At 37.4% G+C, this 72,089-nt stretch overlaps 1 protein-coding gene across 1 annotated transcript; it reads right to left on the minus strand.

Annotated features, from left to right (window-relative positions):
- Positions 1-48,431: 48,431 nt before the first annotated feature.
- On the minus strand, positions 48,432-50,567 carry LOC107799094 (F-box protein SKIP27). The gene is made up of 4 exons (XM_016622165.2): positions 50,428-50,567; positions 49,113-49,342; positions 48,900-48,974; positions 48,432-48,795 (listed from the first exon to the last, which is right to left on the minus strand). Exons 2-4 carry the CDS (start codon positions 49,308-49,310, stop codon positions 48,574-48,576), a joined length of 495 nt encoding a protein of 164 aa, XP_016477651.1. The 5' UTR covers positions 49,311-49,342; positions 50,428-50,567; the 3' UTR covers positions 48,432-48,573.
- Between the last annotated feature and the right edge of the window lie 21,522 nt (positions 50,568-72,089).

Raw genomic sequence — 72,089 nt, forward strand, 5'->3', positions numbered from 1 at the left:
TATAACTTGTGTGAATCGTCGGTTTTGGTTTTCAGGTGATTCGAAAGTTATTTGAAAGAATGAATTTCATGATTGAAGCTTTAAGTTGGGAGAGTTGACCAAGTTTGATTTTTTTAGTATTTGACCTCGATTCAGAGTGTTGATGGTTCCGTTAGGTCCGGATGCTGATTTTGGACTCAGGTGTGATATTTCTAGAAGGTTTCGATGTTAATTTGCGCAAGTTGGAAATTTAAAGGTTTGGAAAGTTTATAAGTTTGACCGAGAGTTTAATTTGATGATATCGGGCTCGGATTGTAGTTTCCGAAATTGAAATAGCTTTGTTATGTCATTTGGGAATTGTGTAAAAAATTTGAGTTCATTCCGAGTTGATTTGATAAGGTTCGGTACGAGTTTTGGAAGTTGAAAACTTAAAAGTTCATTATTTTTTATTTGAGGTGTGATTTGTCGTTTCGATGTTGTTATGTGTGATTTGAGGCCTCAAGTAGGTCCGTGTTATGGTAAGGGACTTGTTGGAATATTTTGACGAAGTCCCGAGGGGCTCTGGTGAGTTTCAGACGAGCTTCATATCATTTTTGTCTCATGTTGCATTACTGAAGAGGAGCTGGTTTTGGTGTTGCGCACTTGCGATTGGTTTTGAGTAAGTGCGGTCGTCGCAGAAGTGAGGAAATTGGTGCACCTGCGAAGAAGGCTAGGCTGGAGAACCACAGATGCGGAGTAGCAAAAGCACCTGCATACGCGCATAAGCGAGATCATTGGCTCATGAGCGAAGTCTTGTTCTAGGAGCAGAGTCTGCAGGTGCGGAAAATGGGGGCGCTGAAGCGGGTCCACAGATGCGGACATTTTGATCGCATGAGCGGATATGGACTGTGGGCAAGAGGGTCGCAGATGCAGTGAATTTAGCGTAGAAGTGCGACCGTAGAAATGGAGAAATGACCGTAGAAGTGGTTACTATGAGCTCTGGGAGAGCTTGTTACTGTTATTAGATCGGGTTGCGCGTCACAATGGACTGATATTTAGTTATTGCATTTCATTTTTACTTGCAATATCCTTGTTTGTTTACCTGATTTACTTGCATATCTTCCCTATATGCTGGATTGTTGACTGAGGAGAACACTTTAAAACCAAGAATTGTGAGCATCAAAAATGGTTTTACCTGAGATTCTCCTGGTTGATTATATACTTGTTCCATACTTGTTGAAATTTTGAATAGCACATGTGTTAGTGAGTGTCATTTATAGTTCTTGCTTTTTTTATCTCGTTGAAGTAATTTAGGATACTTATTGAATATATGGGGTCGGTTGTACTCAAACTATACTTCTACACCTTGCGTGCAGATCCTTATGTTGATGCTGTTGTGTTCAGCGAGGGCTGACATTGAAGATGTACCTGGGATCTAGTTATGGCTATCACTTGTCCTTGGTAGCATTATATTCATATTTTGTTCATTTGTATTTCAAACATATGCTATAATCGTTTTTATTCAGTTTTGTAAAAATCTAAGTCTTAGTGGCTCATGACTTGTACTACTAGCCCTTGAAAAATTTCTTGTATAAAAATTCAGTTATTTCTTCATTTATTTTTCTGAGTAAACCTCATTGAATTGGATTGTTGTTAATTGGCTTACCTAGTGATTTGGGTTAGGTTCCATCATGATTGGTTGAATTTTGGGTCGTGACAGTAAATCACGGCCTTCACTCCCAAAAACTTCTCAAAAGGATCTCCAAAATTCACTCAAACATCGATCAATTTCTCTATAGAAGCAACAATTTCCTTTCGCGATTTCTCTGTAGATACAACTTTGATGAAGGAACTACGAACTACAATAAAAATTAATTAAGGAATTAGTGAGTTTTGACCTAATTTTAGCTACTTCAATGGCAAATTTAGCAATTTGTATTCAATATGGTGGCCGATGGAATGTTGATAACAGTTTTGTGGATTACAATGCCGATGTTGTAATAGTTACTCCAAATAAAATTTTTGAAGATGTTGTAGACGTGATTTCGAAACAACTTATGATAGATACTTCATTTAATGTTTTTGAAATCAAATACCATGTCCAAAACGGTTCTCCACCAATAGAGATGCACAATAATATGGGTGTATGTGTAAATCTTGAGCTGGAAAAAAGCTCGGAATTTACAATGTATCCCCTTTGTATAACATCGAGTGAAAAGAATATGGACATGATCTACTACAATTCAAATTCTGTTGTGATTTCCTCAGAATGTGCACAAAGCTCAGTTATGCAGGAGAGAGACAATGGTGATACAATTAATATAATTGAGTTCGGGGATGGAGAAGACTGGCAGGATACAGAATCTGATGAAAATACAATAACAACCGACCCTCAACACATAGATGTAGAAGAAGGTCAAATTTATAAAGATAAGGCTACGATAGTCAAAGTCATAAAGCACTTGGTAGTAAAGGAAAAATTTCAGTTTAAGGTGCATAGATCAAGTGAAAGCAGGTATCAAAATATTTACTGTGTAATTATGTATCTCAATGTATATCGTAGTTGATGTTAGAAGCATAATTATGCAGAAAATAAGTTGTTCCACTTTTAAGTTTTGGTTGTCGTCGTGTAGTACTATATAATCGTTGTATGTTTTCATCTAGTATTGTTGATGGCAGTGCGTATCACTATATATCATTGTATTTCATATCGCTCTGTTTATTGATGGAAAATTTTATATCCTTACCGTAGGTACTGCCTAGTATGCATCAACAACAACTGTGATTGGTGTTTTAAGTCTTCGAGCCTAAAAGAAGCAAAACTTTTCAAGGTTAGAAATTTCAGCAAACTGCACTCATGCTCGCTAAAAGATAGATTTTATGCACAACGTCAAGCTACTGCAAAACCCATCGACAACCTTCTGATATACAAGTATAAAGACCCAAAAGAAATATACAATCCTGACATAATTGGAGACATGAACAAGCAGTATGGTCTTCAAATAACATATATGCATGGAGATCGAAGGAATATGCAGCTCAACTAGTGAGAGGGACCCGAGCGAATCATATAAAAAGCTGCCAAGCTATTTTTATATGTTGATTCTTACAAATCCTATGTCAGTGGTAAGTTTGAAAAAAACAGAGGAAGACTTGTTCATGTATGCTTTCGTTGCACTATATTCGTCTATAAAAGGATAGCAGTATTGCAAACCGGTTGTTGTTGTAGATGGAAGCTTTATTGAGAGCATACACACAAGATCCAGCAGGTAAAAATAAGAATAATAATGTAAATATAAATATATATATATATATATATATATATATATATATATATATATATATATATATATATATATTATTCATGTATATACTCACGAGTATCCTACCACTCGCATATGCCATAGTAGATTCAGAGAAAAATACTTCATGGGAGTGGTTTTTTGCGAGGTTCAAGGATGCATTTGGGGAAATTGAGGGAATGTGCATAGTCTCGGACAGGCACGAAGGCATTGAAAATGCATCGGCAATATTGTATCCACAAGTACCTCACTGTGTCTTCATATGGAATCTATGGAATAATGTAAAAACCAATTACAAGAAGAACCATTTGCAGCTCAAAGACATATTCTTTGCTATGGACAAAGCATACACAGTTGAGAAGTTTGATTACCACATGGAATAAGTAGAGAGAATTGATAAAAGGGTCAAAGATTACTTAATCAACATTGGGTATGAAAGATGGTCCAGAGCATATTTCACTTTCAACAGAACATTGACAATGACTTAAAACATTGCGGAGTCGATCAATGCAACGCTCCCAGTACTACCTTTGTTGGAGTACATAAGGTAATTGATCGGACGATGGAACATTACAAACCAAAATAATCCAATAAATTCATTTATTGATCTTGGGAAAAATTATGATACAATGTTGATGTACGATCTCGAATTGTCACATCGGATGAAGGTATGACTAGAATCTGTAGATACTTATGCATATAATATGTAATCATGCCGAACTCACGGATCTGTTATAACTTGAACCCTTTATGTGATTTTGTTAAAACAGTGTCCACTTGCACGACATAGGGAGACCAAATTGATTAAAGCTAACATTTTCTAATATTCATTGTTTGCACAAAAGTAATATTATAATGTTCAAGTAATGGAGGGTCTTATCTCTGTTACCCGAGGCTTCAGGTTTTCTATTTTTTTTTCAAAGCTGGTTGGTCAACCTTTATTCTCTGTTTCTTCTAGGCATGTGAGAAATTAGTCATTATGTAAGCAAATTGTTCAATATTTAGGCGTCTACCAGCATGTATATAAGGCTTTCAATTTAATGTAGCATAAATGCCTGCCCACTGCTAAAATATTGGTTGGTTTGATATGATATTAAGCTCTTTTGAATCTTATAGGCTCTACAGTATATGTATTTTGAGGGAATCTGCTTTGTCACCACTAACGATAGTTGATAAATTTTGTAGGTGAACCCTTCGATGAGTTACTTATATTCAGTACTTGACAAGGGTAAGCAGAGAATGGTGTTCCAAAAAGATAGAACTTGCAGCTGCAGAAGGTTTCAATTGGATGAGCTGCCATGTGCACATGCTAGGGCAATATTAAAATACAAATACCTTGATCACATTAGGTATTGCTCGGTGTACTACACCGGGAAGTACTTATTGAAGACATGAAATTCCAATTTATCCGGTTCATGATGAAAGCACATGAAAAATTCCTGCAGAAGTTCTAGATGAAAAAGTCTTGCCACCAGACGTGACTAAATCAATATGAAGGCCAAGGAAGGGGAGGTGCAAGCCAGTGTCTGAAAGGGAACGAAAAATGTCGATTTCATATAGACAGTGTGGAGAAGAAGGTCACAACAAGAAAACTTATAGAAATAATCCAAAGAGAGGATGAAAATTGTCAAACTTAGAATGACTTGTTATTTACTTTATTGAATATCATAGAGATTTAGAAGAATCCAATATTTCAAGAACTGTATCAATACAGAATGTCATTTGAATTTTAGATATAAATAAATTTTTGATCTATCATTTAAAATCGTGTTGCAAGTGTATTTTTTAAATTATATATCTGTTTGCTTAAAAAAGAAGTTGTATCAGCTATGTATCATAATTGTATCTCTTGTGTATCACCTATGTTTCTCTGTGAATCGGTATGTGTATCACCTGTGTATCAGTTGTGTATCATATTTATATCCTCTATGTATCTCTTGTGTATCACCTATGTATCTTTGTGTATCGGCTCTTACTCATGTATGTATTTGTGTAATAACAAAGCTAACTAATGAAAAACAGTTATAGCAACTAGCAAACCGTGCAAATAGTTTTAGAAATTTACAAAGAAGAGTGTGGCTTAATCAATACATATTTGGAAACCAAACAAACTGCATAACTCATTGTGAAGAAACTAACTGTGCAGCAACCTAAAACGATTGTATCATCTATGTATCATGTGAGTATCATATATGTATCATATGTGTATCATGTGTGTATCATATGTGTATTATATGTGTATCTGGAAGAAATAGTGTATCATAAACTACTGTATATTTGTCATATCTTAAATTCACAACACAAAATCAAGGGAGAAAATACCAAAAAAAACTAAACTGCAATACTCCAATATTGCACTAAAACTCATCAAACCTTTATAACATAGTAGACATCTCATTTGCCGTACAAATCTTAAAAGTATTCATAAAATTCAAACACAAACAAATCTGATTCGTCTTACAACAATGACAACATAACAGATATAATACAAAATGAAATTATTGAGTTCATCCTACGACAATGACAAAGGTAACTACTTCTTCCGCTTCCGCGACTTATTCTGTCGGCCAATAATCTCATTATCACTTTGCGCGTTTAGTTCCATGTTCTTTCTCGCATAATACCACAAGAGAGCATCAAATCTCTGCTGGTGTGCATAGGCATTGAACTTTTTAGGAGGTGTCTTGCCCTCAATGAAATACTTGGCAAATGATGCCGCAAATACACCGCAATCACTACAAAAATAAAAATAACAACAATTATCAAACTGCAAAATCTAAAAAACAGATTGTGTTGAAAGAAATTCATACGCTTCGACTTGTTGAGGTAGTCCTTCAATCAGTTTTACATCAAATGGGGTAATCAAGTCCTTTGATTTGTAGATACCAGTATGCCAATTGGTATCTTTTTTGTTTAAATAGATATGCATGTGCACGAAAAAATGAGGCAGCAACATAAAATACTTGCGCATTATTTTATGAACTTTGGCTTGATGAGCAGCTCCACTACACATAGAGTCATACACATAAATGCACCTATCCTTGAAGGAAATCACAGTTATTATCCAATGCTATTGTTCCGCAACATTAATTGGCATTAAGACATACTCCACGGTGTGCCATGGAACATTGGCATCCAAGATATACCCTTGAATATATTCTGCAATGACATGTTTCGTATTGCACACATCACTATATCCACATGTATCAATAAACGCCTGCCACAACTCATTAATTTTCTCGTGAAAGTACCAATCTGTGGTGGTGAATGTTACATGTCTGTCTTTGTCATACTTCCCCTCCTTCCTCAAATAATAGAACAAAATATCAATGTGCTGAAACAAAACATAATAAATAATTAACCACTGTAATAGTATAAAATATGTAACCAAATGATGAAAAATTTACGTCAATCAATTCTGTGGTCTCTCTTTTCATAAGTATTATCATAGGCAAACCCAAAAAAATTAAAATTCATTTATCTCCTTTGGAGATGCATTTCAGTAATTAGAATAAGTATTACACTAATAGAGATGTATTTCGTCAAGCTTAGGCCTTAGAGGTCAAAAGAAAGTTCCATTTGTAGTCACTATTCTAGATGTGACAATAGAAATCATCACAACTTGAAGGCTCATAAGCTTTAAGCAGCTATGCTTTTTCAAACCAAATTCACAGGAAACAAAGGAAAATGAATGTTGGCTACTTCTCTTCTCTTGTGCCAGGCAAGATAGAAATTAATAATCTGTTCTAAATTAAGAGGTATGATCATGTGTACACTGGAAAAAATTTAAAAACATTGTAAAAGTAACTTCTCACATACCGAGTCATCCAAAGGCTGACAATTATATGCCAAAGTGCGAAACCATTTTTTGTCTTCAACATAATATACACCAAGATCACAAGCAGAATTCAGTTCACTAACATGGTTCGGATAAATTTCATTCCTGGCAACAGATATACACAAAAGAGATAAAGTGATTTGATATAAAATAATGCAACAAATGACAATATGTTAAAATATAAAACTGAACAAAAATCAGAAGTTGAAAACATACTTCTTTCTGGACTTCCCTTCTTTGACCCATGCAGCAAATACATTCAACAAAGAGTTGTTAACGCTAGTTCTGATTTTGCTTTGACAAGGATGCTTAACAGCATAAATTTGCTTTTTCTTTCGCTGCAACAATACCAGTACTGGATCTTAAATCAAATACAATAGTGAACGGAGACTGCAGGACGTCTCTTTCTTTTTTTCATTTGTGGCAAAACTTCAGGAAGTAATTCAGGCTAGCATAGAACAATCTGAGACTCAGGATCCTCTTTCTCAGATTGTTCCTTCATCTCCCCTGCCGCCTCATCAACACTTGCAGTCATACCAACAATGCCAGACTGAGATTCGGGAACCTTTTCTTTCTCAGATTCTGCCTCCATCTCCCCTGCTGCCTCATCTGCAGTCTCACCAATAGCGCCAGTATGCACTACATCTGGTGTGAAATTTACTTTAGAACCGAACATGTTAACTTTCACACCAGAAGGTTCTTCCATGATATTGATACCTAACTGATCTGCTGCATCGAGCACAATGTTGTTACGATGATGTGCACTGGTATCTCTTTGAGAATGTGGAGCATTTTTGCCTTCACTTCCACCGACCTATTTTTTTAAAAAAATTGAATTATCAAAAACAACAAAGAAAAGTAAAAGGAAAAGGTCAGAATGCACAACTAAACACACCTTACAACCATCCATGTCAACATCTTCATTGCCACCAAACTCCATATTGCTCAGAAAATCATTATTATCTTGACGACCATTGGTGTCTTCCTCTGGATGTGCATCATATTTGTCTTCGCTTGCAGCAAGATATTTTAAAAAAAAGATATAGTAAGTTAACTTAAAAATAAAAGGAAATGCACAATAGAAAAGAATCACATACCTTGGAATATATCAACTCAAAGACTTCCTTAAATTTATCAAAAACATATTTCATGAAGGACTTTAACTGCTTATGGATCTACAAAAGGAAATAAATAAGAAAAATAATAGACTTTGGATATACACTTTTTAACAAAACTTTCAATATATATATAAAACAAATATAAAAGACCAATACAAACTTGTTTAACATCAGCTTTCAACTTCTGCAACTCACGATCATAATCAACAGGTTGGACAACCGACGCCTTTTTTGGTGAGACATGCTCCTTAATCTGTTTCAGAGGTAGCGTGACAAAATCATCGCTATCATCAATAGGAAGTTTTCCCCTATTATGTGATGTTAATATTTCTGATACTCATCGTTAACTTCAACAGGTGGTTGAGTCCTAGATGTATCAAAGATGTATAAAAATTATATATTTGATGTATCACAATGAATTATAGTGTATCATATATGTATAACACATTAATACATAAAAGTTGGTACCTTATTCCTTGTGCTATTGAAGAAACCAGTAGAGAAGTCCTCACGCGTTGGCATGTCTGTCATTTTTCAATTCAATATACGTGGTGTATGATCTCCAACGTGAACAACAAACTTTTATTAACTATAGTGCAACATTCATAGAACCACACCTATAATGCAAGAGGAAATCTACCAATCCTATAAAACTCAGACTTTCCCATCAATATGTCCCTCACCGACTTCATTAAAGCTTGGAACACAATCTTACCCTAGGGAAAGGACACATACTCATCACTCTCGACAAGATAAAAATCACATTTACTTATAAATATCTTATGAACTTGAGTGGACATTAGAAATATATTTATGAAATAAATGATTGCAATCTTAAGTGCGTCTTTTTGAGACTGCCATTTTTTCTTCTCAAAATAATCAATAAGCAACTTCTTTGACACCACTTCAAAACCAGAAAAATAAATATCCACCAACCTATTAGGTCCACTGAAGTTACCCTCAACATGTTCATTGCCACAATAGTTTAAACCACTTACAACACTAAATTCCCGAAGACCAAAACTTAAAACACATTCATCATTCAATTTCACATAAAATTGATCACACTTATCTTAAACAAAATTCCTAAACATTAAAGAACGAATCAGTTGGGCCTGGATAGCAACTCGAGGTAAATCAAAGAAATAGACGAATCGTCTTTCCCTAAACATCCGAAGTTGGACATTAGTCAACTTTGACTGTAAAACTTATATGATGTCCATATTAGTGTATGATATCCAATGAGTAACAGGAAAAGGCTCGCCAACTAGAATATAAAGCTTCCAAGACTACAAATAAATGACACAAATTAACAACAAATAAATACAAACTAAATCCAAATTTAGAAGAAGATTCAACAATAGAAAAAATATATATAACTAAAATTGTATGTACCTTACAAACTTTGTCAGGAATTTTAACTTTTTCTGCCTTCTGAACCTTACTTTTTTTGGGTTTGAAACCCGAATTCACTTCGTCCTCCACGACACGTTTTCTCTTACCTTCAACATCATCCACTCTAACTCTTTTGTTATTCTTTTTCTCAGATTATCCAACAACATCTTTTCGAGATTCTAACACTTTAACATTGTCGGAACGATTTTGTCTTCCCATATTTCGTTCATCAATCGATTTCTCAACTAAAACCGGGGTTGAATGAGGAGATAAACTCATCGACCTAGTTTCTCTTCTCATGTTGCTCGATTTCTCAATTGAAACCGGCTTTGAATAAGGAGATGAACTCATCGAACGAGTTTGTCTTGTCATATTGCTCTTTTTCACAACTGAATCTAGGTTGAATGAGAAAATTAAAAAAAAATTGTACGAACAAACGGTTACAGAATTTTGTGAAAAAATTGATACAAAACTCAACCAAAACTAACAAAAGCATCTATAACAGATACCTATAATGAACTTTAACTAAACAATTCAGTTACAAAAGCCTAAAGTAAAGCAACATCGCTTCTCCAAAAATACATGCAATTCGAAAAAATATACAAAACAAGAGATTCTCTACTCCAAATTACCTGGAATCAAATGAAAATAACTGCAAATGTATCTTGTTTGGTCGTCAATTTCAGCAATTTTTGTTCAGTTTAGCAAAAACTACATAGATAGATAGATAGATAGATAGATAGATAGATAGATAGATAGATAGATAGAGAGAGAGAGAGAGAGAGAGAGAGAGAGAGAGAGAGAGAGAGAGAGAGAGAGAGAGAGAGAGAGAGAGAGAGAGAGAGAGAGAGAGAAAACTTAGAGAAGAGAGAGAACAGTGTCTGTAAATAAAAAATATTGTATACAAAAAAACTGACATTACTTGAAATTATTTGAACTTAAAATGACATTTGTGCCTTTTTTAGTAGATATTTTATTTTGGACTATTTTTGGTTGGGAAAATCTACAGAGTGATAATTTGGGTAATTTTCCCAAAATGATTAAATTGAATAGATATCGTAAGGAAATCACTGAAATCGGAATTCGTCACACTATAGTTCAAATTATAATGAGGAATTTTTAAAAGCCACTATTATTTAGTGGCTATTAACTTTCTATAGCTACCATATACATAATTACTCCCTATAGCTACTATTCAATTGTAACGGTAGTGTATTCACTATATTCGGGCTGTTGTATTCATGAATACAACAACAAAAGGCGCCTAGAATCAGGGTAGTCCAGTTATACGCGCATGTATTCACATGTATTCGCACTGCTGTATTCATGAATACAACAGCAAAAAGCGCCTAAAATCAGGGCAGTCCAGCTGTACTACCGGCATGTATTCACATGTATTCGCGCCATGTATTCATGAATACAGTAACGACTATCACCTTAAAAATAGGTATGTCCAGATGTCTAATGACGGAAATAATATCAATTAGCGTGATGCACTCCTGCTATAACTCAACAAAATCAATTCTAACATGCCTTATTATCAATCCAATTAATTAGAATGATTTTTCTGTTGTATATAACTTTTGTATTTAGTTTATTTAAATTATTTTTTATTGTTGCATTCATTAGATTCAGTGTTTGAATCTATTGTATTCACTATTTTATATTTAGTATATTCAAATGTATTTGTATTAACAATATTTTAGTTATTCATAATACATGTTATTATTGTTGTATTCAGTACATTTCATTGGTTGTATTCATTGTATTTCTATTTGTATTCAGTGTATTTTACTATATTTTATTGTATTTTAAAATTAAATGTATTCGCTGTTTATATTCCGTTTTATTTTAATATTTCTATTCAGTGTATTTCAATATTTATACATACAGTATGCATGAATACATGTGCATTCAGTTGTATTAATAAAATATATATCTTCGAAATACATAAATACAGGCAAAAAATATATCTTTATAAAAATACAATATGTTTGAGTGAATTTGTACAAAATGCAATGTATTCGTATCATTGTATGTGACTAAATAGCAAAGAGGAGAAGAAAGTTCGTCGGAGATGGCGTTTTCCGGCCAAGAAGAGAAGAAAGTTTGTCGGATCCGTACAACAAATTTATGATAAGAGTTCATCACATTGCTCATTTCCGTTCGAAAAATTCACTCTTTTATGTTTCCTGGCTGCCTTCAACTCTATTCTAATGTCTCGTCGACCATAATACTAGGGCATGTATCTTGAGTTGCTCGGAGAGAGAGAGATTCTTCTTTCTCGTCGGCCATCAATACTAGGGCTTGAGTTGCCCGAAGAGAGAGAGAAAGAAGAAAACATCTGAGAGAGGGACTCTTCTTTCTCGTCGGCCATCAATACTAGGGCTTGAGTTGCTCGAAGAGAGAGAGAAGGAAGAGTGAGAGGAAAGAAGAAAAAACTTGAGAGAGAATCTTGTGTTAATTGAAAGAAAGAGAGAGGAAAAACATAAATAGCGTATTTCATGCCTCAATGTTAGTATATACCATAAATACTTATTTTGCTATAAAATATAAAAGGTAGCTATAGAAAATAATATTTTAAAATATTTTTGATTTATATAATAAATAGGCTATATACCTTTGTTATACGAGGTAAAATTTCCAATTATAATCCGTAGAATGCTTAACGAGGATACGGGCTTTCATAACTAGGATCTCGATCACAGTCCCATTACCAATGATAAAGGCCCAATAAATACTTGAGGAATGTACGCACAATACAACTTATTTAAAATTTATTTAAATAAGTTGTAACTACTATAAATGCAATTTATTTTGAAATGTAAATTTTTTCATATCTCTAATATATCTCTGGAGATTTTAATTTTTTCCAATTTCATTAAAAAGGATTCAAGTATATACCAATGTCACGAGCAAAACAAAATTCTCATACCCTTCTCCATTCTCATTTATTGTGTATTTCTTATCATCCTATTTGACTTCTCCCGTAATTACTATATATTATGCAGTAACAATATATAATATTAATTATATATTACTGTATATACTTATATATATTTACAATACAGAATATTGTTCAAGATAGACAGTAACAAAATCAATGCAACTTTACATTCTTATGAAGCAATTGAAAGCATCCGCAGCTCTGATCATAAGCCAGTGAAAGCTCATCTATGCTTAAAATTGACAGATATGTATTACACATTGTGTATTATGTATTTATATAAAGTATAATTGTTAAAGCTGATGACTCCTCATGTTTCTTGAAGATGATTTTCTCTAACTAAAACGATGTTGTGGTGATGAATTGATTGTAGGAAAATATTCCTATCGTATGAAATGTTCCTACGATAAGTATATCAAATTGTGGGGAATAAAATTGAAAGAACAAAAGAATCCTAAAATGTAGAACCTAGTTTAATGGAGGATGCAATATATTTTTATGGAGGATGCCTCCTGGTGATGAGATAATATTATCATGGTAACCTAAAGCATTTTTTTTAATAATCTAATTCTTAATGGCTCAACTGTATAAAAGCCAACAACAATGTGAAAATTGATAGTAGCAAACATGTTGTATGTGAAAGAAAGAAAAGTAGACAAAATAAAAGAAAGAAAAATAAAAAAGAGATGAACTTATAATGTAAGCGCTTACGTCGATATTCTTATGATGTATGCGCTTACATCGGCATTCGTATGATGTAAGCGCTTACATCGACATTCCTATGATGTAAGCGCTTACCTCGGTAGGGCATTCAAATACCTATAAAAGGGGTATACATTTTCATTTGCAAATCATCCCTCAACTTCTTCTTTCTCTCTTCAATTAATAAAGATTTATTCTTTGTGTGGCCGTGGAGTAGGCAAAAATTGTTGACCCACGTAAATCTTGTCTTGTCTTGTCTTGTGCAATTTATTGCTTTTCTCTTTCAAATATTTTTCCCTTCTATTAGCCTGACACATTTTTAAACAACTTGTATCAGAGCACAGACAGTGTAATTCTGATAGAAAAGTACGGTATCGGTGTAAGTACTATTCATAAGAATAGTGCGACATTATTGATCACAGTTACTATTCACAGTCACTATTCACATAAATTATTTTTTGTGAAAAATGGCCTCGGAAGTAAGGAAGGTTAAGATTGACAAGTTCAATGGTAAAGATTTTGGATTCTGAAAAATGCAAATAGAGGATTATTTGTATCAGAAAAAATTACACTTACCTCTGACCAAGGTAAAACCAGAGAATATGGCCAAAGCGAATTGGGATTATTAGATCGCCAAGCTCTTGGTATGATTCGTTTGACGCTAACACAAAATGTGGCGTTTAACATCATTTAACGAGAAGACCACTGCAGGCCTGATGAAGGCGTTATCAAATATGTACGAGAAGCCATCTGCTTCAAATAAAGTCTATTTGATGCGTCGATTGTTCAACGTAAAGATGACAGAAGGTGGATCTATTGCGGAACATATCAATGAGTTTAATATAATATTAACTCAGTTGAGTTCTGCTAATATAGCATTCGATGACGAAGTCAGGGCATTTATTCTACTATCATCTCTACCGGAGAGTTAGTCTGCAACAGTAACTGCAGTTAGCAGTTCATCGGGAAGTACCAAACTCAAATTGGATGATATTAGAGACTTGGTTCTAAGCAAAGATATTCGCCGGAGAGAATCAAGTGATTCCCCAGTATCTTCTTTGAATACCGAAAGCAGGGGGAGAGGCAGCCAAAGAGGACAAAGTCATGGTCGTGGCAGATCAAAGTCAAGGAGAATAAGGCTATACAAAAATCTTCCCGGCCTCAAGAAAAATCTGATATCTATGAGTCAGATTGACAGTAAAGGATATACAATAACATTTGGTAATAGATCGTGGAAGATAACCAAAGAAAATTTGGTTGTGGCACGAGGCTTCAAGAAGGGAATACTGTATGCAACTACAATACAACGAGATACTATAACAATAATTGATCATGGTCGTGATACAACATTGTGGCACCGGAGGCTCGGGCATATGAGTGAGAAGGAAATGAAGTTGTTGGTATCCAAAGAAAAGTTGCCAAACCTAAAGCATATTGAATTAGGTTTATGCGAAGATTGCATTTACGGGAAACAAAAGAGAGTTAGTTTCTCAAAGGGAGGAAGGACACCAACGAAAGAGAAGCTGGAACTAGCGCATATAGATGTGTGGGGACCAGCACCTGTAACTTCTCTGGGAGGCTCACGCTATTATGTCACCTTCATTGATGATTCCACAAGAAAGGTATGGGTTTATTTTCTGAAAAATAAATCTGATGTGTTTGTTACCTTTAAAAGATGGAAAGATGAAGTTGAAAATCAGATAAGTCTAAAGTTAAAATATTTGAAGCCTGACAATGGAGGAGCGTATGATAGTCAAGAGTTTAAAGCATTCTGCTCTAAGAATGGTATCATAATGATCAAGGCAGTTCCTGGAACACCGGAACAAACTGGCATTATTGAGAAGATGAACAGAACCCTGAATGAACGAGCCAGAAGTATGAGAATACATTCTGGATTGCCGAAATATTTTTGGGCTGAGGCTGTTAACATGGCAGCTTACCTCATAAATAGGGGACCCTCTGTACCACTGAATTTTAAAATTCCTGAGGAGGGATGGACAGGAAAGGAGGTATCTCTCTCACATCTGAAATTTTTTGGTTGTGTTGTTTATGTGCATGTAAACTCTAATGATAGAGATAAGCTTGATCCTAAGGCCAAGAAATATTTCTTTATTCGCTATGGTGATGATAATTTTGGTTATCGATTTTGGGATGATCAGAATAGAAAGATCCTAAGACACAGGAATGTCACATTTAATAAAAATGTGATGTACAAAGACAAGCTTGAAGTAGAACCAACCAGCACCAGTAGACAACCATCTAAAACAGTTGACTTAGAAGAAATCTCAGAAAATGAAGTGGCTAGAGAGACTACAACTGGATCTGAAATTGAAGATGTTAAACCAGAAGACGAATCTAGATCAGAATCATAACCAAAACCAGAGATAGAAACAGATGGAGAACCAGATTTGGAGTAAGGACTTAAATTAAATTCGGGATCAGTTAATCATAAACCTACATTAAGGAGATCTAAAAGAGTCACGAATACTCCAGATAGGTTAACTCTCTCTCTCCACTATTTACTTCTGACTGATGTTGGAGAACCATAATATTTTGTTGAAGAAATACAGGTGATAAACTCTGATAAGTGGAAGCTAGCCATGAAAGAAGAGATGAATTCTCTTCAAAAGAATAAAATATGGATACTTACAGAGTTACCAAAAAAAAAAAGTATTGCAAAACAAGTAGGTGTACAGGGTCAAGGAAGAGCATGATGGTAAGAAGAGATACAAAGCATGACTAGTAGTAAAAGGCTTTCAGCAAAAGGAAGGGATTGACTACACCGAGATCTTCTCTCTTGTAGTCAAATTAACTACTATCAGGTTGGTTCTAAGTATCGTAGCTGCAGAAAATTTGCATTTGGAGCAGCTAGTTATTAAAAGTGCTTTCTTGTATGGTGACCTTGAAGAAGACATCTACATGAAGAAACCTGAAGGTTTTCAAGTTTCTGGTAAAGAAAACCTTGTGTATAAGTTGCAAAAGAGTTTGCATGTTTTGAAACAAGCCCCCCGACAATAGTACAAGAAATTTAATGGATTCATGCATAATAATGGTTTCACACGATGTGAGATGGACAATTGCTGTTATATCAAAAATCTTGATAAATCCTATATCATTTTACTGTTGTACATTGATGATATGCTAATTGCATGATCTAGTATAAATGAGATCAACATGGTTAAGCAACAACTGGCGGAGGAGTTTGAAATGAAAGACTTAGGACCAGCTAAGCAAATGCTTGGGATGAGGATTAGCAAAAACATGTCTCAGGGAACCTTAAAATTGTCTAAAGAAAAGTACATACAGAAGGTACTAAGCAGGTTCAGTCTTCATGATGCAAAGACCAAAAGCACTCCACTCGGAAGCCATCTTAATCTGTCAAATGACCAATCACCTAAGACAGATGAAGAAAGGAAGTACATATCCAAAGTTCCATATGCTTCAGCAGAAGGAAGTTTGATGTATGCTATGGTTTGCACTAGACCTGACATAGTATATGCAATTGGAGTTGTCAGTAGATACATGTCAAATTCAGGAAAGGGGCATTGTGAAGGTGTAAAATGGATATTGCGATATCTCAAAGGCACCTCAAGTATGACACTTTATTTTAAAATGAGTAATATTATCTTACAAGATTTTATTGATGCAAATTTAGACGTCGATCTAGATAGTCGAAAAAGTACCATAGGCTACGTGTTCACCTTGGGTGGTACTGTTGTTAGCTGGATGTCTAGACTTCAGAAAAGTGTTGCTCTATCTACCACTGAAGAAGAGTACATGGCAATCTCAAAAGCTGGAAAAGAGATTATTTAGCTCAAGAATTTTCTTAAAGAGCTAGGTAAAAAGCAGGACAATTGTGAGCTTTTCAGCGATAGCCAGAGTGTAATTCATCTTGCCAAGAATCCAGTATTTCATGTAAGATTGATGCATATCCAGTTGAGGTATCATCATATCCGAGAGTTGATAAGTGAAAAAACTCTTTCCCTGCAGAAGATACCAGAATCAAAGAACCCATCAGACATGTTGACCAAAGTTGTCGGTATTGACAAACTGAGGTTGTGCACTGCCTCAGTTAGCCTTCAAGACTGATATCATGAAGGCGCCACCAGAGAATAGCAAATCTTTTTTTAAAAACTTCTTTCTTGATGTAACATAGGTTTGATGGGGAGATTGATAGTAGCAAACATGTTGTTGTATGTGAAAGAAAGAAAAATAGACAAAACAAAAGAAAGAAAAATTGAAAAAAGAGATGAACTTATGATGTAAGCGCTTACATCAGCATTCTTATGATGTATGCGCTTACATCGGCATTCGTATGATGTAAGCGCTTACATCGGCATTCCTATGATATAAGCGCTTACCTCGACACGGCATTCAAATGCATATAAAAGAGATATGCATTTTCATTTGCAAATCATCCCTCAACTTCTTATTTCTCTCTTCAATTAATAAAGAGTTATTCTTTGTATGGCCGCGGAGTAGAAAAAAATTATTGAACCACGTAAATCTTCTCTTGTCTTGTCTTGTGCAATTTATTATTTTTCTCTTTCAAATATTTCTCCCTTCTATTAGCCTGATACGTTTGCCAATAAAAATAGTACGGGTTAGTCAATTTTCGGACTGGTAATTGAAAAATAGCTAGCATTTATTTTTCCACAACACGAAAAGTTCAGCATAATATACTGGAGATTGTTGCATCTGTGTATGAACTTCCAGCATATTATGCTAGAACTCCAGCACACGGAAAATTTCAGCATAATATACTGGAGATTAAAGCACCTATGTATGAACTTCCAGCACATTATGATGGATCAGTATATTTTGCTGGAACCCCAGTATATTATGTTGGAACTCCAGTATATTATACTAAAAATTCAGTATATTATGATGGAACTCCAGTGTATTATATTGGAACTCTAGTATTTTATGTTGGAAGTTTACATATAAAAAATTCGAACTCCAGTATATTATACCGGAATATTTTTCGGATTTTGAACAGTGTTTTCGTTCAGATTTATCTTTATATAAAAAGTAGCTAAATTTCAATTATATTTGAAATTGTGGCTATTTTTTAATTACCACTTGTAAATCTGGCTATTTTTGAATTTCACTCGGCAACAATCCCTAAATCCTAATCAAAGCCAATCAAGACTTTAACAATACCATGAAAGCCGCAAAGTCTTTACTCTTAACTTATGCCTCTAGCAAAACATTATTTTTTGGAAATTGACACTATATAATCGCTCTCAAAATAATAGCCGAAAAATATATATATTTTGTGGGTATATATATATATATATATATATATATATATATATATATATATAGACAAAAAAATATAAATTTTATACGCTTTTTTAGCTACCGAATGTAAATAGTTTCTGCCACGGGATAAAAGTGATAATACAACCAAGTTATTACGTCCTCATATTCCCCCCATGTAGCGACATGGGGCGAAAAAAAAAAGAGATGGACGTGGTTTCTCTTGCTTTTGGCATAGCAGGCCTCCGGTGGGAGGCTTGCACGACCGGCTATTAGCTAAATAAATCCGAACTAATTGAATATTTGTGTAAGAAATTCCCCGAATCGATTTATGCTACCTAATATTGTCATAATATCAGTCAATTTTATTCTTTTAATTAAAGCTATACTTGTTTCGTATCTTTTCTAATCTTTAACGGAGCTATAATATTTGTGGACTTCACAATACGCAGTAAAAGTTCCTTCACCGTCAAAATTCAACGGTGAGAATAAATTATTAATTAATAGAATTAATCCTAAAATAATTTGCGAAAACATGATTTAAACCCATGACCTCAAAGTTTTGAGCCTTATAAACTACAGATTAAACCAAAAGTACTTGTAGTTAAAATAATCATAAATTGGAGGTGATCAATTTATGCATTTTAGTTGATTTTATCTTGTAAACACTTGTGGTATTTATCAAACTACCACAAAAAGATCATAAATTAATATTATTATAATTAATAAACTTTGAAAATGTTTGAAAACATAGATTTTCTATGAAGTGTTTGGTTCTCCTATTAGTAATCACTAGTGGATTTAAAATTAGTGGCAAGCAAATGGGAGGCATGATAATGGGTGGTTATTCTCACCTACTAATTAAGATATCTAAGTTGTCTTTATATTCCGACATTCCAAGTTGAAGGGAAAAATTACAAACACGAATTAGCAAAACATAATTAATTTCTTATTTGAAAGATACATAAGTTCCATATAAAAAGGTAATACAAAATAGGGAATCCTAAGCTGAAATAGGACAAAATAGAGAATCCTAACCGGAATTAAGATTTCTTTAAGGACAAATTCTCTGTCTCTGTCCATGTGGTACAAGTGCTTTGGTGGTAATTATTAATGGGGCCTTTTTTCACTTTTTAACCCGCGTTATAAATTATTTATATTCGATAATCAAAAAGTATATAAAATTTGTATAATTGTATATATAACATATAGAAAGTATATATATATATATAAAAAGATTTATATATATATATATATATAATATGCATTTTTTTGGTTATTATTTTAAGATTGGCTATACAAAATTATTTTCCCTTATTAATTGGCCCGGGAAACAAGTTAAAATTTGAAATTGAGCAATTTTCTCATCCATCAAATTTTGGTCATATCTTATTCTCATTAAGAAAAAAGTCTTATTATTGCCCTTTATTTCTAATGAATTTCCAACACGAAGATAATTTTAAATTATAGTAAACTAATTAAGGGCACATATTAACTTTTTTTAAAACAAATTTAAACACAATCTTGAATATTTCTGTAATCCCCTAAATACTTGTACCAAAAGAAAACTCTAACTCAGTCTCTATTTAATTTCTGTCATTTTTCCTTTTTCCGCGCAATTTAAACTAACAACCAATACAATTCAGTCGCGTTTGAATTCAGTTTCAATCTAAATATTTTTTCTTACATTTTTCTTCTTAATCAACTAGCTTATTTAATTTTTAAAAAATATCCACGAACTTAAAGCATCAATTCTCACTCAAAACTCAGTTATATTATAACAAATTGAACTTCACTCCGGCTTGAATAAGTTTTGTTTTGATGATTGCCAAAGCAACATATATAATGAACCAGGTCTATACAACGCGTACACAGGGCACATACAGATTCAAGCACAAGGCATACACGTAAAGGGGATAAACACAAGTTATTATATCTGATATTTTCTGAACGAAAATGTTGCATAATTGATAAGGAGCATGACTCCTTACTTGAAAAGAACTTTATCTTAGATAAGGTAGGAAATAGAAATTGAAGATAACTAGAACTCCTCCACCATGGAAGAGTATAGCATTAGAACTCTAGTTATTTCTTATTTTACTAATTCTAAAACTACCGGTGGTGTTCTCTTCTACAGGTGACATACAAACGCTGAAGTTAAGAAAGAATTGAGAGCAAATAGCAAGGCATTTTGCAAACAATTCCTGTGTGTTTCAAGCGTGCGAACCTGAAGCTACATGGACCAAATAGAAGAACAAGTTTCAAGTGTCTGTCTTTTATTCTAGTTCAATTGTAGTAGGGCTTTTGAGTTATACTTTTCAGTTTTTTCTACAAGCATTTGTACTAGGTACTTTGAGTTGTATTGTTTAAGTTAGAGTTAACTTGAAGTTGCACGAATAGCTTGAGACTAGTTGCCACAAAGGGTTAGAGGTAATTCTTAGGTTTACAAGAGTTTTGCAAAAGCTGTTGTTTGGCTCGGTGATTTAGTGAAGTGTTAGAAAGAATCCTACTCGAAAGTAGGTCATGATTTTTTCACCTTTTGAGCCAGGTATTTTCTACGTAAAAATACTTATGTTATTTACTTTCTGCATTTATTATTCCGTAACTATAGCATAAGGAACTCGTAGAAGAACCAGGTCCTTCTATAATCCGTGCACGCAAAAAATTGGACACCATACAAATCACCCCTCCCCCTCCTTGTGTGGTATTGAAGTATAAAATATTAGTTTGGCTCTATTATATAATCTTAATTGGATTCAACTTGGACTCGATAAGGCAATGCCTTAGGTCTCATTTTTTCTCATAGTTTTTCTACTACCATATTTCTTTTTCATGACAACTGGATTATGCTTTCCTTGAGTCGGGAATCTATCGAAAACAGTTTGTGTACCTTTACAAGGTAGGAGTAAGGTCTGCATACACCTCAGACCCTGACGAGCGCAAAATACAATACGAAATGTTCGCTAGCAAAAATAGTATGGTTTAAATATCGTCTCCTCATGGATTAGGTTTAAACAATGTTTAAGTAATTTATGACTTAAACTCTATTCAAGATGATCAACACTTGATTTGAGGTAATTACTAACTATAATTAAATGCTAAATAATAATTATGACTAATTAAAATTGAATACAGAGAGTGAGAGTTGAACTAAAACGGACTGCAAGCAATATGAGAAATAAGGGTCATGACAGGATAGGTGCAAAATAGTTATTCGGGACTTAACTCTGTTTAAATTCACTTTTAAGGTCAAGATTCTTCTCTCGATTAAATCTGAACTCTACAAAAAAAAAATGCAAAGTACTATGAAGATATGCAAGAACACGTTAATTGGCTAGTATTTAGGAAAACGTCTCTCGAATATTCTCCTAACTTGGTTTAATCAACATTCAAAAAGCTCTCTCGATTACTTAGAAAAATCAGTAAATTAAACCAAACCAAATAATATCACCCAAAATATTTCTTTTTCGATTAAACAAACCGGTGAACAAATTCACAATCAATTCAAAGCACCATAAATAAATTCATGCAATTCAATTAGAGTTAAATCTACAAACAACACTCTAAATGTCATATCCGTCAAAACCCTAGGAAAGAACTACTCCATAGATATGGAGAAAGTCAACACAAATAAATTTAAGAACATAGAAAACATTAAAGACAACTTTACAGTACAAACTCCCATGTTACACCGATTGTTGGCAAGAGAATTGATAAAATCTTGTGTCATCAAGTAGTGATAGCTCTCTAAAACTCTCCTAGGTCGAATCCTCCTTCAAAAATATGTTTACAATGTATTTATACAGTTTAGGAATGACTTTGAACTGAAATATCCTTACTGGAACGAAATATAATTCACTGGGCCAAAATTGCATTGCCACGCCGTGACCCACGTCGGGTTGCACGACGTGTTAGTGGCTTACACTTTGATGCCTGATGCACTTCTTTTCCTTGCCAAATTCAAGTACGTTGGCTGGCACGTGGTGCCAAACCATTCTTTTGGAATGAATATTTCTTTTTAACTTCTAATAACATAACTGAAGAAAGTCCTCCTTTTGGCACGATATACATCGCACCATGATGCGTTTTTCTTCTATCTTTGTATATGCATACTCGATTTTCGGCTCCGAGCTCGATATCGACTAAACTCTTGAACTTTTACTCAAACTTCAAAGTTCTTTTTTATTATCTTTAGCTCCAAAAAATTTATTTTAACCGAAAATCTCAACCTACACAACAAAAAATGTGTAATGAGTATAAATTATTTATATTTTAGCTCAAACACAATTAAAGTATATCAAATAATAGCTGTAAACTGGTCAAAAAATTATATTTTTAGCATACCATCAGATCTCACTCATAAGATTTCACTAGTTATATTGTTGTTGTTGTTGTTGTTGTTGTTGTTGTTGTTGTTCTGTTTTGCATTTTAACATGATTTGGTTGAATACCCAGAAATTATTAAAACCGAGATATGCACAGAAGAATATCATGAGTTGTATAAAAAAAAAACTTTTTACAGTGCGGGGGTCCTGGCCCTTGGACGACTTGATTTTGAACTTTAGGATGGATTTCACTGGTTTTATTTTAAAGGGAAAGAGGAAGCCCCGGACTCGTCCCATACTCTGCTAGTATTATGTATTCAAAATCAGAAAATCAGAAAACGTTAGTTTAAGAAAACAAAAACAAAAAAATTCGACCCCACAATTTTCTTGTGTGTCCTTAAGAAATTTAATCCCCTTACAGTTGCCCAAGGTTTCAGATTAATTCCTCCCAAGATAGAACGGAATAACTATTCTGTGATAGCGGCACTTTGATCGAGGCCAAACCTACACCACTATAGAGTAGCGAGGATGGTCGATGGAGTTTTACCCAGCAAGGTCGAGATCGATTTCCACAGGGAGTTAATTTGGCTTGGAGTTAGGTGTCTAGCTAATCTAGATGTGCGTGTTATTCCTAATTGCACTTTCAAACATTGTTGCGATTAATTCTATTCTAATTTTATACTATTGTATGCTAAGTGTAAGCTAAGTACAATATTTTTGGTGAAAGTTTTCAAGTGTTAAAAGGCACTAGGGAAGTGACTTTCGCCTAGGTGAGTATCTAATGAGTATCAAGAATCTAGAACAAGCTTATTATGATTGAGGTCGTGATATAACCATCACACATAAGTGCTCACTCTATACCTCTCGGTAGTTTGAGTGACTTTGCCCGATTTAGCTTTCTCAAGCCCAAATGGGTGTTCATACAATACAAGTAAAATTGGCTCAAGTCGGGTATTACTATCTCTAGGTTTAACCCTTTAATTGGGGCTATCAATCTCTTGAGTTCACCCCAATTCCTTGTTAGCCAAATTTTTCTAGACTTAGTCCATCTTTCTCAAGAAGAGCCTAAGTCATAAAGGCATGAATCAGTATTTGCAACCGCTAATTTTATAATTTTAGCATGAATTAGGCTAAATATCACTCACCCATAAATAATTAAGCCCTAAAATTCAAGACTCATTAAATACTCACACTAGAGTTGGGTCACAACCCTAGCTATAGGGTCTAGCTACTCATAATAACAGTAGAAATCAAAGATAAAGATGAAATATAAACCATAATATTAAAGTACAAGACGAAAATCTAAAGTTTGAAGGTAAATCTACTCTAAAATTTCCCAAAAAGGGAAAAACCAGCCGTTCATGTGCTCTGCTAAACAAAACTTAACCTAAAATTGACAAAAGCATCTATTTATACTAGGCTAAAATTTCCAAATAAAAATGCCTCTGCGGAGGATTCGCGGACGTGTTATTCTGACCGCGTCCGTGCTTGAGCTTCCGCGGCCGCGTAATAATGAGCACGGTCCGCGTTTCTTCGATACTGGGCTTAGTTTTGCGGATCGCATAATTTTAACTGCGTCCGCGTGTGCTTCCATCGCGACCGCATAATTTGGACGCGGATGGCGTTCTTCAGTTAAGCCTGACTTGCAGGGTCTCTGAACCTCAAGATGCGCTCTCAGCGGAATTCCCTTCGCGGCCGTGCCAAATATTTCGCGGCCGTGCCTTTCCAACGCGGTCAGCGGTGATTTTAGTACTCAAAGCAGCTTCTCTGAATCTACTTTTGCGGATCACGTAATAGTGGCCGCCTCAGCGGTGGTCCTTACGCAGCCGCGCTTTTCTGCCGCTCTCAGCGCTCCAGTCTCAGCCTTGGATTTGTGTAGGTTTGACTCCATCATGAGTGGATTATGGCTTCTTTGCCTCATTTTGACAAAACCTTGCAAGCAAGCATATTAAATTAGTTTTCGGGAATACCTTTACGCAGTTCTGGCCCAAAACCTAAGCAAAAAAGAGCAAATAATAGGCTAAAACTCCTAGTTATCAACTCCCCCAAACTTAAGTTTTTGCTTGTCCTCAAGCAAACAAGGTAATTCCCACCTCTAAAAGGAAAGGAAAGGAAAATTTCAGCTTTCCAAAGGTAACTTCATCAAGCATCAATTGGGACTAACAATTACCCTCAACATAAATGCATTATCAACAACATCATGCTATGACTTCTTGAGTTCCATAGTTCTAATGTGACACAAAAACATCAAGAGTTGACTCACTTCATCAAGGAAGCTCGCTCTTTCACGTAGGTCATTGTGGATCCCAAACTCCTCCTCCTCTACTCTTCATGAGCAAATCTCACTTTATAGAATGTGACACTCAAAACAAGGATTGTAAAGAAGTGCGCTCATCACTCTCAAAAGAATGCCACAAGTCCGGCTCTAAGTACCATAAGCTTGCCCCTTATGTAAATCACCACTAATGCATGCTCACTCAACTTGAAATCATATAGGGCTTTAGCGGGATGTAATGAAGGCTTTTTGGATCAAGGTAGGACACAATGAACTATGATGGTTTTATATTTTCTTAAGCACTCCATTTTCTCATTTCGGTTCATACTTTCTTGACTCTTTGAGTCATTTTCTTCTTCCTCAGGGGAACTAGAGAGATACATTGTCACTCTTTCTTGTTCATGACAATCATTTTTCTCCTTTTCTCATCATTCCATGCCTTTCAACATTGTTTTCTTTGAATCCCTTCAACCTTTTCTTTCTTTTTTGACATAATTCTTTTTAACTCTTCATCCTTTTCTTTGCCTTTTCTTTTCATCAATTCTTTTTGTTCTTTGTACTTTTCATCACTTTAAAATTCCTCGTCTCTCTCCCAAACTTATGTTTTTGTTAGTTGCTCATCATGAATGCTAAGGAAAGATTGGGTGCCAAGAGAGGGTCATTATAAAATGGATGAAGGCTTGTAATGTGGCTATTGAGTCAAAAAGGCTTAGGCTCAAAGAGGTTGACTAGGGATATCATATTAGTGGGCTAAGGAAGCTTTCACAGTTCAAATGGGACCAAGGAGAGCCTACAATCACTTCTCAAGTCGATCTACACTTAGAATTTCGCCTAGACAAACAAAAAGGGCAAGTTCTAGACTTATTGGCACAGGACTTGGACTTGCAATTCAATACCTCACTTCTCAAACTACTGGATCATTACAGAGAATAGAGTCGAGGGCCCACAACAACCCCAGCTAAGATTGAAGGTCACATATGGCTCATAGAAACCACTTGATGATAGTTTTAGTCAACTCAAAAGTCTAAAGGTCACAAGTAGAGCTAATTTCATCAACAAACTTGTCTCTAACCATAAGGTCGAAGGTAAATGTGTTAGTGCCAAGTGAAGCTTACCTGATACACTTTTATTCATTACTACCATATATCAAAATAGAAAGAAAAACAGACGCAATCCCTTAAGAAGGTTGTCACGCCATCTATCATTGGGAAGAGCCACCCGGTTCACACTACATCCACCTTTGGAAAGAACCGTGGCATTAAGAAAACCAAAGGCTTATTGATCACGTAAAAATATAAAAAAGAGGCTACAAACTCAAAAAGAAGCTACTAAAGGAAATAAGAAGCTAAGTTATTAAGGAAAATTAAAAAAGAAGTTATAAAGTAAAATATAAAAAGTAAAATGAATATGTACAATAGGGGAGTGAAACGAATATGCACAAAATAGGGATGAATATATACATGGAATGGTAAAGTTATATACATACCAAAAGTGAAAAATAACAAAAATGAAAATAACGATAATTAAAAATAAAGAAAAATAGTATCGTAATTATTACATGCCAGTCATCAAATCAAAATAAGACCACCCCCCAAATAAAAGTTAGCATTGTCCTCAATGCTAAAAGTAAAAATAAGATCAGGGGAGGGATAAAGAGTAAAGAAAACTCCCTATGTGGTCTTTGCCTAAGCTCCATCAGGATCCTTTAACTGGATCTCCAAGTCCTCGATCTGGGGTACCACAAATCTTCTCATCGACTCTCTGTCAGCCTCCTGCTCTGATGCCTATGGTGTTTGTGCTACCGGTGCAGTCTCCTCCATAAGGAGGTCCAGAGGAATATCGCCAGTGGAAGTAAGCTTCTCCACCTCCGTCTTTAACAACTCTTGATTCTTCTTCACCTTCTTGACTTGTTTTCCCATCTCCTTGATTACCTTCGCATGAGTACCCAGAGTCTCCAGAATTTGCTTTTGGTTGTCAAGGATCCTCTTCAATGAATCCTCCACTGACGGAGGCATATGAAGTTGTGCTGGAGCTACATGTGCTGCGACTGCATTGGATAAGTTAGATAGCTTTGATGTAGCTACCTGCATCTAGTTGTTGATGCTGGATAAAGTCTGATTAACCCGTAGTGCAGTTTGAGGGTAAGCTGAGGAGGAAGGCACAGATAGTGGGGCAGAGACAGATGGCCCTGAGGACGGAGGTGGCATATCAGCAGATGAACCTTCGGCTATGGAAGGCTCTTACCCAGTGGCTACTACCCTTGGCTCTTCAGACTGGCCAGCGGAGGTAGTGTCTTTGCCTTTGGACTTGGGATTTGTCTGCTCCCTGAAGGCTGTACCAAGAGAAGGGCCTTTTCGGGTTCACCTTCGTTTCAAAGTGTCTCCCCTTAACCCCTTGGTCCTCTAGGTACATAGTGATGAAATTGGGGTAATGGTAGGACATTTTTTCCTTCCCGGTTGCCTTAGATATGTTCTGGGCCATGAGGTTCCCCACATTTATTGGGTACCCTGCCATGATGGACGCTATGAGAATCGCCCGAGAGAGTGGAATGTCACTGTCATGTAGGCACGGATCAAGGCGGCTGTAGACGAAAGTGCACCATCCTTTTGCTTCAAAGCTCAAAGTTTTTCTAATAATATGGACCCAGGTGTAAGCCAAGACGGTGTTGACCCAGCGATGGCTATCACCTCTGCAAGCCAGAGACGGGCTGCCTAATCTAATGCCACCTTCTCCAAGTATAGGGATTCATCCCCATCATCGAACCCGGCATATGTGTTCAGTGTCTTACCATCAAATCTGATCTTCCGGTTTCGTACTTTAGTCACATAGGTGCCCTTTTTTATATAGGCGACATTGGTGTAGAATTCTTTGACTAAGTACTCATTGGCCTCCGGTAGCTTGCTAGTGAAGAATTTCCACCCCACTCTTTCATCAAATTGCTTCTTCACATTGGGATTGTGGGGTAGAAGATCTCTTTCTATGAAATGCCGCTCGAGGGTGAGCGACCTTTGTGGCCACCATTCCCGGAATTTGTGGTAGGCCTTCTCACTCACAAACCTATATTGCCACATTGCCGGCTTCCTTGATCTGATCAAACCTCCAACCTGGGTATCACCACCTCTCCCTTCATCCGGGACATTCTCTTCATCATCAATATTAATTGGAGCCATTGTTGAGGCTGGAGTTGCAGCAGGTAGGGCAGGTGGTGTGGAAGTCTCACTACCTCCTCCTGAGCCATCAGACGACCAAGACAAGGAGGTAGATTCATCGATGAGGCCGTAGGGCTGTGATTGAGCTTCTTATTGGGGTTGTGCAGCTTCCCCTTCAGAAATCTCTCGGGAGGGGACATATTCACTAGTCTCAGAAGAGTTGGGAGTGGGTCTTCGGATGGTTTGCTTCTTGCCAATGACACTTTTAGGTGCTAAGGGTGCAGGTTGTTTCCCTCTGCCCCGACCTCGGGAGGATTCTCCCCTCCTTTGTGATTTTTCAGGACCGCCACAAAATTGCACCAATATCTGCATACACAATCAGTGAAAGCTCATTAGTATTGTGGTTCAATGAATCAGCAAAGGAAAGCAGATGAAATGATCACAGTGTTTCTCAAAGCAGAGGTCCGCTGACAGCATAAAAAGGAGCGCGGCCGCGAAAGAGGTTGGACTGAGACTACCAACTCTCTGATCATGGTCTTCTGCGGACCGCGAAATTTGGGACGCGGCTGCGAAAGATAAAGCGCGGACCGCATAAAAATGAACACGGTCGCGAAATTAATTTCTTAATTCTTCGAAGCTCATGAACGCGGTCCGCGCAATTGTGGACACAACCGCAAAAGATCAAATGCGGATCGCGTAAAAATGGACGTAGCAGCAGAAGCAATTGCCAAACTCTCTGAAACTCATGAGCGCGGACCGCGTATTTTGGACGCGGCTTCGTAAGTTCAAACGCGGACCGCGGGAGAATCATCGCATCAGCGAACATCCAACCATACTCAACTCTTGCAAATTAAAGAACGCGAATCGCGTAAAATGGACCGCGGTCCACGGAGTTCAAACAAAACTAGTGAAACCTAGGGTTTTCACTAAGTGCAAAAATTAATGCAATTAACATGCATAGTTAATAACCTTATCCCCAATTAGGCATGTAAAGCAATTACCCTCATGAATTTAAGCATCAATTAAGCATGATTTTGAGATTGTGGCATGTATTAAAACCTAACCAAAAAGAAAAATTAAAACTAGAAGAAAAGAAAATCAAAATATGAAATTAATGTAAAGATTTGAGCATACTAGATGTGGATTTGTAGTAGAAATTTTTTTCTTGACTAATGAGATATGAAATTGAACGTGTAAGAAGGGGAAAATGAACAGTGGTCTATTTCGGTGAAAGCGTGAGGTTCAAAAAGTGTAAAAGTCCTAAGGACTTCCTATTTATATCAACCCCAGAGGTCCCACCAACTTAACTGAGCGCGGTCTACGGAATTCCACCGCGGTCCGCGCTTTTTACCTTTTGAAGAGCCTTTTCAGAAACAAGTCCGCTGAGAGCGGATTAATGGGCGCGGCCGAGTAAGATCAACGCGGACCGCGAAATTACGAACGCGGACGTGAATACAACTTCATAGAGTTGATATTCTGGACTTTTCAAGTTCGCGTCCGCTGACAATTTGTGCCCCCGCAAAAAGATCTCGCTGACCGCATAATTTTAAGCGCGGTCCGCATAATTCCCCACACTTAGACAAATATTTTCCAGCAATAGTCCTGTACTGCACAAACAATTCCTACACAAAGCTCACAACCAGTTACTCCAAAATAAAGCCTGATCTAAGAATGAAAAAACACATGGGTTGCCTCCCAAGAAGCGCCTGATTTAATGTCGCAGCACGACGCATGTTACCAACATCATTGGAAATTGATCAAGTCCACCACATGGTTGTCATCAATCTTGCCAAGGTAATGCTTCACTCGGTGCCCATTAACTCTGAAGATTTCACCATTTTTATTTTTCAAGTCAAGAGCACCAAACGGAGTCACGTGCACCACCTCAAAAGGGCCACTCCATTTTGACTTGAGCTTTCCCAAAAATAGTCGTAACCGAGAGTCGAATAGAAGAACCAAGCCACCCTCCTTGAATTCTTTGTTCCAGGCATATTTGTCATGTAAGTACTTCATCTTGTCCTTATACAAGAATGAGCTGGAATAGGCATGAAACCGGAATGCATCAAGTTCATTGAGTTGCTCCACCCGGAGATTGGCTGCTACAACCCATTCAAGGTTTAACTTCTTGAGCGCCAACATGGCCTTGTGCTCTAATTCAACCGGAAGATGGCATGCTTTCCCAAATACCAACCAGTACGGAGACATACTAATTGGAGTCTTGTACACAGTTCTATAAGCCCACAAAGCATCGTCAAGTTTTCTTGACCAATCCGTCCTGTTTGCATTGACAGTTTTTGATAATATGCTCTTTATCTCCCTGTTGTAGACCTCAACTTATCCAATAACCTGGGGATGATAAGGGGTTGACACCTTATGATTGACACCATACTTGGAAAGTAAAGTGTCGAAGGCCTTGTTGCAGAAATGAGAACCCCCATCACTGATGATTGCCCTAGGAGTGCCAAACCTTGTGAAGATATTTTTCTTTAAGAAAGCCACCACACTCCTTGCCTCATTGTTTGGCAAAGCTACAGCTTCAACCCACTTGAAAACATAATCAACAACAACCAGAATGTAAATGTTACTAACGAACTCACAAAAGGCCCCATGAAGTCTATGCCCCACACGTCAAAAAGATCAATCTCAAGAATAGTGGTGAGAGACATTTCATCCTTCTTGAAAATTCCACCAACTCTTTGGCATTCATCATAGCTCTTAATAAGCTCACTTGCATCTTTATATTGGGTAGGCCAATAAAATTCATAACTAAGAACCTTTGAAGCAGTTCTCGCCCCACCATGATGACCACCGTAGGGCGAGGAATGACAAGCATCAAGAATATTCATTTGCTCGTCTTCCGGGACACATCTCCGGATCACACCATCATAGCAAATCTTGAAAAGATAGGGCTCGTCCCAATAATAATCCAAGCTGTCCCGTTTGAGTTTCTTCCTTTGGTTTGAAGAGAGCTCACTCGGGATAATGCCGGTCACAAGAAAGTTAGCCACATCAACGAACCAAGGCATACCATTCAAAGACACAGAGAGGAGTTGTCCATCCGGGAATGAATCATTAATTTCGAGGCCATCGTGGGGCCTTCCCTCCTCTTCTAAGTGAGACAAGTGGTCCGCCACTTGATTATCACTTCCTTTTCTATCAATGATTTCAAGGTCAAACTCTTGAAGCAGAAGAACCCATCTCATCAACCTAGCCTTCGAGTCCTTTTTGGTCATCAAGTAACGGAGTGCCGCGTGATCGGTGTGCACAATCACTTTGGCACCCATGAGATATGGCCTGAACTTTTCCATGGCGAAGATAATGGCTAATAACTCTTTCTCAGTCATCGTATAATTGACTTGGGCATCATTCATCGTTTTGCTTGCATAATAGACCGGATGAAATATCTTGTTGACCCTTTGCCCCAAAACCGCTCCTACCGCAACGTCACTAGCATCGCACATGAGCTCAAATTCTAAGCTCCAATTGGGTGTAGTAATGATGGGAGTAGTTGTCAATTTATACTTGAGAAGCTCAAAAACTTTCATGCAATCTTCATTGAACACAAACTTTGCGTTCTTTTCTAGCAGCTTACACAAGGGGTTTACTACTTTTGAGAAATCCTTGATGAACCTTCGGTAGAACCCCGCATGTTACACTCCATATTTTCATACGTAAAAGTACGCCATAAATAAATTGTTAAAAGCTCGGAAATGAGATATTACATCCCGTATTTTCGTACGTTAAAGTTTCGTCGTAAGTTAATCGGCGTAAGTTCGGGAATGAGATTATTTTGAAATTTTAAGCATTATGCTATTTCAAATAAGTGACGGGTAAATTAGTGAAGGAGAAAGGGTAAGAAAATCGAAAAAAATGAATTTCGTCAAAGTTTGGCATTTTGGGATAAAATACGGCCCGAGCTAAAATACCTAGTATTTATGGACTAGTGCCATACACGGTACCACATGACTATGATAGTAAGGTGTATAAAGTATATTAAAAGTGAGTATCATTTTATGTAATTGGAGATAATTCTTAATTATGTGGATAATCGGATAATTATTAATTTTAGTGGAATATTAGCAATTAATTAAGATGTTGGTAATTGGTTGTGAATGGATAAGAATTAACGTGGCAGCAACATAAATAACCTTGGTGACTCTTGATCTTAGGTTACTAGGTGTCACATGTTAGGAGAATTTGTGGCTAAGTAATCCCTAAAGTGGGGTACACTCTCAAAGTTAAAAATCCACCTCCCTAATTCATTAAAGAGAGATGGATTAGAATTTCAAAAGAAATGAACGGATGAAATCTCCAAAACAAAGAGTTTATATGAATCATCTTCAATAGTGACGGGTGAGCTTCAACAAAGAAAAATTATACAAGATTTAGATCAAATTCAAAATAGAGGTATATCTATCTTCATAGTAACGTGAGTTACTTCAAAAAAGAAATCATACGAGACTTCTTAGCATAATAGCAACGGGATTTTGCGATTATTAGGGAGTACGGTGTAAACTTTTTCAAGAATATCATACGGATTTTTCCCTACTCCAGATATGCTAAGGTTGTCCCTTCTTTCTTTGGCATGGTTCAAATGATACAAATGAAACGAGCAAAAATACGCAACTTTCATAAATGACTCTATTCATTGAAATATTAGGGGTGTCTATATTCTTGATTCTCCATTTGAATTATTATTATATCTTCTGTTCATGGGTCTCAGAAAAATACGTATTTGATAAAATTTATCCGACAGGCATATTATTTTTATGACATTCCGAGAAAATCTTATTAACGTATTTCATAAGGCATATTATTTTTATGACATTCCGAGAAAATATTATTAACGTATTTCTTATGCATTTCATGCATTTATACATATACATTGACCCATGACCAGATGGCGTTATATACGCGTATATATGTATATTATATGTATATGGAATATGGGAAAAGGTTATGGCGTTATATACGCACCACCACCTGATCAGCTGGTATACGTTGATGATTTGCCCACAGTGGCCGAAATGATATGATGGGATGCCCTCAGAGGCTTGATGATGTTATGAACACATATACCTATGCATGGTATGACATTTATACGCATATGCATGACGTTATAAAAATAAAATGATTTACAGAGTTATGCAGACATACATGTCCAGTCTTTTACTCCATGTTTCTCTCATGTCTATTATTTACTGATTTTCATTCCTTACATACTCGGTACATTACTTGTACTGACGTTCCTTTTGCCTGGGGACGCTGCGTTTCATGCTCGCAGGTCTCGATAGACAGGTCGAGAGTCCTCCAAGTAGGGGATCAGCTTAACAGAAGATATTGGTGCGCTCCATTTGCTCTGGAGTTGCTTGTTTGGTCAGTATGATTTAGACATGTATTGTTTGGTATGGCGGGACTATGTCCCAACCTTTATGACAAATATGTACTCTTAGAGGCTTGTAGACATATGTCATGTACGTGAAAGATTGTACGGCCTTGTCGGCCTATATTTTGAGTTTATAAATGATCATGTTGGCCTATTAGGCCCGTATGTCACGTGTATATGATGATGAAATAAGAAAGATACGTTACGTTGGTACTCGGTTGAGTAAGGTATCGGGTGCCCATCACGACCCATCGGTTTGGGTCATGACAAAAGTGGTATCAGAGCAGTTCTGTCCTAGGGAGTCTACAAGCCGTGTCTAGTAGAGTCTTGTTTATGGGTGTGTTGTGCACCACACTTATAAGAAGGAGGCTACAGGGCTTTTAGGACTGTCACTCTTTCTTCTTACTCTAGATCGTGTGGTAGAGCTCAATTGTAGGAACTCAATTTCCTAAACTCTATCTTATTCAAAATACGATGATTCCAACATCTAGAAAGACGGTTGGTAAGAGATTGCATGTGGCTATGGAAGATTTGAGTCAGAGAAACTCAATTTTTGCATCATGCTTAGGATGGATAAATGTAAGGTCTCCAGTAGATCATGTGTGTACTAAGACGTGTGATCTTCTGAAAAAGGAGCCCTAAGGCATGAATATCTATTCACCCATATGGTAAAAAATAATGAGAGATTCAAAAGGTAGATGCAAGCTTCAACAAATAAAAGAAGCAAGATGAAAAAGGGTACGAGGTACCCAGCTAGTGAAGATTATCATTATTTACCATTTAGGAAGGGAGATATAAGTATTTTGAGTTACCTTCAACAGTAGTAGAGGTATGTATTGGCCACACCCATCTCATTTATGCCCTATGGGGGCTAACAGAAGTAATATAAGAGAAGGCAGGGTATCAGGATCTAGCTAGGGTTAGGGTAACCCAAAATGGTGGATGGATTATTTGCATTAGTTGACATTTCCAAAGGATATTGCAAATGTGCTAATAGATTTCCTTGTGAGATACCCTGATGGTGCACTTCAAAACAGTACAGATGGATATGAGTACTACAAAGATAGGCACTAGATGCCTTGAAGGGAGTAATATTATCTTAGTATGGCTCCCGTCCCTAGTGGAGAGAGAATGTTAGGCAACTCGAAGAGCCAGTAGATGGATCAAGGGGAGCTAAAAGAAAAAGAATGTCTTGTTCGAGTTTTCAGAATAAAGTGATAGACATAAACATTACGGCAAATAAGAAGAGAGTTAATGAAGCATTATGAGTAAGTTGTGATACATGGATGACAACGGTAAGTCAAAAGATGACAGTATTACAGAGTCTATAGTCAATTCAAGGAAAATACAAGAGGTGACAGGCCTTGAGACAACAAAAGAGTATAGGCCATAAAGTCATATCCTCACTTCGAAAAATAAGTTTGTGACTCCGACGCAACTATCAAAAGGAAAAGTTAGATCCCAGAATAATAGAAATCAGTATGGTCTGGTAAACAAGATAAACTAAATATGAATTAGGGACTGAGTGACTTGATAATAGTCAGCATCATGAGAATTTCATATTTGCGTTGCGGCGATAATAGAATGGACAACAGAAGATGATTCATGAGAAATTCAGAGAATGGTCATTTAGGGAGACGCTTCCCTAAAGCAAGCAATATGAACAAAGTTAAGCTTAAGGGATTGTATGTGCCAGTTGCACTAAGTGTCACCATTGCGAGTAAGGGTCATTGATGTTGTGAAACGACGCCAAAGATGAAGAGATAAAACATCTATAGGTAGATCCTCGTGGCTTCAGCTCTTAGTACTCCCCTAAAGGGGGGAATATGCAGTGATGTGGTATTAAGTCAGAATTAAGTGGTTCTAGTAATTATGGAATGGTAAGGGAAGAATGCGAAGAGATGCTACGATGGCACTTATCCAAATCCTGCAGATATGCTACGATTCCAAAATATTGTGCAAGCACAACGTCAAGGGGAGGAAGTAAGGGTTACTACCCGAGACGTTATAAATAAATAAGGAGCCAGTGCGAGACGTAAGTTAAGACAAAAGAAATAATCCAAGAAAGATTACGCGGAATATTGATATGAGAATGGGACAACGAGTAGTTAGTAGTTGATCCAGGAAGAGCCTAGTTATGTCTAAATAAGAGGACACAAACAAATCAACAGACTGTGCAAGATGAACATAGTGAACCCCAATATGGGGAATTCAGTCTCGCAGATACGACATCGTGATTCTTGAGAAATATTAAGATAGGAGTTGAGGGTAGTAAAGGTACCGTATGAGTGTTACGAAAATAAAAGAGCATCCCACTGGGAAGACAGTCAAAATATCAGTTCACAAGAAACCCTACAAGCATAAGAGCGTGGAGGTAAGTAACTACGGGTAATTATAGGCAAGGAAGGACATCAAAAAACTTTCATCGGGTATATGATGTGATAAGATCACAGCTTTACAAGAATCAGAGGATCCTCCCTAAATACTACAATGAAAGACTAGCTGAGGAAGTAAGGAAGAAGGCTTCAACCTAATCTCAGTAACCTAAGGAGGAAATAGTCTTGTAACAACAGTCTCACAACAACATTGTATGCTCTCCAGAAGGAAATGGTACCTACCGTGGCTAAGGAACGGGAAGAAAAAATCAAAAGTAATATTCGATATCATATGAGTTGCACAAAAATTTCGGCATGAGTGGGAACTAAGATAAGCCAAGTATACATGCAACAAGTGGCAAAACGACCAGAAAAAGTAATTGCTTGCATTTAAAGAAAGTGGAGAAGGAACGAAAGGAATTATTCGATCAGTGATCCAGAGTGATTTACGTTATGAATGCATGTAAGATTTCGGAGTATTATCCATGCAACACATATGTGACAATCATACAACTGTAGAAGACTCCGGTATAAGTAAAAGAAAGAATTGATCCCAGGGCATAGACAAATGGTGGAATTGTTAGAAGATCGTGTCATGGATAGTCCATAGCGCCCATGAAAGGATAAAGTAATAACTAATCCCAGGAGCCGCATATCGGAAGATAGTTAAGCCTACATGAAGGCTGATAAGAAGGAAGAGGAAACTAAAGAGTTACATCAACTCAGTAGATCAGGAGTCTGATTATTGGACCAAGAAAATTTTAGACCTCGTGATTGAGAACATTGCAGGATCACTCTTAAATACAAGAGAGATAGTACGTTAACCATATTCTATAACGACTCTATGATAAAGCCAGTCAGAAAAGTACCAGCCTTATAAGAAGTCAGTATGAAGCTCCCACCGGATTATGTGTGCACCAGAGGTGCAAGTATTATAATAGAGTTTCAAGTTCTGGATATGAATTATACCTATATGAAAGGGAGGTCATGAAAGAGATAGAATATGTGATGCGAGACTTTAAGGTAAGTAAGGTAAAGATGGACAACGTACGAGATACTCAAATGCAAAGGGTTGTGAACAGTCCATATTTCGGATAAAAGGCTAGAAGCGCAGGGATTCAGTATCCAGGAATACTAGCGGTGTCGTCAGTGGCATGTCTTCCAGCCTATGGTTTCTAGGTATCGAGAAGCCTGATTAAGAGAGTAAAGAAGAGTTAGAGATGATGTGATGTCTCACTTGATGTCCCAGAATGACATAAGGAAATCTATGGTAAAAGCAAGCTGAAGGAAGGTTGCGAGTAGTATAAATAGATATGTGTAGGTCGCAAGCTAAAGTATGGTAAAGCGACAAGGTTTTAGGAAGACAGGAGTAAGGAATAGCAAGGGCGAGTTAGAAGGTGACGAGAATGGATAAGTCCTCGGGATTAAGCCTATGAAACAAGAGAGTTGATGGTTTCTCTAAGTTATAGAAAGCTCAGTATAGCCTGAATGAACTCAAAGGAGTCTAAGACCAGTAGCATTTAGAAGAGACGGAATGCTGCCCTAGCATACAATGAGGATGTAATTGTGATAGATAAAGGATGACGTTTGGGCCTTCGACTGAGTAATGATTTGAAGAAGGAAAAAAGCGAGAAGGAGAAAAGATTTCGCGAATGGCACGAGATCAGAATACCCTCATAAGGTGAATCACATCGAGATACTATGAAATACGATTACAGAAATCACTTCAAATATTCCTCGATGCAACGTAAGTCCTAGTGGCAAGGTTTTACGTAGGAAGTTTCAAGTTATTAGTGGTAAATTGTAGATCAATATTGAGGCGAATCAAAAAATGGATGGACAAAAGTCACAATGTATGAGATGAGATTAGGCCATCATTCTTAAGATGAATAATAATGAGAAAGCATTAAAGGACTTAGATTTATATATATGGGATAAACCGAAAGTAATCTGGAGTTTGGTAGCAAACCTCAGTAACGATAAATCGAAGTAAGAGTCATGGTATAGTATGACCCAGCTAGATGTAGTAAAGTCATACAGATAGATAAACGGATCTATGAAATAAGGTATAGTAATATTCATAAGTTCAAAAAAGTATCGAGCGAAAAACTTCAGTATACCTATAGATGCCCAGAGAGACATTATCAAGCTCTGTATATGTTTACAAAGTGAGGCCTAGAGATTGGCTAAAAGCTGGAGGAAAAAGGAGAGAGGTGTCGCGTAGGCGCACTTACAAAGTCAGTATCATACAGGCTGCATGATAGAAGGTAGCAACAGTTACGAGATTGGAAGGATTCCGATCACAAGCCATGGTGTGGGAAAGAGGCCTAAAGGGGGGAATGCCCCGGCCTTTGGATTTATTCACAGAACAGTTACCTAAATGGCAAGGAGAGTATTAAAGTATTCGCAAGAGCTATGGGTGATGAGAATGATAAGTGTATCAGTCCAAAGGGGGGAATGATGTTACACCCCATATTTTCATACGTAAAAGTACGCCATAAATAAATTGTTGAAAGCTCGAAAATGAGATATTACATCCCGCATTTTCGTACGTTAAAGTTTCATCGTAAGTTAATCGTCGTAAGTTCGGGAATGGGATTATTTTAAAATTTTAAGCATTATGCTATTTCAAATAAGTGACGGGTAAATTCGTGAAGGAGAAAGGGTAAGAAAATCGAAGAAAATAAATTTCGTCGAAGTTTGGCATTTTGAGATAAAATACAGCCCGAGCTAAAATATGCGGTATTTATGGACTAGTGCCATACACGCTACCACATGGCTATGATAGTAAGGTGTATAAAGTGTATTAAAAGTGAGTATCATTTTATGTAATTGGAGATAATTCTTGATTATGTGGATAATCGGGTAATTATTAATTTTAGTGGGAGATTAGCAATTAATTAAGATGTTGGTAATTGGTTGGGAATGGGTAAGAATTAACGTGGCAGCAACATAAATAACCTTGGTGACTCTTGATCTTAGGTTACTAGGTGTCACATGTTAGGAGAATTTGTGGCTAAGTAATCCCTAAAGTGGGGCACACTCTCAAGGTTAAAAATCCACCTCCCTAATTCATTAAAGGGAGATGGATTAGAATTTCAAAAGAAATGAACGGATGAAATCTCCGAAACAAGGAGTTTATATGAATCATCTTCAATAGTGACGGGTGAGCTTCAACAAAGAAAAATTATACAAGATTTAGATCAAATTAAAAGGAGAGGTACATTTATCTTCATAGTAACGTGAGTTACTTCAAAAAAAAATATCATACGAGACTTCTTAGCATAATAGCAACGGAATTTTGTAATTATAAGGGAGTACGGTGTAACCTTTTCCAAGAATATCATAAGAATTTTCCCTTACTCCGGGTATGTTAAGGCTATTCATAGAAATATTAGGGGTGTCTATATTCTTGATTCCCCATGTGAATTATTATTATATCTTCTGTTCATGGGTCTCAGAAAAATACGTATTTGATAAAATTTATCCGACAGGTATATTATTTTTATGACATTCCAAGAAAATCTTATTAATGTATTTCTTAAAAAATATTATTTTTATGGCATTCCGAGAAAATATTATTAACGTATTTCTTATGCATTTTATGAATTTATACATATACATTGACTCATGACCAAATGACGTTATATACGCGTATATATGTATATTATATGTATATGGGATATAGGAAAAGGTTATGGCATTATATGCGCACCATCACCTGATCAACTGGTATACGTTGTTGATTTGCCCACAGTGGCCGAAATAATATGGTGGGATGCCCTCAGAGACTTGATGATGTTATGAACACAAATACCTATGCATGGTATGATATTTATACGCATATGCATGACGTTATAAAAATGAAATGATTCACAGAACTATGCAGACGTACATGTCGAGTCGTTTACTCCATGTTTCTCGCATGTCTATTATTTACTTATTTTCATTCCTTACATACTCGGTACATTACTTGTACTGATGTCCCTTTTGTCTGGGGATGCTGTGGTTCATGCCTGTAGGTCTCGATAGACAGGTTGAGAGTCCTCTAAGTAGGCGATCAGCTCAACAGAAGATATTGGTGCGCTCCATTTGCTTCGGAGTTGCTTGTATGGTCAGTATGATTTAGACGTGTATTGTTTGGTATAGCGGGACTATGTCCTGACCTTTACGACAAATATGTACTCTAAGAGGCTTGTAGATATAGGTCATGTACGTGAAATATTGTACGGCCTTGTCGGCCTATGTTTTGAGTTTATAAATGATCATGTTGGCCTATTAGGCCCGTATGTCACGTGTATATGATGATGTAATAAGAAAGATACGCTACGTTGGTACTCGGTTGAGTAAGGTACCGGGTGCCCGTCACGGCCCATCGGTTTGGGTCGTGACACCACGTGCCCAAGAAAGCTTCTAACCCCCTTGACGGAAGTAGGAGGATAAAGATTTGAAATAACTTCAATCTTCGCTTTGTCCACTTCAATACCGTTCTTTGAGATCTTATGGCCGAGGACAATGCCCTCCTCGGCCATAAAGTGGCATTTTTCCCAATTAAGCACTAGGTTTGTCTCTTCACTTCGGGCCAACACTTTGTCAAGATTATCCAAGCATTCTTCAAATGAGTCCCCCACAACACTAAAATCATCCATGAATACTTCGAGGAAGTCCTCCACCATATCCGTAAATATTGCCATCATACACCGCTGAAAGGTAGCCGGTGCATTATACAAATCAAACGGCATCCGTGAGAATGCAAATATGCCATACGGACATGTGAAGTTGGTTTTCTCTTGGTCTTCCGGTGCAATGAGAATCTGGTTGTACCCTGAGTACCCATCCAAAAAATAATAGTAGGCATGTGCGGCAAGTCTGTCCAACATTTGATCAAGAAAGGGCAATGGAAAGTGGTCTTTGCGGGTCACTTTGTCCAGCTTTCTGTAGTCCATACATACCCTCCATCCGGTGACAGTACGAGTGGGGATCAACTTATTTTTCTCATTTGTGACCACAGTCATACCTTCCTTCTTCGGTACACATTGTACCGGAGAAGTCCATGAACTATCCGAAATAGGGTACACAACCCCTGTATCAAGCCACTTGATAACTTCCTTCTTGAGGACCTATTGCATAGCCTTGTTCAACCTCCTTTGATGTTCCACGGACGGGGGTTTGGCATCATCCTCTAGTATAATTTTGTGCATGCAAAAGGCGGGGCTTATACCCCGAATGTCAGCCAAAGTCCATCCAATTGCCTTTTTCCTTCTTTGAAGCACCGTAAGGGTGGAGTCTACCTGCACGTTAGTTAGGCAAGCAGAAAGAATAACAGGTAATATGGAAGAAGGTCCTAAGAATTCATACCTGAAGTGTGAAGGCAAAGGCTTCAACTCCAATGTTGGTGGCTCCTCGATTGAGGGCTTTGTTGGTGGAGTTTTCCGGTTTTCCAAGTCCAAGGAAAGTTTACGGGGCCCATAAGAGTAGGATCCCATTCCTTGAAATGCATTTATACATTCAACTAAGCCTTCCTTTTCATCATCCTCATGGTTTAACAACACAGCTTCCAAAGGGTCTTCCATATTGATCATGTCACTCGTATCATCAACTATCACCTCCGCACAAGATCCACAAAAGAGCAAACTTCATTGCTATTTGGTTGCTTCATTGATTTGCACACGTGAAATATAACGTTTTCATCGCCCACTCCAAAGGTGAGCTCCCCTGCTTCCACATCAACCAATGCCTTCCCTGTTGCTAGGAAAGGTCTCCCCAATATTAGAGGCACCTCATAGTCAACTTCGCAGTCGAGAATCACAAAATCAGCAGGCAAAATAAACTTGTCGACCCAGACTAGAACATCATCAATAATACCGAGCGGCCTTTTCATTGTCCGATCTGCCATTTGTAATCTCATGGAAGTAGCTCTTGGTTGCCCAATGCCTAGTATCTTAAACATGGAATATGGCATCAAATTAATACTTGCTCCCAAATCACACAAGACTTTTGCAAAATCGCCGCTACCAATGGTGCATGGAATTGTAAAGGCACCGGGATCTTCAAGCTTTGGAGCCATCGAGTGCACAATGGCACTCACTTGATGAGTCATTTTGATGGTCTCACAATTCATAGATCTCTTCTTAGTTACCAAGTCTTTCATGAACTTGGCATATCCCGGCATTTGTTCGAGAGCTTCCACCAAGGACACATCGATTGACAAACTTTTCATCATCTCAATAAATTTCTTGAATTGATTTTCATTATTGTGCTTTACAAGCCTTTGAGGATACGGTGGAGGAGGCCTTGGAAAAGGGGCCTTGGCTTTAGGCACTACCGTTTCCGGTATGTCTATCACGTATTCCCTAGACGGGTTCACATCATTTTGAGTCTCCTCCATGTTGTCATCAATATCGATTCTCACTTCATCATTAACATTCTCATCATTAGCTTGAATCTCATCATCTTCTTGCAACACAAATCTTCTTTGGATTAGAGGTACTTGCATCTCCACCTCTACCGCTTCTTGTGGTCACCGCCATAGCATGGCCTATATTGTTCCCACCCTTCGGGTTTACTACCGTATCACTTGGTAGTGCCCCCTTAGAGCGAGTATTCAATGCTTGAGAAATTTGACCCATTTGTACTTCCAAGTTGCGAATAGAGGTAGTATGGGAGGCTATTTGGGTATCAGAGTCAGCATTCCTTTCCATCATTTGTTTGAACATACTCTCTATCCACCCCATCTCATTGTTTGAGGAACTTTGCCCTTGAGACAAATATGGAGGCGGGTTGTTGGGTTGTTGATACATCGGGGGCCTTTGAAATCCCGACCCCCGATTGCCTTGATTATTATTATTCCAACCCCCTTGGTTTCCATTGCCTCCCCAATTGTTATCGTTGTTCTCCCAATTCTGATTGGTGTTCCCCCAATTGTTCGAGTTGTTGTTGCCATTGTTTCAATTCCCTTGGTCTTGGTTGCCCAACTTTGATTGTTCCCTTGCGATCTCCATTGTTGATTTGGAGCATTGCTCCATTGACCTTGGTAGTTATTGGCATATAACACTTCCTCACTTTGATTATCATAAGAATCGTCTTGATTGTAACCACTACCACTTTGCTCATATTGATCTTGACTGTTTTTCACTTGTTGACCACGCTGTCTTCTCTTGTTAACCATGACATTTACCCCTTCCATGGCATTTAATTACTTTGTCCCTTGAACTTGCTGAAGCTGGGCCTTTGCTAACTGATTTATAGTAGTTGTCAGCTCGGCTATGGCTTGTCCGTGATCATGAAGTTCTTTGTGAAGATGGATGACATTAGGGTCACCCTGAGGAACACTTGCTCGACTCTGCCAAGCTGAGGATGTGTCAGCCATCTCATCAAGTATGTCACAAGCATCGGCATAAGGCATTTTCATAAATTTTCCCCAGCTAGCTGATTCACCACACACTGGTTGGTTATGTTGATGCCCCTATAGAATGTCTGCTGAATCATTGCTTCAGTCATATCATTGTTTGGGCAGTCCTTGACCATTGTCCGGTATCGCTCCCAGATTTCATGTAGGGGTTTAGTAGGTTCTTGTTTAAAGGCTAAGATCCCATCCCTCAATGCTTCCATATGACCCGGTGAGAAAAACTTGACTATAAATGTTTCTGCCAACTCATCCCACGTGTGTATGGAGTGGTTGGGAAGCCTCTCGAGCCAGTCCAAAGCTTTTCCTCTAAGTGAAAATGGGAAAAGTCTCAACCTCAGAGCATCCTCTGACACATTCGTTTGTTTGCTCCCCCAGCATGTGTCTACAAAACCCTTTAGATGCTTGTATGCATTCTGATGAGGAGCTCCAATGAAGAAGCCCCTTTGCTCCAAAAGGGTCAGCATGACATTTGTAATTTGAAAGTTGCTCGCCCGAATCCGGGGCGGGACAATTTCACTTGCGTAACCCTCATTAGGTAGCACCCGGTGTGCTGTCCGTGGAGGAAGTGGGGGAGGGTTTGAAATGTTGTCATTAGCCTGGCGGCCTCTTCTTTGGACTTGAGGTTCTAGATTAACCTCATCCTCACTATTGTCATCTACCTCCTCCCCCGGAAGAACATGTCCGAGAGCATCATTATGAGCCATTTGGTACCTAAAGCGGTTGATACACAAAAGTTAGAAAAACATAAGGAAAAAAAAAAAACAAGACACACAAATAGTTAGATAGATAGCCAACACCGTCTAACTCCCCGGCAACGGCGCCAAAAAGTGATCGAGGCCAAACCTATACCACTATAGAGTAGCGAGGATGGTCGATATAGTTTTACCCAACAAGGTCGAGATCGATTTCCACAAGGAGTTAATTTGGCTTGGAGTTAGGTGTCTAACTAATCTAGATGTACGTGTTATTCCTAATTGCACATCCAAACAATGTTGCGATTAATTCTATTATAATTTTATACTATTGTATGCTAAGTGTAAGCTAAGTACAATATTTTTGGTGAAAGTTTTCAAGTGTTAAAAGGCACTAGGGAAGTGACTTTCGCCTAGGTGAGTATCTAATGAGTATCAAGAATCTAGAACAAGCTTGTTATGATTGGGGTCGTGATATAACCATCACACATAAGTGCTCACTCGATACCTCTCGGTAGTTTGAGTGACTTTTCCCGATTTGGCTTTCTCAAGCCCAAATGGGTGTTCATCCAATACAAGTAAAATTAGCTCAAGTCAGGTATTACTATCTCTAGGTTTAACCCTTTAATTGGGGCTATCAATCTCTTGAGTTCACCCCAATTCCTTGTTAGCCAAATTTTTCTAGACTTAGTCCATCTTTCTCAAGAAGAGTCTAAGTCATAAAGGCATGAATCAGTATTTGCAACCGCTAATTTTATAATTTTAGCATGAATTAGGCTAAATATCACTCACCCATAAACAATTAAGCCCTAAAATTCAAGACTCATTAAATACTCACACTAGGGTTGGGTCACAACCCTAGCTATAGGGTCTAGCTACTCATAATAACAGTAGAAATCAAAGATAAAGATGAAATATAAGTCATAATATTAAAGTACAAGATGAAAATCTAAAGTTTGAAGGTAAATCTACTCTAAAATTACCCAAAAAGGGAAAAACCGGCCGTTCACGTGCTCTGCTAAACAAAACTTAACCTAAAATTGACAAAAGGATCTATTTATACTAGGCTAAAATTTTCGGACGAAAATGCCCCTGCGGAGGATTCGCGGACGCATAATTCTGACCGCGTCCGTGCTTGAGCTTTCGCGGCCGCGTAATAATGAGTGTGATCCGCGTTTCTTCAATACTGGGCTTGGATTGGGCTTAGTTTCGCGGACCGCGTAATTTCAATCACATCCGCGTGTGCTTCCATCGCGGCCGTGTAATTTGGATGCGGACCGCGTTCTTCAGTTAAGCCTGACTTGCAGGGTCTCTGAACCTCAAGATGCGCTCTCAGTGAAATTCCCTTCGCAGCCGCGCCTTTCCAACGCGGTCAGCGGTGATTTTAGTACTCAAAGCAACTTCTCCGAATCTACTTTCGCGGACCACGTAATAGTGGCCGCCTCAGCGGTGGTCCTTACGCGGCCGCGCTTTTCTGCCGCTCTCAGTGCTCCAGTCTCAGCCTTGGATTTGTGCAGGTTTGACTCCTTTATGAGTGGATGATGGCTTCTTTGCCTCATTTTGACAAAACCTTACAAGCAAGCACATTAAATTAGTTTTCAGGAATACCTTTACGTATTTTTTTACCCAAAACCTAAACAAAAAAGAGCAAATAATAGGCTAAAACCCCTAGTTATCACACTTCAAATCACATAACTGGCGAACTCAAATGGCAGAGCAAATCACACAAAATGCTTACGTTTTTGCTTTGAAAAATAATGCAGAAGAAAGAGGGGAGAGATTCCTCCCAGGATAGAACGGAATAACTATTCTGTTATAGCGGCACTTCAAATCACAGAACTGGCGAACTCAAATGGCAGAGCAAATCACACAAAATGCTTACGTTTTTGCTTTAAAAAACAATGTAGAATGCAAAAGATAGAGGAGGAGAGATTTTCATATTTCGGTAGTGAAAAATGAGGCTGGGCCTCTCTATTTATAGCCAACAGAGTTGAGTCAATGCTGACAACGGCGTGAGGCTTGCTCTCTTCTCAACTCTTTAAGAAGTAGAAGAAGTGCTTCTATATATAAGCACAAGAATTTTACTCTTCCTATCCAATGAGGGTCAAAGTTCCTTGTAAAAGGGACCAATTCAAAATTTTATTTCCCACCATTTTCTATTCACTCCTCTTTTTGTTTTTAATTAAAAACTCAACAGACTCAAGTCTGACTTCGATCATTGTCTCCTGGTCTCTAGTATAGATCCGAGAATTTTAGTAGTTTTCGCGGATATTAACGATTTTACAGTGGCATAGCTCCAAACACTCTCGTTTCTTTTCTGGAAAAAAAAAACTCAAATGGATCGAACTTGAACTCCGGGTGAGTGGATCGCCCCGGCGGGTTCACTCTGGCGCAGAGGGCCCCGAGAAGCTATTTGAAAATAAATATGGGTTAAAGTTCGTTTATTCTTGCCAAGTGTATCCCCTTTCCAGCAAAATCAGACTTGGCAGCAGAAAGTGTTTATGAACAGCGAGACGTGGTGAGAGGTTTACAAGCTGGCTACAAATTTCTAAATCCTGATTAAAGCTAATCAAGGCTTTAACAATGCCGCAAATTCTACCAATAATTATACGACTTACAAGCTGTGCCCACAATACCAAGATTACAATACTCCCTCCTTTGTTTTGAAATACAATAATACAACTTTTCACAACTTTCACATTGCAATCAGAAGACTATATTTTACCTATTATCTGATCCATATTATTTGTTTATTTGATGAACAAAATATTTATTTTAAAATATTTGACACCAACAAAAAAGTAAGAAGCTTTTATTAATATTATTTTTACCAAATTTATTCTTGTTTTTTCAACTGGTCGAGTATTAATTAATCGAAAATTTTAAGACAGAGAAAAAGGAGGTGTAGACAAATACTCTTATAATTAAGGTTACTAAATATCTTTCTCTAAAGGCGTAAAAAAAGATTAAAAGACAAATAATATGGACCGGATGTAGTATTTCTCTTTCCGATATTCAATTCCATCTATAAATTTCAAAATGTATATACAAAATACATATACTAATCTTTTAAGGAGTTTACATGAAGTAACTCGCAATATAGCTACCCAGATATCTAGGCATCTAGCAAACAATTTTAAGTTATTTATTACAAGTGACTAGAATAGGGGATAATTAATAAACATACCAAACACTAGTGCCACACATGGACAAATACAGAGAATTTGTCCTGTAACATGTCTTATTTCAGCTTAGGATTCCCTATTTTGATTTGCTTTTCTGTGACTAAGCAACTGGAAACATAAAACACATGCTTCTGATGCAACTGGAAAGGAAATTCAGCGCTAGATACCTATAGTTTTAGACTCTTAAAAGGGTCGTCTAAATTATTCCGGGATTATAATTCTTGGACTAATTTATCCCACCTGAGAGGTGGGATAATATAATCCCAAAGTTTGATGGGATAAGGTGGAATATCCTGTATTAAGATTGGGATAAATTTATACCGTCAACTAAACATGGTTTAAATTTATCACACACCTTATCGCACCTTATTTCGAGTACCAAACGATAATACGATATGCATCAAACTATAGGAGGAAAAAAAAAGGTAGCTCGGTGCACAAGGCATCTCGCATTCACGCGGGATTCAGGGAAGGGCCGCATCTCTAGAGGTGTGATATAAACAACCTACTGCTTCCACGGCTCGAGATGATAAAATGATCTAAATAATAATAAACCAATGAAGAACTCAAACATGTGTTGTTAATTGAAGTGGAAGGACAGACACATTTTTATTTCATCAACATATCTGTAGTATTAGTGCCAAACGAACGCGTGTGATTCCATATGCAGTTAATTCCATATGTACAACTGAATTTTTTATGAAATCAGAAGCGCCAGAGCAGCCCCTTCAAATAGAATCCCTAAAACTAACTATCAACACAAACAATCAAGCCCATCTTCAATGATAGAGTTGAAGAACAATGGCTTGTAAAAATTTGTTGTGACATGTAAACCTGGTTCGTGTCGCTCTCGTGCTTGGTCCATTCGTTGATCTCTTTTCAACCATTATAGTATGCGCGCAATCTAAGCTCCTCTTCAGTTGGACTTCCTCTGTGCACTAGGCGCTCCTGTGGTTCGCAAGCAGGAAAAAGAATGTTGCATCTAGCACGAGATGATAAAAAGAGAGCTCCGTCTAACGATGAAACAGCATACTGACGGAAGCTCAAATCCGGTGACAATTCTCCAGTCTTGTCCTTCCAGAACTGGGCAAGTGATCTTCAAGTACATCTCCCGGATCCTTTCTTCCAATGAGATATCAGATCAAACCCTTCGTCGTGACTCAGATTTCCTTTTTTGAGTTTCTACCACAATAATACCTATACATAATCTGTTTCTGGTTCTATACCTCAGTTTCCAATTGTACAAATAACTCTCTCTATGGCCAATTTTCTTCGGCATCTGAGGCAAACAAGGCTACAGAGATCTCAGCCAACTTCTTCCTACTCAATCGAGACCTTGCAATCTTCGGCAGCTTTGGAGCATTTGGTGGTTCTACCTCATCGGAATTGCCCGAATCCTCCATATCAAAAGCATTCCGAAAAGGAAGAGTCTTTCTCGGTGTACTAAACTCAAAATGCATTTTTTTCGCAATCAGAGTCTGCTCATACATACATCAAAAAGAAATAGTTCATCAATACTTAGACAAAGTAATACTTCCTCAATTGATATTTAACAATATTTCAATGACATATTAAAGCTTACCACTTCTCTAATTGCCGTTGATACATGAAATAGACTCTTCAAATCATCATGATCAACTCCACACACTATCCTTATCTGCAAATAGATAAAGAAAGAAACACATCTCTTTCTTAACACTTCAACGTTTATCTTAACAGGGGAAAAGTTACAATCTTGAACAATTGGCATAAGAATAGAAGAGATACACAAAAAAGAAATAGACAATGAACTAACCAAGATATCTTTAGGCAAGGATTCAAGACCAGATTTCTCATTTGTAGAAAATGAGTTCCGACTGCAGAATCTCTTTGTAGGCGTTGTTGAGATGAAATCAACGTCTACTGTATTCGATAAAGTGACTCGTTTTCGCCCAAACGAGGTACTTCTCACAATGCCTAACCCCAAATTTTCACAATTGTTCAACAACGCCATTTTCTTCTTCCTCTTCACCAGAAAAACCCGAACTGCAAGATCCAATTTTTTCCCACCGAAGCAGACAATATAACCAATTAGTATATTATCCAATAACCAAGAAACCAAAATCCAATCAAACTCTAAGCATAATATACAATAACAACAAACCCAGTATAATCCCACAAGTGGGGTCTGGGGAGTGTAGAGAGTATGCGGACATTACCCCCGCGGTAAAGGTAGAGAGGTTGTTTCCAGTAGACCCTCGACATGAGGAAAAAATAAAAATATAGCAGTAGCAACAAGCATTAACGAGAACAAGATAAAAAGAAAAAGAGGTTAAAGGAATAACATGTAGTGATAAAAATCTACAATATTAGAATACAAGACTGACACTAATAACACTGGAACTCTAAGCATAATCTAACACTAAATAATGAAATCCTTGGAAATGGACCAAAATATAAAGACCCGAAATCCCAAAAACCAAATCTTTGGAAATGGACATAACTATAATGAACCCCCAAACTCAGCAAACTGAATAAAGTATCAAAAAATCAAGAAACCAAAATCCAATTAAACTCTACGCATAATCTATCACTAAATAATGAAATCTTTATAAATGGACTACACTACAAATACCCCAAAACTAAATCAAATCCAATCTAATAATCAATATCTAAAAGATATTCTGTATAGACTGAGCCAACTGAATAGACAGCAGAAACTTTTATTTAATAAAAATTAATACATTTACTAAAGAACAGCAAAATGAGGTACTACTCACAAAGCCTAACACCAAACTCACACACAAAAAAAAAAATGCAAGATCCAATTTTTTCCAACAAAAGCAGACAACAAAAAGAATAACCAATTAGTATTATCCAATAATCAACCCTTAAATTCAGCAAATGAACAAAGTATCCAGAAATCAAAGAAACCATAATCTAATTAAACTCTAAGGATAATCTACCACTAAATAATGAAAATCTTATATCCAACTTTATAAATGGACTAAAAACACACCAAATTTTTAAAAAAAAATCAAAATCAATCTATAATCAATACCTAGAAGAGATTCTGTATATATTGCAGAAACAGCAGAATGTATGTATATATATATATATTGGATACAGACCTTGAAGTAGAACCCTAAATTGAAGGCAGAAGTAATAAATTTTGATAATTGAAGTAAACCGTTGTTTCTAAACAAGGAAACAAGAATCACTGGCCAACTGAAACTTCTCTTCAACTTGCTGGAAATGAGTCAAGTTTTTTCCTTATATACAGAGAGTTTTTTTTAAATTATTTTCTTTTTACTTTTCCTTCCCAAATGGATTTCTTTGCTTCTAAGAAATACTTTTTTTTAAAATGGTAGTGATAATAAGGATTAAAATATGCTATTCAAATTGTGAAAAAAACATTCACTTTGGATTTATGGAAAGGGAATCGAATTTTCCGGTAAAAGATTTTGGTATGTCATTAATACTTAATAGCCTATCTGGACAATTTTATTTTTGTGGCTAAAAGTGTTTCTTTAGTTAAAAATAATTTTTTTTTAAAATTTTAAATTAAGGTGATTAGCCAAGGTTTTAGAAGAAAAAGAAGTAAAAGCATAAATAGTTTTTGAAAAACAAAAAAAAAAATTCTTTTTAAAAATATGCTTTTGAGAAAAATACGCGTAAAAATAATTTTTAAAAACTTAGTTAAACATTATTACTGTTTAAATTTATTTTTTAAATTATTAGTCAAATACAAACTTTGTATTTAAAAAAACAAATTGCCTGCTATGAATATGGGAGGGAGTTAAAAATAGTAAAAATTAGCAGTTTTAGATGGTTACTGTCACAGTGAAAAAGTTAGCGATTAGTTCTGTCCACGTCAGCATGTCGGCAGCTTATCTAAGACGTTCGACAATCTTTACACGTCTTTAAACTAAAAAGGAATTAAAATTAAAAGGTTGTCAAAAGTTTGATGTTTGTTGCAAAAAATAAACAAAAAAACTGTGAATTTTAACTTTGATAAGGTGTAAAGTGGAGCCAGAAATTTTTAAAAAGGTAATTTATAAAATGTAAATATTATATTGTAATACTTTGCAAAAATTTTGTCATTATACTAGAAGTATATATTTTTTAGTTTACGGAGATTTAGAAATTTAAATGTAGACAAAATGATTTGACTTTTTCCCTATTACGGTGTGTAATTTTCGGATGCAAATTGCAATGGAGAAAGAATTCTAAATGGGCGGCTGAGGACTGACGGGAGAAACTGTAACGGCTGTAATCCTTTTTCACACTGTGGGTAATTTAGATCACCAATCGCCATTTTGCAGGGAGGTGGTCCAAAGTTCAACGCGGCTACCAGTTGCGGGCAGTAAAAAAGGTTTGCGGACACGGTAATGACCAGTTGGTTCGTCATCCATTTATATTATTAGGAATATTTTTATTCTAAAGTTCGAACATGAGTCATTTGATTAAGGATAAATGAATCTTATTTATAGTCTTCTGTTATAAAACCTATAGTAATTATGGATGTCCATTACTACCACTACTTTCATTCATGATGTAAATAATCTTCCACTACTTATCACTATTATGATTGTAACTCTCACACCTCCATAACTCTTTCCTATGATCTTTCCCCATGATCTCAATTGTTAATGTCATGTTTAAGACAATCCTTTTGTAACCTTCTATGTAATAGTATAAATAGAGGCATGAAATGTGATATGGGATACACTTGAACACTTAATGATATAAGAAAGTTATCTCTTCTCCTCTTATTCTACTTATCTTCTTGTTTTATATTGTTACTTTGAACTACATTTCTTAAAACGTTATCAGCACGGAGTTGAGCTTTTTTCGTTGTTCAGTTTTTACTAAGTCGAATTTGTCAAAGCTTGAGTTTGTGGCACTTGATATTTTTGGAAATAATTACCTTGGGTTCTCGATGTTGAGATTCACTTAGCCGCTAAAGACCTTGGTGACACCATTACTCACGGTAATGAGGCATCAAGTCAGGACAAAGCGAAGGCCATGATTTTCCTTCGTCATCATTTGGATGAAGGTTTGAAGGTTAAATATTTGATAGTGAAAGATCCACTTGAATTGTGGACTGACTTGACTGAAAGGTATGATCACCTTAAGGCTACGGTATTGTTAAGGGCTCGATATGAGTGGATGCACTTACGGTAGCAAGATTTTAAGACCGTAAGTGAGTATAACTCTGATTATTTCGAATAACTTCCCAATTGAAATTATGTGGGGATGTTATGAATGATAAGGATTTGTTGGAAAAGACTCTTACGACTTTTCATGCCTCAAATATGGTATTACAGCAGCAATACCGTGAAAGGGGTTTTAAAAAATATTTTGAATTGATCTTATGTCTTCTGGTGGCTGAGCAACATAATACCCTTTTGCTGAAAAATCATGAAGCCCGTTCCACAAGGTCAGCTCCGCTTCCCGAAACGAATATGGTAGCGAGACGTGATAAGTCTGAAAAAAATATAATAATTATCATGGTCAAATGAATGTACATGGGCATGGAAATGGCAAGAGACGGTATAATAATCGTCATCGTGGTGGTCATGGCAAACGAGAGAACAATATGGGTTCTCAAAACAATCCTTCAAGAGGCAAAAGCAGTAACTGCCATCGATGTGGCATGAAAGGTCATTGAAAAATTGAATATCGTGCACCTAAGTATTTTGTCAGGCTTTATCAAATCTCCATCAAAAGAAAGGCAAATAATGTTGGAGCATCTTCTGCTAATGCCCCAGTGGAGTCTCACTTGACCTTTAAAAATGATTTTGAGGTAGGACCTTCAAACAAAAATAATGACAATGCAGAGGCAAATCTTGCTTTGAATGATGATGATTTTGAAGGCCTCGATGATCTTACTCCTTTGGAAGTCGAAGACTTCTTTGGATATCAAAACTAAAGTTTGATCATTTTATTGGGGAATACAATTATGTTGTTATTTTATTTTCAGTATTTTTTTGTCTCGTTCTAAAGTTATTTTTATTTTCAAGTAGTACTTAAGTTGCCTTATGTTGTTGTTGGTGTTGTTAGTTTTTTCGTATTTCTCATGGTGTACTTTTTTTTTTATGAAGAAAATAAAATTCTCTAGTCTTAAATTGAATCCAAGATGAGTAATGAAGATTTATGCCTTTTGGATAGTGCTACAACTCATGCAATATTAAGAGAAAAGAAATTTTTCTCTTATTTGGTTATGAAAAAGGCCTATGTTAATACAATATATGGTAGTACAAAGTTAATTGAGGGCTCTGGAAGAGCGGCCTTATTACTACTTGGAGGGATGATATTAACTATTAATAATGCATTGTATTGTCGTAAGTCTCAAAGAAACTTGTTGAGTTTCAAAGCTATTCGCCAAAATGGCTACCCTGTTGAGACCTCTAATGAAGGAAAGGTTGAATACCTTTATATCACTACAATAAAAGCGAAAAAATAATGTGTGCATGAAAAATTATCCGCATTTTCTTCTGGATTATACCACACAAACATTGGTGTGGTTGAATCACATGCCATAGTAAACAAAAGGTTTACTACTTCCAATGATTTTATCATTTTGCATGACCGGTTAGGCCATCCCGATTCTTACATGATGCGCAGAATAATAGAGAATTCAAATGGGCACACATTGAAGAACAAGAAGATTCTTCAATTTAAGAAATTCTCTTGTGCTGCTTGTTCTTAAGGAAAACTGGTTATTAAACCATCAGCAGCTAAAGTTAGGATTGAATCCCTTGCATTTCTGGAACGTATACAGGATGATATATGTGGGCCTATACACCCTCCATGTGGACCATTCAAGTATTTTATGGTCTTGATAGATGGTCACATGTGTGCTTATTGTCAACTCGTAATATGTCATTTGCGAAATTGTTGGACCAAATAATAAGGTTAAGACCACAATTTCCAAATTATGCAATTAAGACAATTTGTACTGATAATGCTGGTGAATTTATATCTCAGCCATTTACTAATTATTGTATAGCCACTAAATTAAAAGTTGAGCATCTGGTTGCTCATGTTCATACTCAAAATGGTCTAGCAGAATCATTGATTAAACACCTTCAATTTATAGCTAGACCAGTGCTAATGTGGACAAAACTTCCCCTTTCAGTGTGGGGATATGCTATTTTGCATGCCGCAACACTTGTGCGCATAAGTCTAACCAGTTATCATGAAGTCTCCCTATTATAGTTGGTTTTTGGTCAGGAGCCAAATATTTCCCATCTAAAATATTTTGGATGTGCGGTATATGTTCCAATTGCTCCACCACAACGCACAAGATGGGTCCCCAAAGAAGGTTGAGAGTATATGTTGGCTATGAATCTCCTTCTATTATTAAATATCTAGAGTCTATGACATGAGATTTGTTTACAACCAGATTTGTTGATTATCATTTTGATAAATCAGTTTTTCCAACATTAGGGGGTGAAAATAAACAACTGAAAAAGAGATAGATTGGAATGCATTATCTCTATCTCATTTGGATCCTCGTACAAATCAATGTGAACAAGAAGTTCAAAAGATCATTTATATGCAAAATGTTGCAAATCAATTGCCAGAGCATTTACTAACCTTTCACGGGTTACTAAATCGCATGTTTCAGTTGTAAATACTCCAATTCGATTTGATGTCCCGGCTGGACAATATGATAATGCAAATAAGTCTAGGCCACGCCTTAAACGTTGTAGACCAATCGATTCCAAGGATAAGAATCCCCGAAAAAGGAAAGGAGCAAATGATCAAGTTGATCATAACATGGAGGCAATTGCTCAAGAGCAACATAAAGACATAATAATTGATAAGACTTCACATGAGGTTATAGTACTGGAAATGATAAAAATGAAGAGATCTCAATAAGTTATATCTCTACGGTAAAAAGGTGGAACCGAAATAACGTTATAGTTGATAACAGTTTTGCATATAATGTTACAGTTGAAATAATACAACAAGATGAGGATCTTGAGCCAAAATTTGTCGATGAATGCAGACAAATAAATGACTAGCCAAAATGGGAAAACACAATTCAAGCGAAATTAGCTTCACTCGAAAAACGTAAAGTTTTCGGACCAATAGTCTGAACGCCTGAAGGTGTCAAGCTAGTGAGGTACAAATGAGTTTTTGTGCGTAAACGAAATGATAAAGGTAAAGCCGGAAGATATAAAGCACGACTTGTAGCACAAGGGTTTTCGCAAAGGCTTGGCATTGATTTTATAGAGATGTCTCCCTTGGTAGACGCAATTACCTTCAGGTATCTAATAAATCTAGCAGTCCGTGAAAAGCTTGATATGCGGTTGATGGATGTTGTCACAGCCTACTTATATGGCTCACTGGACAATGAAATCCTTATGAAAACCCATGAAGGATTTAAAGTCCCTGAAACACATAAAAGTTCAAGGGAAACTTATTCAATAAAGTTTCAAAAATCCTTATACGGATCGAAGCAATCAGGAAAGATGTGGTACAATCGCCTTAGCGAGTTTTTGTTAAAGGAAGGGTATAAAAATGACCCTATTTGCCATTATGTCTTTATTAAGAGGTCTGGATCTGAATTTGTCATCATAGTTGTGTATATTGATGACTTGAATATCATTGACACTTCTAAAGAGCTTCCAAAGGATGTAGAGTGCTTGAAGAAAGAATTTGAAATGAAAGATCTTGGTAAGACAAAATTTTGTCTTGGCCTACAAATTGAGCATGTAAGAACTGGAATTTTGTCCATCAACCAACATACACTGGAAAGGTTTTAAAGCGACTTTACATGGATAATGCACATCTATTGAGTACCATAATGGTTATGAGATCACTTGACATAAATAAATATCCATTTAGGCCTCAAGAAAATGACGAAGAACTCGTTGGTGATAAAACTCCATATCTTAGTGCAATTGGGGCATTGATGTTTCTTGCTAACAATACCCGACCAGATATTGCTTTTGCAGTAAGCTTATTAGCAAGATTCAGTTCCTTCCCAACAAGAAGACATTGGATTGGTGCTAAGCATATATTTAGATATCTTTGGGGAACTCTAGATATGAGACTGTTTTATTCTAATGAATTCAAGTCAGAAATGATTGGCTATACCGATGCAAGTTATTTGTCTGATCCACATAAAGCCCGATCTCAAAAAGGCTATTTGTTTACATACGGAGGTACAACTATATCATGGCGTTAAATGAAACAAACAATAGCTGCCACATCTTCAAATCATGTTGAGATAATAGTCATTCATGAAGCTAGTCGGGAATGTCCGGTAGCTACCTCAAAATCTCCTGAAAATCAACTGCATGAAATGATCAACACCCGCTATGTCCGGGAACACCTGAATCTGCACATGAAGTGCAGGGTGTAGTATGAGTACAATCAACTCAGCAAGTAACAATAATAACTAAGGAACTGAAGATAATGACGAGCTACACAGTTATAGTTCACTTTCAGTAATTCCAGCAAAGAATAGACATGCTTTCAAATCCGGCAGTTTAAGTCAAATCAATTTTTATACAGTTCAAGTTCATGTAATCCAGATATAAAATCTTTTAGAGATTTCACAACAATGACAGATAGCAACCAAGTGTAACAACAAATGCAAAGCAAGTACAACCTCTCAGACAACAATCACTCAACTCATCACCACAACTCAACTACTCGGCTCTCATCCCCCAGCACTCACACTCAATGGGTACCCGCGCTCACTGGGGGTGTACAGACTCTGGAGGGGCTCCTACAGCCCAAGCGCCATAATCTGCACGGACAACTCACGTGCCATGATATCCTTACCACACTGACAGTCCCTCAGCCTTACTCATTCCTTAACCTCTCTAGTCTCTCGGCTCTTAGAAATCACAAAGAACAGCCCAAACAAAGATAACATAATGCATCAACAAATATAAAAAAAGATTGAGGTATGATACGCAAGTAAAATAATGACTGAGCATAAGATAGAAATTAGAAAATAATTCAATAAGTGCGTGACCTCTGTTGTTCCCAATAGTACTATCACATAGCCTAAGCATGATTTCTAACATGATTTACAGTCAAATTTCTTCAACACAGAGAGCATATAGCTAACAATAAATTATTCAACCATACAGTTTTCACGGAACGGACCAAGTCCCAATCCCCTCGGTGCACGCACACACGCCCATCACCTAGCATGTGTGTCACCTCCAAAATAATCACATGACACAAAATCCTGGGTTCCATACCCTCAGGACCAGATTTATAACTGTTACTTACCTCAAAACGTGAAATTCTCTACTCTGCTATGCCTTTTCCTCGCAAATCGGCCTCCTAATGCCTCGAATCTAGTCACAAATAATTCATTTCAGTCAAAAAAATTTATTGGAATTAATTTCATAAGAAAATACTAATTTTCCATAAAAATCCAAAATTTAGCTCAAAAATCGCATGTGGGGCCCACGTTTCGGAACTCGACAAAAGTTACAAAATCCGAAAGACCATTCAACCACAAGTCTAATCATACCAATTTTACCAAAATTCGACCTCAACTCAGCCCTCAAATCTACAAATCTTATTTCCAATTTTCTAAGTTCCAATCTCCGATTTACACCTCAAAATCATGTAATCTAGTCGGATTATTCAATGATAATTCAATATTATGAAGTAGAAATGATCACAAGGGACTTACCTCAAGTTTTCCTTGAAAATCTATCAAAAATCGTCTCTCCTCAAGGTACAATTTTGTCAAAATGGCGAATGGGACGAAGTCACTGGTTTATAATTCTGCCCAGACAGCCTCGGTTTTGCCTCGATCTTGGCCTTCGATTTTGGCCTTCGATCGAGGTTCTCGATCCTGGGCCTCGATTCTTACCCTCGATCTTGGATCTCGATCATGGCCCTCGACCCTGGCCTTCGACCCTCCCTTTGATCGTGGCCCTCGACCCTGGTCTTCGACCCTGCCTTCGATCATGACCCTCGACCATGGGCTCGATCATGGCTTGATTTTGGGCTCGATTCTGGGCTCGAATCTGGCAGAAGATATTTCCAGCAGAAGGAAATTGCAGCAGTTGTTGTAGTTCAAATTTGGATCTATTAACCATCCGAAACTCATATGAGGCCCTCGAGATCTCAATAAAATATACCAACAAGTACTAAAACATCATAAGAACTTATAAGAATCCTCAAATCACCTCAAACAATGCTAAAACCATGAATTACGCCCCAATTCAAGCCTATTGAACTTTTAAATTTCTAATTTCTACAAATGACTCCGGAACCTGTCAAATCATGCCTCATTGACCTCAAATTTTGCACACAAGTCATAAATAATATAACGAAGGTATTCAAATTTTCAGAATCGGATTCCGACCCCGATATCAAAAAGTCAATCCCCCGGTCAAACTTCCCAAAAATTCAAATTTCGACATTTCAAGTCTATATCCACTATGGACCTCCGAATAATCTTTCAGACACGCTCCTAAGTCCAAAATTACCATACGGAGCTATTGGAATCATCAAAATTCAAATCCGAGGTCGTTTACACATAGGTCCATATCCGGTCAACTTTTCTAACTTAAATTTTCAATTATGAGACTAAGTGTCTCATTTCACTCCTAATTCCTTCCGGACTCGAACCAACTAACCCGATAAGTCATAAATCAATTACAAGGCATATATTGAGCAGTAAATAGGGGAACGGGGTGAAAATATTCAAAACGATCGGCCGGGTCATTATAGGTTTTTAACGAAGTAGCAAATAAAGAGTATTACAGATATGTGTACTCTTTTTCCTTCACTAAGATTTTTTCCCACATGATTTTTTCTTAGTAAGATTTTAACGAGGCATATTATCTATTTTTGGACATCCAAGGGGGAGTGTTGTAAAACCTATAGTAATTGTGGATGTCCACTACTCCCACTACTTTCACTCATGATGTAAATAACCTCCCACTACTCATCACTATTATGATTGTAACTCACACACTTCCATAACCACTCCCCATGATCTTTCACTATGATCTCAATTGTTAATGTCATGTTTAAGATAATCCTTTTGTAACCTTCTATGTAATAGTATAAATAGAGGCATGAAATGTGATATGGGATACACTTGAACAATTGATGAAATAAGAAAGTTATCTCTTCTTCTCTTATTCTACTTATCTTCTTGTTTTATATTGTTACTTTGAGCTACATTTCTTAATACTTTCACCATATCCCTTGATGTTTTGTTTTCTCTTTTTGTACTTCATTCTTATCATTTTATATAATATTATTTGATTAAATACTGAGTTTAATATGTTAAACGTCCTCGTACTATATTAATAATAGTGGAATATATATATATATATATATATATATATATATATATGAAAATTGCTAATGGTAACAAAGCAATCGCACGTGCATTATATGTCGAGCATTTTTCTGGGTCTTTAATCTAAACTAAATACTTTAATCTTTATATATATGTTAGTGTAGGGATGATTAAAATGAAGTAGTGTGGCATGAGTGTTACTGTTTACCCGTAAAACGATATAGTTTAATTTGGTACGTAGTTTATAGACAAGCGAACTGATTTGATCCAAAATGATAAATAAATTAGATTAAAAATAAGACTTAGCGGTAAAATCAAAGGAAATAGAAGGCCTGGCTCTAGGAGTGATGTTTCCGAGGACAGAAATAAGAATAATATCAAACCATTGTTGAATATGTAACGACAGGCTATGAATGCCAAATTTCTCTGCAACAACTGTCCATTTAATACTAGGGAATATTCTTCATTAAATTCCATATGGTGACAAACATTCAACCTGCTCACGTTGATCATGTTTCCCTCATGGTTTATCTGGTGCCAACTATAGTTGTTGTTCCTGGTGCTGGTTCTCACTTGATTTCTCTTTCATACGTATCAGGTTCCACGTGTCGTCCTATCATTTGATCATTTAATATAAGTCAATTTTACCCTATACTGATAGTCCCTCTACTTTTCGGTGACACATTTTTGTGTTATCGGGAAGTTGGTGAAGATTCCTTTCTTGGCGGAAAATCTTTCTGAAACCTTCTGAACAGTCTTTGACGCTTGATAGAACGCACGTCTATTCGCATTTAATACCCAGAACACGTATTGCCCCACAATTCAGTAATATTTTTGCCGGTTCTCGAGGTACTCATGGCCATGATTTCTGCTGTCTATATATTTACTTATACTCATAATTTTACCTCTTTGATATTGATGTTGATCCTCCTACGCTGAGCACCATCATACCCATACACTTAAGCATAAGGACTTCCAAGAGAAGTTCCCTTCCACGAATCCTCAAACGTGGTATGTTAGCAGGTATCCCTCTTCTATTCGTTCTTCCAGTATTCCTATTGTGAAGGACGATTGTGACTGTTATGACCTAAACATCATTGCTCCTGACCTAGTGGAGAGTGTTACCTTTACCAAGAAGGGTTTTACGTATGTCTATACGTATCCCTTCACTTTGTGTCTATTTTCTTTGAGTGAGGGGCTTGACCCCATGATCTTGTAATTTTGCCATCGGTACCAGGCCTGCTTGGCACAAGTGGGCCCTTATGTATCGCGAATGGTGGCTTTCCTGCGCCAATTGTTCACGGAGACTGGGAAAGCCCTAACCCTGGCACATACGATGAACCTCTACTCCCCAAAATATTTCGTGGGGGAGTAATAAATTTCAGCAAGCGTGGCCACCATGCTCTGCTTACCAGCATGGATGATGACAATGACCGTGGGTGGATGGAGCGATTTTTTGTCATTGCTATCGTGCATAAGTGGCCAGCCACAACTCCATATTTCCCTGATCATGGAGTCGATCACGTAAGATTGTCATCTAATTCTTTCTCCGTAAATAGAATGATCCATGTCATTGCTAACCTTTTTGTTTCCGTTATTTTAGCTACTCTGTGGACACCACCATGGGTAGAAGGCCTGGACCAATGGGTTCAAAAGATTCCGGATATTACCATGCCAGATTGCCGTCGATGGAAGGAACTGGATCCCAAATACGGGTGGAAGGCCAAGAACCACGGTAAACTTATTCTTTATTTCTTTTTTCCCTCTGTAAATACATAAGAAAACTTGCTAACCATACATTTTTACCTGATTCAGCGCTCCCACAGGGTTCTATTACCTGTCTCGGAGTCGAGTTTTTGGCCTATCATGCGGAGACTGTGAGGTTATTTCATGAAGCTCTTACTCGGAGCAGTGCTCTCGGGTCTGCCTCCCTCCCAGATTCCTTACCCAGAGAACAAGCAACCACAAATGCGGCATTATTTCTCGGTTGGGGATAAAAAAAAAAGAAAATAAAAAAGGTCACGCCTGAGCCGGCTGCATCCACTGTGGTCATTGATGATGACATGAAAGCTAATGATGAATAATCCCCCCTTCAACGGAGATAATTCTATTCATCAGCTCAACATAATGCTCAATTTGAAGCGCTTAGAACCCCAATCGAAGGCGAGGTTTGAGCGCTTTGGGGAGAAATGGAGATTGTAGAGAATGTCAATTCTCACTTTCCGGTCCTAGTTACTGCTTCCGGTCCTGTGAGGTCGAGAACCAAGCCTCTTCTGCCTTTGGTTTATGAGCAACCAATAATCAACACTACCTCTGTTGTAGCTGCTTCTCAACGTACAACACCATCAGCTTCGTCCCCCTCTACACCAGCTCTACTTTCATCACCAGCACCTGCTACATCTCCTCCACCGGCCACTGATGTCCAAGAAGAAGCTATTTCTCCTCCCTAGTCTCCCGATCATGGGAATTTAGGGCATAATTATTCACCCCCTTCTCCGGATCCTCGAGGAAGGAGGAGCGTCACTCTCTCAGTTTTGAAGGAGTGACATTTGTTGTCCAGGTCGGTGGAGCTTGCCAATTACCTGAAGACGTTGGCTTCAGAGAAATATAAGAAAAAGATATATTCCCTCTCCGGGGAGTGTATGTTGAACAACGCCATGCATAATGCGACATCGTTACCGTACTTGTTCACTTACTGTTTATTTTTTGTTTATCTGTTACAATGGATTTTCTGACTCTGGTATACGGTTTGTAGACCAACTTCCTTACTTCCAAAGGATTTCAGATATTGATACTTGATAAAGAAGGACTTATGTCCTTGCGGGATCAACTGTTGGTCGGGAGAAATCAACTCACTGTGTGCCTCCCGGTGCTAGAGGCAAAGGTTGCTGAGGCAGAGGAGCTTAAGGCCTGGTTGCAGCAGAGTGAGAAGGAGGCAATGGATCATATTCAAGAAGCCACTCATCTATATGCCCAACTTCAAGATCCTAAGGCTAGGTGGGTTGAGTCTTAAGACGCTGCTCTATCTGCTACCGAGCGCGAGTCTGCCTCCATTGAATGAGCAAATAATTTGGAGGCATCCTTGACTCCAAAGTCGAAGAATCTGCTGTTGCCGAGGAGAAGCAAGCTCAAATGTAAGATAAGTATAAGAAGTTTATGGATCAAAACAGGGTTCACATATCTACAATCTGTGATCTTGATCTTAGCCTTGGTGCCACGAGATCCGAGTGGGATGTCCTTTTGACCTAGGTTGACAGGCTTAAGACAAAGCTCCAGCACCTAGGGGATTCCCTCGTCTTTGAAAAGACATACTCTATGTACTATATGATGAGGAAAACCTTGGAAGAGGCCAAAGAGGGCGTTATTGATATTGATGATGAGATTACCAAGGCCAAAGCATTGGAGTTAACTGCTCGAGAATGTCTCTCGGCTCATCCTGACGCAACTGACTCTTATAGTACATGTTCCGCGTATTCAGGGATCGAAGAGGAACTTAAAGAGGATGCTGACGGAGGCCAAGATCCTGCACCGGCGGAAGACCCATCCATTTCTCCCCGGGAAGAGAGTATATGACTCTCTCCCCTGAGTTCCGATAGCGATGAAGTTCAAATTTTTCTTCTTTTTCTTTTGTTGTTTTCCCTTTGTACCTTTGTACTTATGTCGTTTGGCATATTGATAACTAAAGAAGGCTTTTTGTTTAAGTATTGCTCAAAGTTCATTCATTTTGCGTCGAACTAAATAAAGCTTCGGGTGTATTTTCTTCCGATAGCTTTTGGGTTCTGGGCATAAATTCTTCCGGAACCAACCCTTTACTATGAGGGTTTCATAAGAGAGGGACCTCTTATGTTTACAATGCTCTTGAAGAGGACGTCTCTTATTTATTCTGGCACAAGCAGTTGAAGTTCTTTGTTAACTTTCAAATGATAAAATTAACTTATCGTTTTGTCAAGAAATAAGATAAAAACAAAAGGACTTTAATTTATTCCTTCCATCTTTAAAAGTACATAAGCATTCGATTGCTAAAAATAATTGCCAATACATGTGGCTAATTTTGGTAGTAAATCTGATACAGGTTCATCAAGTAATAAGAGCATGGTGAAATGCACAATATTGTCCTAAACTAAAACCATTATTTCAAGCAGTTCTAGCGGTGATCACATGGGAACTTTGGAAGAGGAGAAATACAATGAAATATGGAAGTACACTATCCTTCAATAGGGTGCTTAATGAAGTGAACAAGACACTACATTACCTAGAAAGAGTGAGGTATCCATGGATGTCAGGCATCCCCCTTTTATGGCCAGAACTGATAAGATACTTAGAGAGTTATAAGCCATATGTTGTGACCAAGAAAGTGACATGGCAGCTTCCTTATAAAAGGTGGTTCAAGTGCAACATAGATGGTGCATCAAGAGGTAAACCTGGACCAAGCTCATATGGATTTTGTGTGCGAGATCATGTGGGTGATTTGGTTTTTGCTAAGGCAAGTGAAATAGGAGAGGCAACCAATATAGTGGAAGAAGCAAAGGCTATTTGTGAGGTGTTAGAATACTGTGTTGAAAGGCAATTACATCCAATGATTATGTAGACTGATTCCTTGGTGATGAGAAAGATTATTGATGGGGAATGGGCAACACCATGGTGTATAAGTGTTGAAGTGAGGAAGCTCATGCAGATAAAGAATAGCTACAATGTTCTCTTTCAGCATTTACTAAGGGAAGGGAACACTGTTGCAGATTTTCTTGCTAACCTAGCTTTCTCTTTTGCAGGCACACTAACATTTCAATCGTTTCATGACTTGCCAATCGCAGCAAAAAAACTGATCAACATGGACTTACCACAAATTTCTAACCTTCATATTAGGATTGCAAAGAGAAGAGAACCTGATTGATGATCAAAACATATAATACTTTGCCTCTCCTTGCCTCATATTTCTGCATTCATAATAGGCAAGATAATCATTTTAAACCAAGTAGGGAAGACAACCACAACACTCCTCACTTCAGTACCAACAAATACAACAGGCAATCAACATTCCAATAACAGTCACCCACCAGTTTCTCACAACTCTAGGTTTTTAAATAGCATGTCATCATAAGCATGCAGCTGCTAAAACCAATGACCAACAACTTGCTCTTAAACTCTTGTCTTACTCACATTGGTATTAGCATTGTTTGTTGACTTTGAATGTGAAATACCACAAGCACTTCTTTGTAGGGTGTAGCTGATTGATTGGTTATAGTTGACTTTACACAAACCCATAACAATATATTTGAGCTACTGCTTCTGCGTTGCTACTGGTCTTTTATACCCCAGGCACTTCTTTGGAGGGGGTAGCTGATTGGTTGGTTATAGCTGACTTGCGCAAACATAATACAATATATTTGAGCTTCTGTTTATTCATTGTTACTGGGCTTAAATCCACCACATGACCTTCACTATAACAAGCAAGACACACTCACACAGATTTCCTTTTGCTGTTATGCTTAGGGTGGTATTGCATGGTTGTGTATTATCCCATTACTTCACAATGGTATTAGCATGACTTCATTCTCATTATGGGGGTAGTTTGACGATATACAACAATAATATACCAACCAAGCAGCAGCCACAACCTTCCTACCTCACTTACAACCAAGCTTCTTCAATACTCCCAGAACACACAAGAACCTGGGAACACAAACTCCCTTCGTAACTTTGTTTGCTACGTTTTGCAGGTTCCAAAAACAGGCTCACCTAACTGAGGGAATGTCATGGACTTATTTTCTATAGATATATCAACAGAAGATCAGTTAACAGGATACTCAATCTGTACTTCAACATTATCTGGCCTAGATAAAAGCTAATACTGTTGAGGCATCTACAGTATTAGTGCAGAGAATTACAGAAACGGGAACCCCAATGATTTTTGGCTGCTACAGCATAAGCGCATAGTTCCAGTCCAGTATTTTTTAGTTTCTGCAGCAATTATGTATGGAGATTTCTACTACTCCAATGTTGCTGCCACAACACACTCATCCTTGAAGCTATGGAGTATCAATTTGTATTGTTTCTGCACATCAACAATTGTTGGTTCCAGAGATAAGCTCAGATGTTTGAGGCATCTGCAGTTTCATTTGGTGCAGGGAATTATAGCATTGTCAACCCCCAGTACTTGTGCTTCACTAGCATTGAATCTCCAGTTCAAGTCCAATATGCCAACTGTGAAGACATCCAATTGGACCCTCATATCCCTCAAACTTGACAACTTGGATTTTTATTTTACTGGTGTGTTTGGGAAGTATTGCATGGTTGTGTGATATCTTATTACTTCCCAGTGGTATTAGCATGGCATCATTCTTATTCTGGGGGTGGTTTGATGACATACAACAACAACATACCAACCAAGCAGCAACCACATCCCTCCTACCAAGCTCACAGACCAAGCATCTTCAAGGGTCCAAGAACACACGAACATGGGAGCAGGAACTCTCATCCTTACTTGTTTGCTACATTTTGCAAGTTCAAAATAAAGGCTTGCCTAATTGAGACAAAGACAAGGAGGGATATAATACAAATACACCAACATAACATCATTTCACAGCAGGCTCAAGATGCACTGTTTCAGCAAATCAACTCAAGTTGGTTCTAGAGATAAACTCATATTGTTGAGGCATATGCAGTCTCAACTGGTGTAGGGTTACAACACCGGAAAACTCCAGTACTTTTTAGTTTCTGCAGCACCAAAATATAAATATTGCTGCTATTATGATTTTTGGACCTGCTTGGGTTGTTGATTGAGCAGTTTCTATTAAGATTACAGACTATGCTGATTACTTTGGACTGTGTCTTTTTTGCATGGAGATTTTTCAACGCTCAGTGGTATTAGCATTACATAATACTCAATATGTGGTTGTTGCATCACCATATAGGAAGATACAATTCAATTTCACCAGCTAGTCATCGTATGCTACAATGCTGCTGCCACAAAATCCAACAATGCTCATTCTGGGTATGACATACAACCATATGGGAATGGATTCAACTACTTCTTCTTCCTTATGCAAATTTAACTGGCATTAGCTGGTTTGTTGGTCCAAAATTACAACTGCAAGCTGGATCTCAAGCAAAGAAGTATCAAATGCCTTTCTTCTGTATCAACAACACTGCTGAAATTACTCAGCCCCAAAGTACTGATGTCCGAACTTTATTGATGTACATCTTGTGGATTTATACATACCTACTCCTTTGGATTTCAATAAATAGCGCCTGGTGAGAGCTTTGTAGGTTCTACAAGGAATTATTTACAACTGGTGTGTGAATTCATTGTCGTCGGCAACAATTGGATGTTTCAAATTAGTAGTTTAGTACTTTTTGTTTATCATTATGCTACTGCTATATTGTATTTGGTAGCAATAGCCATTGGCTTTCTTTGTTTCATTATTTTCTTTTACTTGAACCCTGTGTAACTTTGTCCCAGTTTGGGACTTATTATATATATATATATCAGCTACTAGGTGAATAACCTAGTAGTATATTTGCAAAAAATAACCATATAAGTCTGAATAGCTCTGTGAATCATGAAACATTTATAATATCATGGATATGCATATAAATCTCATATCATGCATAGGTATATACGTCCTGATTTTTGTGGCAATCATGTTGACGTGTTCTCATACTATTCCCCCTTCCCCCAGTGTTCGAATGCAAAGTATGCGATTGAAACACTAGAAGTCTTGCTCCTTTGAGAAAAAATACTTGTGAACGGTTGGATAATCTTTGGTCCGATGGCAAGCTTAGTTTCCCGTTAGGAACTTTGCCATTGAGCCAAAGACTATATAAACATCCCATAATGGCTTGTTGTTTCAGTGCCTTGTCATTAAAAGGTCTTAATGTTGTTGATGATGCTCCCTTCATAGTATGTTTTCCGTTACTGCCTCGTTAAAAACCTTGCCAGAAAAATCCGATTAGGACAAACATTTGTCGAAAGGAAAAATAGTGCATCACATACTTTCAGTATAAGTATGATCCATCAGTAGTAATACATTTTAAGGTGAGTGACGTTCCAGTTTCTTGGAAATTTGAGTCTATCTTGATTCTCCAGCTCATATAATCCCATTCCAGTGACAGCTGAAACTCGGTAGGGACCTTCCAACGTCGGACCTAGCTTTCCAGCGTTAATTTTCCGAGTGTTTTGAGTCATTTTCCGCAAAACTAAGTCTCCTACTTTAAAGTAGCATAGATTGGCCCTCCGTTTATAGTATCTTTCCATCCTTTATTTCTGAGCCACCATCCTCGCGTGTGCCAAGTCCCTGTGTTCATCGTACAGTTCCAACTTTACCAGCAATGCCTCATTATTTGCTATTTTTTCTGCTTAGAAGAACCATAAGGTTGGTTCTCCTACTTCCACCGGGATCAGAGCATCAGAGCCGTATACGATATAAAAAGGTGTCTCTCCCGTGCGTGATTTTTCCGTTGTCCAGTACACCTATACTATGCCCGATAACTCTTCTGGTCATTTTCCTTTAGTTGTTTCTAACCTTTTTTTGAAGTTTAAAACAATCACCTTATTGGTTGATTCCGACTCCATTAGCGCTCAGATGATATGGTAAGGAAGTAATCCTTTTGATTTTCAGGTCTTCAAGAAATTATGTGATCTTGGAGACTATGAACTGTGGTATGTTATCATAGGCGATCTCCTTCAGTATTCCGAATCGGAAAATTATGTTTTCCCATAGGAAGTCGACCACTCTGCGCTCACCGATCTTTTAGTAAGGACCTGCTTAAACCCATTTAGTAAAGTAATCGATTAAATTAAAAGAAATCTTTATTTTTCGGGACCCGTTAACAATGGACCAACTATATCCATCCCCTATTTCATGAATGGCCATGGGGAAAAAATCGAATGCAAGAGCTCCGCCGGCTGGTGTACCAATTGTGCGTGGAGCTGGCACATGTCGCATTTCTGAACGAACATCTTTGTGTCTTGCTCTATCTGGGCCCAGTAATATCCTGCCCTAATCAACTTTAGCGCCAACGAATATGCACCTGAATCGTTGTCGCAAATTCCTTCATGGACCTCCCTCATGACGTAGTCTGCCTTCGACGCTCCTAAACATCGGGCGAATAGGCCTTGGAACGATCTTCTATATAACTTTCCACCCAAGAGGCTGTAGCGATCCGTTTTGGTGCGTAGTTCCCGGGATGCCATCGGGTCGTAGGGCAGCTTGCCATGTTGAATGTAATCGATGAACTCATTCCTCCAGTCCCAGACTAGATTGTTGTATTTACTTCAAAATAGCCATCCACATCCAGTACCGAATGCATAAGTTGATAGATAGTACTAGAGTCAAATCCTTTTATCTCTGTGGACGACCCCAAATTGTCCAATGCATCTGCTTCTATGTTCTTTTCTCTCGGGATGTGTATGACCACCCACTATCTGAATCGTATAAGAAAAGTTTGAACTTTAATCACATACTGTTGTATATGTTCCTCTTTTGTGCCGAAAATTCCATATACTTGGTTTACTACCAGTTGGGAATCACATTTGATTTCAATAACCTCGGAGCCAAGTCTCTAAGCCAATTCAAGTCCTGCAACCAAAGCTTCATACTCAGCTTCATTGTTAGTCAATGGAATAGTTTTTATGGCCCGCCTTAAGGTTTCCCCCGAAGGAGTGATTAGGACCACCCCGAGCCCAGACCCTTTCACATTGGAAGCTCCGTCAGTGAACAAGGTTCAAACTCCTAATGTCATTTCCGACGCCATCACCGCTTCTTTTACAGCAAAAGGCAGTAATTCGGGACTGAAATCGACCACAAAGTTGGCAAAAACTTGTGATTTGATCGCATTCCTAGGCTTATATTCAATATCAAATTCACTGCCCATTTGGCCAACCGCCCGGACAACTCAAGTTTGTGAAGGACATTCTGTAGGGGAAAGGCTATCACAACGGCTATCAGATGGCATTGGAAATAAGGCCTAAGATTTCGAGAGGCGACTACGAGAGCTACGACCAGTTTTTTCGAGGTGCGGATAACGAGTTTCCGCTCCTGACAAAAATTTGCTAACATAATAGACATGAGATTTCATACCTTTGTCCTCTCGGACTAGAATGACACGTAGCGCTACCTCTGAGACTGCCAAGTATATTAGCAGATGTTCACCTTCCCCCAGTTTTAATAGTAGCGAAGGGCTTGATAGATAACGTTTCAAGTCTTTTAATTCCTGTTGGCATTCCGGAGTCTATTTGAAATTGTTCTTCTTCTTTAGAAGCGAGAAGAAGTGATGAAATATTTCCGAATATAGAGAAATGAACCTGCTTAGAGCGGCTAATCTTCCGGTTAGCCTTTGGACTTCTTTCACACTTGTCAGCTGGTCTAGGATATCCTTGATGGCATTGTTCTTATTGGTATTTACCTCGATCTCCCTTTGCGAAACCAAGAAACCTAAGAACTTACCGGAGCTAACCCCGAACGTGCATTTTTCGGGGTTGAGTTTAATGTTGTGCTTCCTCAGGATATCAAAGATTTCCTGGAGGTGTTTTAAATGATCACTTGCATTCAAAGACTTGACCAGCATGTCATCTATGTATACTTCCATTATTTTACCTATTTGTTTCTCGAACATCTTATTCACGAGCCTCTGATAAGTAGTTGTCGCATTTTTAAGCCTGAATGACATTACATTATAACAATATATGCCAAAGTCTGTTATGAACAAAGTTTTTTCCTAATCCTCTGGGTTCATCTTAATTTCACAGTACCCAGAATAGGTATCAAGAAAACTCATTAACTCGTGCCCGGCCGTTGCATCAATCATTTGATCGATGTTCGTCAGTGGGAACGAGTCTTTTGGACACGCCTTATTCAAGTCTTTATAATGTATGCATATTCGAAATTTGTTATTCTTTTTTGGAACTGCAACTACATTAGCTAGCCAGTCGAGATACTTTACCTCCCAGATTGAACCGATGTCAAGTAACCGATTACCTCTTCTTTAACAAACCTGTTTCTGACCTCGGCTATCAGGAGCTTTTTTTTCCTTATCGGTGGGACGTTTGGGTCCAGGCTTAGCTTGTGCACAACCACCTTTAGTGGGATACATGTCATATCCACGTGCAACCATGCGAAACAATCAAAGTTAGTTTAAGAAAATTAATAAATCCTGACCTGAGCTCGGGATCGAGTCCTGTTCCAAAGTGCAATTTTCTCTCCAGGAATTCCTCGAACAATTCTTCTGCCCGTGGACTTGGTTGCGTATGTCTCTTCTGGTACCTGAAAGTATCTCGATAGCTGGTGGGATTCCGATGACTACTACCATTTATCATCTTCAATCGACTTGGGAGTAGGCGTCGGTTCGTGTAATTGCTATTTGTTGAGTTCCTTCCCTTTACTCCTGAAAATTGATATTGCGTTCATTTCTCTCGCTGCCGGTTGGTCTCCTCTTATTTGCTTGATTCCCTCTAGGTTGGGAATTTTAGTAGTTGGTGATACGTTGATGGTACGGCCTTCATCTCATGTAACCATAGTCTACCGAGAATTATGTTGTAGCCCATGTCGCTATCCACCATTTCAAATAAGGTGGTCTTCGTGACCCCTTCGGCGTTTGTGGACAGCAGGATCACACCTTGGTTTGTCACACTCGCCAAATTGAACCCGACGAGGAGTTTTATTGTTGGAATGATACTTCCGGTTAATTTGGCTTGCTCCAGCACTCTCTACCATATCTTCCAAGATATCAATTCTTCCTTTTTCATGGAGGTAAGTACCTTTGTGATAGTATTCCTCTATCGCTATAGTTGTGGACCAGTACACACTTTCGGAATGGACACCATTACATATTTTACCGGTATGGAAACCCCTCATTGTGGCACAATGAACCTTTCACTGGTCTTGTATACTACTTATGTATCATAGCTACATCGATCTCATAGTAATTTTCTTGTTTAGGCTAATTCATAGCTAATTTAGATACTTAACCCTTAGAGTTTTATTATTATTTTTGACTCTTAATTCGTCGATTTCTACTTACTCGTGCTACTGTTAATTTAAACCAAATTCAGAAAATCAACCAAATACAACCTATTCATATAACATACTTCGTTAATTCCTGAAAAAGTCTCATGGGTTTCTCCCAATTTTCTTAATTTTATCTTTAAACTCTTAATTCAATCCCAACATCATCTCTACTCAGTCCCAAAAGAATCATGAATATAAAATAAAATTATCTCAAAAGAAGAAAAATTACATAAAATCACCTGAATTTTATTGTTGAAGCTCAAGAATTTATGTCGATGATAAGGTGAAACATGGTATTCAGCGCTAAGAACACTTTAAACTTTTTTTCTTTCTTTTTCTTGTTGATGCTCGTGTTGGCTAAAGGGTTTTTCTCCTTTTCAACCCTTTTTAGCTTCTATTTCAATTGCAGCATATATGTTGCGTTCCTTTCCCCACAAAATCCCTTTAGCTTTTGTATTTCTTTTTTTTTTTGGTTTTCCCT

Source organism: Nicotiana tabacum, chromosome 14, assembly GCF_000715075.1.
Source record: "Nicotiana tabacum cultivar K326 chromosome 14, ASM71507v2, whole genome shotgun sequence".
Classification (NCBI taxonomy): Eukaryota; Viridiplantae; Streptophyta; class Magnoliopsida; order Solanales; family Solanaceae; genus Nicotiana; species Nicotiana tabacum.

Coding starts and splice junctions, on each gene's coding strand:
- LOC107799094 (XM_016622165.2), bottom strand. CDS start 49,310: ATGGCGTTGTTGAACAATTGTGAAAATTTGGGGTTAGGCATTGTGAGA. Junction 48,975..49,112: donor CCTTGCCTAAAGATATCTTG/GTTAGTTCATTG, acceptor ATCTATTTGCAG/ATAAGGATAGTGTGTGGAGT. Junction 48,796..48,899: donor CAACGGCAATTAGAGAAGTG/GTAAGCTTTAAT, acceptor ATGTATGAGCAG/ACTCTGATTGCGAAAAAAAT.